Raw genomic sequence first — 72,089 nt, forward strand, 5'->3', positions numbered from 1 at the left:
TTGTACTAAGAAAGACAAAATCCTAAAACGATGATTACTTAAGAATGCTAAACATTACAACGATTTACACTAATGAAAGTTAGATGAAAATGTGATAATGACTTGTACTAAGGAAGACAAAATCCTAAAGCGATGATTACTTAAGAATGCTAAACATTACAACAATCTATGCTAATGAAAGTTAGATGTTAAGGAGATAACAATTTGTACTAAGGAAGACAAAATTCTAAAGAGATGATTACTTAAGAATGTTAAACATTACAGCGATTTTAAACCATCTACCTCATTTAATTGCAGACCATCTAAAATGAACTGAGCATTTTTCTCCTTGACTTTTATTATAGCCCATTGGCCGATCTTGGGAAAACCATAAACTGCAATGCCACACTAAGGATGCAAGGCGATAATATGCTCCCACGTCTAGGCCTACAAAAATAATATATTAGTAAGACTACAACCTTCAATGAGCTTAGTCTACAAGTACTAAATATGTAATAAATAAATACCTGCACAAATGACCAAAACCCCTCGACAATTTTTGTACTGACTATACAAGTGTGCGAGCATAGCAGCACCCCATGCCTAGTTGTCGACTTCATCTAAGTCTTCCAAGAACTGCAACCACAAGTAACTTATTCTCGAACCAGAACAATCAGAAAATAAAGTAAGTCCAAAAAAATAAAGAAGAAAGTCGCGTAACTCTTTGTCAGCAGCTTCAGATGCACATGCAGTGGACCGACCATCCCATTTATTATAGAAAAAATGAACTTTGATCGATGAAGAATTGCTTCCACCATAAATACACTCACGTCATTCCTCCATCGAGATTCCTAAAAGGGCTATGCATTTGTCCATTGGATTATAGTTTGAATCCCGTGTTAGGACAACAATTCCATGGCACTTAAAACCTGTAATCCATGTCATATCTTTTAGGGCAATGGTGATTTCAAAACCCCCAAACTGGAATGTGTTTGTCTTATGGTTCCACTTATTGACCAGGTGGGTCATGGTGTTTCAACAATTTTCAAAATAATGTTGGTCCAGAAGGCCATCAAAGTGCATCTTTCATAATCGGTCCTTCTGATATTTACTCAGTTTTTTGTACTACGATAAAACTACAGGCCACTGACACTGACCTTTCAACTTTTCACCTGCTGCTCTACTTCTCTTTTGAGCTGCTTGTAACACAAAATATCAAATCATAATTTGTCCCGTTATACATAGCAATCGTTATACATAATAATACCTATCGCAGTAAATTGTTATCGAATGGAGCAATTTGCGTATCAAATAACTTTAAACAAACGTTATTTTATTTGCTTATATCATCGCTATATGACTTAGCAAACTTAAGTATGAATCGTGGTAACCTCATAATCACTATATATAGTAATCACTATCATAGTAATCGCTATCACAGTAATCACTATACAGAGTAATCACTATACATAGTAATCACTATGCATATTATTCTCTATACAAAGTAATCACTATCGTAGTAATCGTTATACATAGTAATCACTATACAGAGTAATCGTTATTCATAGTAATCATTATACGTAATAATACCTACAATAGTATATCGCGATATACAATAGCGATTAATGTATATTGGTCACACTTTTCTCCTCTTCATTCCCTACTTTCCTCTGCTTTTGTACTTCTTTTTTCCTTCGCTCCTTCGCGTCCATCCTCTGCTTTTTTCTTTCCCTTTCCTTCTCTTCCTCCTGCTTCTTTCTTTCTTTTTCATTTTGTTCCTCGTCCTCCTAATCCTTCCTTTGTCTTTCCTTCTCTTTCTCGTCCTCCTTCTCCTTCCTTTGCCTTTTCTTCTCTTCCTCGTCCTCCTTCTCCTTCCTTTGTCTTTTTTTTTTCTTCCTCGTCCTTCTTCTTCTTCATTTGCCTTTCATTCTCTTCCTTATCCTGAATCTGATTCCTTTGCCTTTCCTCTTCCTTCTTCTTCAATTGTCTTTGCTTCTCTTTCTCCTCCTCCTTTTTCAGCTGTCTTTGTTTCTCTTCTTCCTCCTCCTTCTCCTTCTTTTGCCTTCGCTTCTCTTCCTCCTCCTTATTCTTCCTTTGCCTTTTCCTCTTCTCCTCCTCCTTCTTTTTCATCTTTACTTCTTCCTCATCATTATTCGTTGGATTATCATCTTCAATATCTGACGGATTAGGCTTCGCTCTATACTTTATCAGCAATTGCTCCCTTTCTTTATCATTCGCAAGTGCCATTATTTTGTAGTACACTTCTAATTACTCATACAAAGCATATTGTTCGACGATTTTGTCAAGAGTCATCTCCTCTAACACTGAAATGCTTCTTCTCTTACGAATGTAAGCCATTGGTAATCTACACAACACAAAAACATCATTGTAAGATTTAGCAAACCTAAGTACAAATCATGGTAACTTCATAAATCATAAAAACAAATGGTTACACGAAACTCATCGAGACGACAAAGGGTGCTCCGACGAAAGCAGACGCCGACAAAGATTTTTTTTGGAACATTTAGGGGAAAATATTGTGAGGAGCTCCTTTTATAGCAGAGGAATTTAATGCTTATGGGACCCACCAAGGATTTTATAATAAAATAACATATACCTTTAAGCGATTTACGTTTTAGACAATTTACGCAATGACGTCTTTGTTGGCCACAATGATTCGCCTTTGTTACAAAAATATTGTCATACTATAACGCAAATCGATGATCAAATATCATACAATCGATATGAAATTCATGTTGATAGCTTATAAATCGATATGCACAATCAACATACAAATCAAGGGTTTAGGGTTTACAACTGAGGTTTAGGGTTTAGGGTTAAGGTTAGGGTTTAGGTTTATGGTCTAGAGTTTAGGGTTGAGTTTAGGGTTTAGGGTTAGGGTTTAGGTTTAGGTTTAGGTTTTAGGTTTTAGGTTTTAGGGTTAGGATTTAGGGTTTAGGTTTAATGATTAGGGTTTAGCGTTAGGGTTTAGTAAGATATTAAGGGTTTAGGGTTTAAGTTTAGGGTTTAGGGTTTAGTAATATATTAAGGGTTTAGGGTATAGGGTTAGGTATAGTAATATATTATGCAATATTTGTACCAATTTGTAAAATATTAAGTGCTTTCAAGTATCAATTTGTTAGATATTTATAGTATGTAATTGAAACCTGTGCGTAAGAAATTTACATTGTAGCGACATGAGGTGGCCATTTGCGTGTTCAAATCATTGTGTATTTTGCAATTTCTATGGAAATCACTTCAAAGTGTTGTACCTGTAATTAAATAGATGTCACGTGAATCGCTATCGTCAACAAGTATAAATCGTTATTGCATCAAACGTATAAATCATTCTTGCTTTAAACGTACAAATCGCTGCTTCAAACGTACAAATCGATGTAGGAATCACACCGTTCATAAGTACATATCGTTGTAACATTTGGGATTCAACAATAAACATCATTGCACGATTTAGCAAACCTGAGTATAAATCTTTGTAACTTTATAAATCATAAATTGCTACTGCATTAAGTGTATAAATCATTGCTGCTTTAAATGTATAAATCATAAATTGCCTCAACGATTTGCCTTGGTTACGAAAACATGTGTCATTCATTTATAAAAGAAATGTCGTTTCACATCCCGCTCATTGTCAAAAATTGATATGCCTTGTGAGACCTAGATTCTGGTTGACTATTTATGTGATTTATGCAATGACGTTTATGTCGGCCACATTGATTTGCCTTTGTATAGAAAATATTAGAATAATATAATGCAAATCACGATTGTAGTAACATATTGTCGATTTGCGAGATATTGTTTTGTTTGTTAATATCAATTTGTAAGCTATTATGCTAAATTTTTGTATCGATGTGTAATATATTATGCGATATGTATATCGATTTGTAACATATTATGTGTTTGCTAATATCAATTTGTAAGATATTTGTATTATGATATTTGTATTATGATATTGAAACGTGTGTGTGCGGCATTTATATTATTACGCGATTGCGGTGGTGATTTACATATTCAAATCGTTGTTCATTTAGCGATTAAAATTGAAATCGCTTCACAGTGTCATCACTGTTATTGAATCGCTGTCACGTGAATCGCTATCGTCAACACACATACGATAAGTCGTTTCTTTAATTGACACGGTAAATAACAACTCAATGCATAGTATAGTGCGATGAAACTGACGATCATGATAGATAACATGAAGAATGATGTGCATGTAGATTTAATTTTATATGGTCAGCAGGAAGAAATCCTTTTGCCTCATAAGTGCGCGTAGTTTTCATTCTCCTCCTCCTTCTTCCTTTGCTTTTCCTTCTCTTCGTCATCCTTCTTCTTTTTCTTCATCATCTTTAGTTCTTCCTCATCTTTCTTCGTTTGCTTTTCATCTTCAATATCTGATGGATCAGACTTCGCATAATAAATATCCAACAACTTATTCATGTCTCTTTCATTCTCAATGTTCATTATATTTTGGTACTTTACATAACCTCATATATATTGGATTGGCGGATGATTTCTCAAAGAGTCATCCCCTATAACGACAAAGGCTTTCTTGTCTTACGAATTATAGTCATTGCTAACTTGCACAACACATAAATTTAATCGCATGATTATATGTTACAATTACCTCCCCAAGTATATATTATTACAAATTATGACATTCGTTATAAATCACCAACATTACAAGTTGTCACAATATTTGGCTTCATAAGTAAACATCGTAGTACGATTTAGCAAAATTAATTACAAATCGAGGTAACTTCATAATTACATATCGCTACTGCATCAAACGTATAAATCGTTGCTACTTCAAACGTATAAATCGTTGTACAAATCACACCCTTCATAAGTACATATCGTTGTAAATCATAAATCATAAATATATAAATCATGAATCATAAATCGTAATTCACTATTGCTTCAAAGGTATAAATCGTTGTTGCATCGAACAAATCACTACTGCATTAAATATATAAATCATTGTTAAATTCAAACTTATAAATCGTTGTAGAAATTTAGCCTTCATAAGTACATATCGTTGTAATATTTTGCCTTCATAAGTACAAATCGTGCTAACTGTTTTTCGATGTCCAGAAGGTAGATAAGTACAAATCAATTTGTTTCAGTATGAAAATAGGTGTTATTTAGCATGAATAATACAACTAGTTGTAAGATTTAACATTCAGATTTACAAATCGATTTGTTTACACAACGAATCCTTATACAAAACTCATCGAAAGGACACAAGTTTTGCTAATCCGACAATGGAGGAGAAACACCTAGAAGGTAGATGCAGCTGATGGTGGCAACAGTGCTTTGACTACGCTCTGATGATAGTAGACGACAAAAAAGGGGTGCTCCAACGACAACAGGCGATGGCAAAGGGGTGTTCTGGCAGCAACAAACGACGATGAAGGGTGCTCCCGCGGCAGCAGACAATGTCAAAGGCTGCATCGTCAAAGGAAACTCTTGTTACATCAAATGGTGTGTCGTTAAAGGGTGATTCAGAACGTTTAGGGCGACATATTGTGAGGAGCTCTTGTTAAAGCAGAGGAGTTTACTCCTTAAGGCGAAAACGATGATGATTTTAACCCTTTTTGGTGAGGAGAATATTTTTGTCCTTTACTCAAAATATCATTTTATGGTGCTAATGGTGGGAAAGGGTACTTAGGTCTTTGCAAATGCATCAGACTCCGATGCTAAGTGATGCCAATACACATGGGAAAATGAGCCCCACGTGCTTACATACGTGGTGCTCATTCAGACCCGAGAACGTGCACCTGCGTGTTTCAGGAGGAACATATAACCTGCTTAGGGAAATTCATGAGTAATTTATAAAAAACTGGCCAACGTTTGAGGTATTGCATTTAACCGGTTTCTTTATTTTATCTTAGTGCAACTCAACATAAGGAAATTACCCGTCAGAGGTATAAAATGCCATTTTGGTCATCGTCTTTTGTTAAACAATTCAACAATGAGGGTATCTCACTCACATTTTTTGTTAAACAAAGGTTCAATGACTGGTATTTAGGACAAAGTGTGAATTTAAATATAATTTATAAAAAGCAGATGGCCTAAATGCAATGACCGATGGTTAGGCGACTTTTAGTAAATTATTAAAAAATATATTATTTTCATGTTTACAAATATTTTATGTAAGCTGAAGGAATGTCATGACTTTCAACCCATGAGAGGCGTCCTTTGCGACAAGGTCATAGGTAAGTGTACTCTCTGATGAGTAGGGGTGGCAATCGTGTCGGGTTGGTGGGTCAGCATACCTCAACCCGAACCAACCCATTTATTAAACGGGTCGACTGTAGCAAAATGAACCCGACCCATTTAATAAATGGGTAACCCGACACGACCCGCCAACCCATTTAATAAATGGGTTGGGTCGGGTAAACGGGTTCTCAGGTTCGCGGGTCAGGTTGGCGGGTCGGGTTGGCGGGTCGACGGGTCGGTTGGCGGGTTGGCAGACGGGTTGGCGGGTTGACCCACTCGCCTAACCCGTTTATTAAACGGGTCAGTCGGGTTGGCATACCCCCAACCCGAACCCGACCTGTTTAATAAACGGGTTACGCGGGTCGACCCGTTTATTAAACGGGTTGGCTTAAGCCCAACCCGAATCCGCCTAAGAGGCGGGTTGGCGGGTCGGGTTGGCGGGTCGTGTCAGGTTTTGCCACCCCTACTGATGAGTAAAGAGACATGAAAGATAGTGGTCAAACTAGGTGCAATGAGTCATAGTTAAAAAACTTATCGGGTCAACCCTTGGTTCACTCGGTCCAGATTGTGGGTAAAAAATGAGTACAAACTTATTTTGTAGAAAACCCGGCTGAATCATTGAGTTGACCAGATTGAGTCATGGATGAGTCAGCAGAATCACGGGTGAGTCAGCAGAATCATGCATTTATATATATATATATATATATAATATGATTATACATGTATTAATAAAATTATATATGAAATATATTATAAAAATATCATATATTATAAAATATGCATAGTATATATATATATTTATATTTTATATAAAATATAAACTTAACATGACCCGACCGAGTCACAGGTCACTCAAGGATGAGTCAATGAGTTTTAAAACCATGCAATCAGTAATAGGAAATTTTTCTTTTTGGCCTTTTGACATGTTTGAGCTCAGCTCGTTTACCAGTGAATTGAGCTCATGGCTTGGCTCGTGTTTGTGTTAAGCAGAGCATATCAATCATCCTTGAATGAGACGAGCTGAAGACAAACACTAACTACTGACTCATATAAAAGCATTTCATGTTATTTATACATGATATATAGAGAGAGAAATGGGTATTTGCTAAATGAAACGTGCTAAATGGGTTTTTTTGCCACCACATAAATGTGTTGGGCATGGTCTATTTATGAGGAATCCACACCTGGATCATGTATTTTGATAAAAAAAAAGGATATTTTGATCCTTGAAAATTTACAAAGATTTTGGACCGTTGATTTTTCAAAGGTTATAAAAACCCACCCATGTGTCGGAATCAAACACTTCAAGAGATGATGCCTATAAAATCAAGTACATTGATCACATCTGTACCGTCAAAATTAAAAAAAAAAAAAAACTTAAAAAACTCATTTAGCATATATATATATATATATATATATATATGAGCTCTCTTAAGTTTAGCAAATACTTTGTGTTTGGACTAGACTTGTTTAAGCTAAATGAGCTGATCGTAACTCAGCTTGCCAGCTATACAAACCGATCATAAATGAGTTTGTGATGAGCCTAACTGAGCTAAAACATGAGCTGCTCGGTTCGTTTACAAGCCCTACCGACGCAAGAAACTAGTGAGGTTGATAACTAAAACAGTTGGTGACTTGACTTGGCACATTCTTCTCTCAAAATCTAATAATGACATGCAAACAACCTCTCGGCATGGCCGGTTTTCTTTTAAATTTTGCTCATGAATTAAAAATTTCATTAGCTTGAGTGGCGACACGTTGTTAGAATGTTTTTTTTCTCTCTGATGAGGAACCCTAGAATGTAAGTTGCTCCAATTTTCTCATTGAAACTAAACCTAAACTACTTATTGATACAATAATTATACAATTAAAAATTAGTTTTCTAGGCCACGTGTCTCCAAATCAAATTCATATGAATATTAATCACAAGAGACCCCTTGTGACTCTGATTCTCACGTAAATGAGAAAACAACTGTAATTTGCCTTTGCAAATGAGAGTTGGTTTCTGACTACTAATTTACTGATGTTTGGTTCAAGGTTGTTAAATGCGATGAGGCGAAGCGAGGCGTTGAGCCTGCGCTTCGCCTCTGAGGCGTACGCCTCTCACAACTGGTATGGAAGTGAAGCGGTGGGAGGGGAGGCAGTAAGAGAAGGACCATGCGCCCAGCTGGTACGGAAGCGAGGGATATGCCGGTCGTCCGGTGGTCGGAGAAGACTGAGCAGCAGCTGCAGCACAGCAACTCCGGTGGTCGGTGGTCACAACTGGTCGGAGGTTGATGAGGGGCGCATCACAGCAACGCCTCAGTACTTTGAGTGTGCGCCTCGCCTTTGAGGCGTAGGCTTCAGGTACTGAGGCGTACGCCTCTCACAACACTGGTTTGGTTAGCCAATGTCAATGAGATTCATTCTTTCATTGCATGAGAGTCTGAATTTAACCAGGCTTTACCAAACATACCCAATTGTAATAAGGGAGCTGTGATCTCCAACTCTCGACTTTCCCAACATTGTCACATGGACATGCATTGTGTTTAAAAGAGGAGACATACCACGTGACATTATAACATGTACGAACATTAGGGATGTCAATGAACCGGATTTTATCCATTATCCTACTGAATTAGATTATGTTTAGTTGCATTTGGTAAGCCAAAACAATATCCAATTATAATTGGATGCAGATATGGTTTTAATCGGATTTGGTATGAGCATCTGAATTTGATTACACATAAAAAAGCGGATCTGGTATGAGCTTGTCACCATCGGAATCCATTTTGCCAACATTCAATTAATCTAAAATGGTACCGGCCACATCCCATGGATTTACATTCCCTAGGAACATTATTCTTCAGTTTTTTTTACCATTTTAAGTCAATAAGTATATTTTTACACATTAGATTAGAATGTCAACAAATTTCTTTCATTAAAAAAGAATATCAACAAATTTCTTATTAATTAACCTGCCTGGGTTGCTCGAGTGGTAGTGGGCTTGGAGAGAAGGTGCAGGTGACTTTCACTGGTGGGCTTGGGTGTCAGTGTGGCCCCACCGGGAGATTACCTGAGAACTTTCATAAAAGAAATAAATAATTTTTTTTATTAATTACATAATAAAAAAGTTTAATGTTCCTTAATTTTTTAAAAAGTTTGCATATTGAAGAATGTAAGGAGACATTGATCGTAAGTATGGCAGGCAGAGCCAGGGTGGCTAGGTCTCTGATCCTGGGGGTGGTTTCTCTGTGTAAATATTAAAAAAAAAAATAATATGGCCTCTGCCCAAGTGTTGTCTCTTGTTTTCCCGTCAGGTCAGTGCGCGGTGTCTCGGACATTTCCGAATGGGCGGCCGATGTCTGATTAGGGATGCAAACGGGTCGGATTCAGGATTAAGGTTTTACAATTTTTAACTGTTCCAATACGGATCCGATTCTCCATGTATTTAGCTGTTCGAAATCGGATCCTTTTGCATCCGTACATCTGACGAGGCAAATGCACCCTCAAAATCTCGCATTGTGCTGAAAAAACCTGCATTAATCATACGTTGTGGCACGGTTGAATCGGCCTGTTTTTTCATGTACAATGGGATGTCATACCACTATTCTCAATCCAAGGCTGCTTCCTATAAGATCGAGTGGTCATGCAAGCAAAGGACTTGGATTCAATCTCGAATGTCATTTTCCTCGCACCATGCTGGTATCCGGATTCTCCCAGTGAATAATTTTGAGATAAAATTAAAAGTTTTAGTTTTCATCACAAATATTAACAAATAAAAATTCTAAATTAAATTCGCACCTCTGTTTTGAAAATTAGAAAAAATGCTCTTAAACTCTTTTTTTGTTAATAAAAAAAAAGTCCCAATAAATTTATGCCGAAAACTAAAATATGGCCTTAACACTATATTAAATATATTTTTTTCTCTTCTCTTTCAAACTTCAAACAGTATTTTCTATATAAGTGAAAACAATTTGTCGTGGCATGATCTAAAACTAAAAATGAGGGAAAAAGATATCAGATCAAAACCCACCTTAATATTCATAAGCTTTGTAAACCTAAGCTGGGAAACAAGGCCAAAAATATGTTCTAATTATTAAAGGGTAAAATAGTAAAATGGATTCATACTAATCCAAGATAATTTAGTAGTAACTGCAACCAGTAAAGTTCTTATTTTTTATTTTTTAGAATTTATAACCCCGGAACCAAGACCTGGTCGTGCTGGCTCAGCCTACCCGTGCGTAAAACTCTGAAGCTAGGACCCTTGTCCGCAAGGCCTATTCTATGCATTGGCTTGCGCAGAGAAGCAACACCCATGTGAATCGAACCTTGACTGCCTGTCTAGCAGCCAAGGCCCACCCCACTATGCCAACCCCAACTGGGGCTTAGTAAAATTTTATCTGGTCCACCAAAAACAAAGCTTCCGTGACTTTTCAAAAAATTTTAATACTTAGCTACATTTTTTAGTTGTCCCAAAAGTAGGGTCAATTTGGAAATTTCTCAAGATATAAAAATTTAAAATATATTAATAATATGGAAAATTAAAAAATTGAAAAGTGGTATTGATCAGATAAATATCAAGTTAATATCGTTATATTTTCAAAATAAGAGTTGCTTTGAAAATTCATGATATTTTCAAGAATTTATTGACGTAGGAAATATCTGGGAACAAAAGAGCCAGATCTGAGAATTATCAATCAGGAGGACACGATAAAGAACAACAATGGATGCAAGTCTGTCAAAGTTCTGAGACCCAGATCTGAACCAAATCCGACCCGTATTCTCAGTCGGACAAGTACACATCCGAATCCGGGTTGGATTCAGAACAAACATCCTCGGGTCCAATCTGACCCAGCTGAGAATCGGTTTGCACTTGACTCATTTGACCTTTCCCAAGTTAAAATTGATAGATTTTTGCTCATTTTCCATGGATTAAATACGCAGAAACTCGCACCATAGCCAGATCTGGGACATTTACCATGAGACCTGAGTTGGATCAAAATCTTGAACTGGATCCATTTTTTTTTCCAAAAAAACTGATCCAGTTTCCGATCAATCATGACCAGTACCAGATCTGACCCGTTATGTTCAGTAGTAGGTGTGCAAACGGGTCAGATTCAGGCTGGATCTTGCTAGATCCAATTCTGATTCCAAAGTAAAAATATTAGATCCGGATCTGACTCAGAAATACATGTGGTAATACTGGATCTGAAAAAATAGAAAAAAACTATTTACATGTAAAAAATGCAATCGGGTCAGATTTTGATTGGGAACAATGCCAGATCTGACTTAAAATGATGATCCAAATCTGAAAGTAATCCGGTTGAACAGATTCGAATCCGATCCGAATTAACATCCAGATTTTAATTAAAAGATCCAAGTCTGGAAACAACATGTCAGAATCGGATCGGATATCCGACCATATCCGTTCAATTTTCAGCCCTACGATTCGGTAGGAACAATTTTGTAAAACTATACAGTTTCAAGGGTATAACAGTCATTAGTCACAGTACCAACTTTGCAATAAATGCGACCCTTTTGCCTTTTTCGGTTTTCGCTTTTCGGGTTTTCCTCTCTCTCTCTCTCACGTGCCTGTATAAACGGCGTAGGGCGGGAAGATTTCGCGTCAAGGTGGGCGATCAATTCGAAAAAGCGAAAGCAGAGGAAGGAATATATGGCTTTTCTCGACGATTTCTTAGCTCGTAAGATCCCCTCTTCCCCTCTCCGTCGATGTCATGTCCCTTCGTTTTTCTCTCCAGTAACCCTAAATTCCATGCCCTAGAATTCTACTCGATTTCAAAATCTACGGTGGATTTGGTCTCCTCTTGCTGAATTCGTGCGGGTTTCCCTTTTCCGTTTCGTCTCTCGATGCCCTAGCACGAGATTTCGGTTTGAAACCCCGGGAATTCTTGTTACGATTCTGTGAAAATTTCTGCGATTGCTTATTTGAATGGGTCCATTGACTTCTCGATTTGTATCGGCAGGTCTTTCGTTGAATTCCGTAGTCACTTAATGCATTCTTCTTATTTTGGTTAGTTTGTTTCTTTTCTTTTTGTGCTTGATCCTAGGAATTCTTGTTGCGATTCTGTGGAAAATGTGAATAATGTGTGTTTTGCTGCGTGCAATTGCTTATTTGAATTAGTTCGTGAACTTCGTGGTTTGTATCAGCCGATATTTTCTGTAACTTTGTATTCGCTTGATGTGTTTCCTCTCGTGTATGTCATGTTGCACTTATGACTTCTTCTTCTTTGTTTATTTCGTTTGATTCTTCTTTACTTTTAGTATTTGATGGAATTGGCCGAACTGAAGATCGGCTCTCGTTGTTGGTTTCTGGATGTGATTTTAGTGCCATGCTTTCCCCAAAAGATGACCTAGTAAATTATGCCATTTGAAAACGAGAAATTCAATTGAATTTAGATGGTCTCTTAAAGGTAGAATGAATGATTTGTAACGCAGAAAGCAATTTTTTTATAAAATGATGCATATTTGAAAGATGATTTCACAAAGTTGGAAGGGTTTGTGAACGAGTGGAATTACATATATTTGAAATGCCGTTGTTGGTTTGACAGAAGCTTCTTCATGTATTCATTTCTGTGAGTGCCTCATGTATGTGCTTGTGCCTCTGTGTCGTTGTTTTAAGCGGCATGTTGTTACATCAGGATCATTTTACTCTTTCTTCCATTCTTGTACGTGTTATGATGAGCCTGAGCATATAACAGCATGGTTTTGTAAACTGTAAAGTGTTAGACTGTTGGCTTCAATAGAAATGGTAATTAACCAATGAGAGCCTGCAGCTGCGAGTTTCCTTTGTCACAGTTAATCCATTTTGTAGTCATGGATGGTGTTTTTCATTCATGAGGTCAATCTGACTCTTCAGTCAACTCCATGTCTATGGCCTTTTTGGTGTTGCTTCACTAATTTCCTTCAAGTTTAATGTCTTCTCTGTATTTATGGTTGAAACTTTCATGATATATACTCCATATGTTGGTTGGAAAAGTTACAATTGTAAGATTTGAATTGTTTGGAAGTTAAGGCTACGGAAGAAACATGGGGAAATGGAAGAAAAGAAGATTTTTAGGACTGCAATATATGTTAGTCTGTATAAAACGTCCCCTGTATCTGTTTGTTGCCCGACTTCTTGATTTTGTTCCGAGTATATGTGTTTGATCACAAATGGCAGCCATTATTCTTTAACATATTTCTAGAGCTGTATAAACCTTATCTGTTATTGCTGTGGGAATTTCAGATTCCTAGAAGGAAGAACTACTATGAGAACAGTTTATGTAATTTAAGAGAAAAAATAGTGCTTGTCTATTCCTCTGTGAGATACATATGGTGTCCTTGATGCATATATGTAGTTATCTCCATTTTTTCAACGCGTTAATTAACATTCTGCATGTTTGAGATTGTGCACAATGTCACTTCCTCTTGGTTTTTTGCAGGCATAGACTCTGTACCATATGAACTCTACTGCAAATACTCCTTGATGCGAAATTTGGACAAAACTTTGCAAGGTATATTACAGTTGGTAATGCCATATATACTTTGTGAGTATGATGATTTATTGCAATGGTGTCATTGTGTTTTCTTCTCAGCTATTAAGTGCTGATTTTTGCATTCTGATGCCTCCAAAAAGTAACACAGTTAGATTCTTTGGCTTTGAAAATGCCAAAATAATTTTTGTTTGGAAATCCTGATCTGACCACGATTCCAACATATGATGCTTGTGGAACTGGAATCCCTTTATACTATCTGTTTTTCCATGAGTGTTATTTTCCATTTTCAGAATATTATCAATTGGACTGCAATAATGACTGGCAAGCTTTAAGGTCATAATGGTGTCATAGGCATGGGAGTTCAATGCAATATTAGTATAACATAACTCAGCATATATGCTTTCCTTTATTTGTTGCATTTATATGACACATTTTTTTATTTCATCTTTCTCATTGTGGTCGAAGCCCATGATCACTTTAAATAGTACTCTTTTGTTCATAGAACAGATCATTGGATAACCACTATACACTGTCACCAACATCGGTAATATTTTGAAAATTTCCCGAGAAATACCGATATTTGAAGGTAGCCAATAATATTGGTAAAATCTCGTGATATTTTCAAAATATTGCTAAAATGAAAATATCATGATACTATTGTGATATTATCATGATATTTTTGCAATTATTTTTTTTATATTTTCAGTTCAGTTTTTCCCTTCTTTTCTGTTGTAATTTAAAAACTTGTCTCTTTTTACTTTTGTAAGAAAAATTATAGAAAACCTATTCTTTCTTACTAATATTTATATTTTTCAAATTTCTAAGCTTCCGAGATTTTCCCGAGATTCTTACCTTTGAAAATATCTCCGAGTAATTACCTTGATTGATATAGGTGTGACTATGGCACTACATACATTTTGTAGAAGAGGAGTTCTGTTGCAACGAACTATTGAACACTTTGTTATCAAGTTTTTCAATGTAATAGGAGGAATGTCCCTTTGTCATTGAGGTTCAAATTCACAATTTAACCATTGTTTGGTAGCTGGTTTTGGTTCACATATGATCTTAAATATGCTAGTGTTACTCTCTTGCTGTATATGTAGCAACAAATGAAAAATTGGTAATGCACTTTTCAAGTGTACAAGTGCTTGCATAAGAAATGTGAAGATGGTTCTTCTATGTTTTCCAGCCTTTGAGATGGTTAGCTGCTGTGTTCAGTCGAAAGCTGGTTTTGGTTGGCATATGCTCTTAAGTGTACTAGTACCACTGTCGCACTGCTTGTGTACAGCCAAATGAAAAATTCAGAATTCACTTTTATAATTATAAGGTTGTGCTTGCATAAGAAATGCGAAGATGGTTCTGCTTATGTGCTATATTTTCCAGCCAATGAGATGGGTAGCTGCTGTGCATGTAGGATTAGTCCTTTGAACTTAAGAGTGTTCTATGCAAATATGATATGAGCAAGAGCTGTTTGCATACCTAGCAAACTCGAGAGTTGCATGTTGCATGCGGGTATAAACTAATAAAAGAGAACATGCAGGTGATGTGGACACATGAGATCAGCAAACAGAGGGTACATAGATATGTTAGGTATAGTCATGTGCATAAAGGAGATCAAGCTCTTATTCAAGAAAACAATCATTTCTTACATTTGCTTATTGTATTAAGACCATTTATATTTTCACTCTGAAAGAACTTGGTTTTGTTTACAGTTAATTAGATATGGTGTTTCATGGTCGATCAGAATTTAATATTTATGATGTGAAATTCACTTCAAAATCCTTTTTTATTGGATTCATACGGAGAATTCATGGATGGAGCTATGTGCTGTTAAATTATGATGTATTTACATATATATTTATATATTTGTTCTATGTAAACTGAAATACCTGTCAAGGATATTTCAGTCTTTTTACTCATGTAATAGGTGCCAGCCAAGCAGGGCTGATTTTTTCTTTTTTATTTTATTTTCTTTATTTTTGTTTTTATATTATTTTTTTGTAATATGGCTGTTGGGGCAGCCCAACTAGTCGTTGGGCTGCTCCCAATGACTAGTTGGGCTGCCCCCACTCACTCTTCTTCTTCTATCTTGTATTATAAATAAGGGGCTTTCCCGCTTTGTATTCCCAATGCTTTTCTAAGCATTTCCAAATGAATATATATTTTTTATATTTGTGTTTGTCCATAGTAGCTCTTGTGTGTGTATGTGATTGTATCTTGATCTATAAGTGGTCTCCATTTGTGTATGTTGTACTTGCCCATAAGAGGCATTTGTTTGTATTTGCCATATTTCATTACATGGTATCAAAGCTTTAGTGCTCTTGGGTTGTAACTTGTATGTGAAGATCAAGAGAAGGATCGTGAGATTGGTAGAACATTGGTTCGTTGCCTCGAGAAGCATGTCATCAAACTTCTTCAACACCTTTCTTCTTATAGTCTTCTCTTCTTTCTTCTCCTTGTTTCTCTATCTCTTTTTCTTTTCCGCTATGGCTGATAAAGAAATTGTAACGATTGCTCTCATCAAATTTGATTGAAAAAACTACAATGTGTGGGTGCGGTGGTGAAAAGAATCTTCATAGGTAAAGATACATGGCAATTTGTTGATGGTTCTACATTGGAACAACAACCAATTCTCACAAGAATGGTTGTTGGAGCCGATGGTGAATCTAAGGAAGAGAGCCTTAAGGGAGTTGAAAGGAAAACAATTGTGCTTCATTATAAAAAAGCTTATAATGAGTAAAAAGTGGGCCATGCCAAAGTTCTTTCTCTCTGTATGGGTAGTATGCACGAGGAGCCATGCTCTGATATTCTTGAATTTGAAAGAGCGGATGATGCTTGAGAATATGTTAGACAAACATATACCCAAAAAGATGTTGCTCACAAGTGGGATCTTAAAGACAAAATATATAGTTGCAAACAAGGTAATAAGACTGTGAGGGAATATTATAGTACCCTCAAAAGACTTTGGAATCAATTAGCTAAGTTTGAACCTATATGGGAGATACCTAATGATGCTCAAGAATGAAAGAAATATAAGCACGAGGAACATTTGTCCCAATTTTTTTAGAGGCCAGGCCCGAATTTGAACAAGTTGAGGTTAATATCATTCATAGGGAAAAACCTTTTCCCTTGCATGAGGTCTTGGCTCAAGTGTGTATAGAGGAGATAATGTTTAAATTCATGTCCGATTTTAAGGAGATCAAGACCAATACAAATGTCTACAAACCATCACATTTTTCAAAACCTTACTATGGGAGACCTAGATATGATGATAACAAGAAAAGAAATATAATGTCATAATTGTGGAGAGTCAGGATACATCAAGCCCTATTGTCCAAAGTTCGAAGGAAAAGAAACAAAAAGGTGGCATCCGTGAGAATGTCTAACAAAGAAAGAAGTGGAACCAATGAGGATTCAAAATCCATTGGAACCATGTTCTCTCAAATCATGGAGGCCCTTCATCCACTAATCAAGAACTGCTCTTACTCTCTTTCGGGAGCCGCAGTCTCTACATCTTCACTTTTCGGTAAGGTTTCTTGGCTTTTAGATTCTAGAGCCTTATTTCATATGACTCCACATGTCTTTTCTTTCCGAATGTTCACTAATTCAACACAAAATAATGTTTTTACCACTGATGGGTACTCTCTTAATATAAAATGTTGCACTAATTCTAAATAATGTAGTCTCATCATGAAATGAAGGCGGTGATCTGTCTCCCTCATGTCTGTAATCTCTAACATAAGGGCTGAATAGGTCTTGACGTAGTCATGGATCGACCCAGTCTTCTTCAAGCCTGTCATTTTCTTGCATACCATCGAAAGGAAATGACTTCTCAACTCTCTTTTGAAGTCATCCCATGTATCAATGGCGCAAATTCCTTTTTCTATGTCACTTCATCTTTTTTGCCACCAGACAATGGCATCATCAGCTAACCGCGCTTTGACGACTTGAATCTTAACCGCTTCATCCTCGGTACGACTTGCTTCGAGGAGTTCCTCCATTTGCCACAGGAAATTTTCTACTTCCTTGGCGTCATGAGTACCAATGAACTTCTTGGGCTCGGGAACCTTCAGACGTGTGGTCGACGTCTCGACTGCACCATTACTGCTGGTCGACATTCCTGAGCTAGGATTCTGCGCTCCAAAACCTGGTTCTTCTGTTCCATTTTTAATCCTTGATCTCACGGTGTCAAATTCGGCAATGATCGAGTCTACTCTACGAGCAACACGACCCTTCCTTGGAGGTCTTCATTTGCAGTATTGAGCTTGTCATCGAGCTTTCGATAGCTGAGAGAGACTTTAAATACTGTAGCCTTCATCTCCTGCATATCCCACATGAGTCTTTCTACTAATCCTTCCAACTTGGTGGATTCTGTCAGAGAAGCTTCCCACACTTCTTGGGCGGCAGATTCAGTCCCCAGTCCCTTTACTTTGTCCTTATTGCTCTTTGGCTTCGGTGGTATCACCATACTAAAATCCCTAGAAGACATGATCAACGATTATCGCTTGGTTAAGCGACACTCGACGGGCTTCATCTTTTCCATGGTGAAGTGAGCTCTTGTACCACTTATCACGGGCTAAACTTCCAAGGCCCGTGCGGTGTTGGGCGAACCTTGACCCAATAAGCCTTAATGAGTTTCAAAAGCGAGCACAACGGATCTTTTCAAAAGCAACAAGTGCACAAGCAATATTACATCCAAACACACAATTACAAGAAGACAACAATCACATAGAGCAGAGAGAGAGAGAGAGTTGAGAGAGAAGGAAAGAATAGAGGGGAAGAGAGAAACGTTCAACAACAATCAATTCATTGAACACGAAAATATACAATAGTGCCACACACCATATTCTCATTAAGGAAAATGCAAAAGTACAAGTATTTAAATCTATACAAAGTGTTACAAGACCGATAGACCCTTGTGAGCCACACAAGGCTTTCAGTAGGCTATTACAAGGCAAAACTTTGCACAAAAAGTTTTGGGCCTAACAGGAGGTCGTGAATGCAAAATAAAAATTAGAAGATGGAACTCCATATTGAAAATTGATTGAATATTTGACCTACTTATCTATTACAAGATCAGACATTGCTCATGTTGTGCATTCAACCGATCAATTTTAGCATGCACCAACTATGGTGCACATGAGTGCTGTATTAAGAATTGTCAAATATATCAAGAGTTCTATAACAAAAGGGTTATTTCTATCATCCTCATCTTCTTTAGATTTAATTGCTTATAATGATGCAGATTGAGCATGTAATCCTAATGATAAGAGACTGAACCGCTGATTTTTGTGTGTTTTTAGGAGACTCTCATTTCTTGAAGGTGTAATAAACAACATAAGGTTTCTCTGTCATCCACTGGAACTGAATATCAAGCCATGACAACAACCACTATTGAGATTATCTGGTTGATGAGTCTTTTCAAAGATGTTGACTTAGTCATCTCTTGTCATTCGAAGATGTGCTGCGACAATATGAGTGTTATCTATATTGCAATCATCCACACATTCTACAAACAAATCAAGCACATAGAGATGGACTGCCACTATGTCAGAGAGGAATTTCTGCGAGGAACTATTGAATTGCCCTATGTGTGACTTCAGACTGTGAATTGACAAACTTTTTCACTGAGGCCTTCCTCTCACCTCGTTTTGTATCTCTTCTTAGCAAACTTTCGGTGGTCAGACCTTATGTTTGAGGGGGAGTGTTAAATTATGATGTATATATATGTTCTATGTAAACTGAAGATACCTATCAAGGGTATTTTGGTCTTTTTACTCATGTAATAAGTGTCAACTTAAGGATGATTTTTCTTTTCTTTATTTTTGTTTTTATATTATTTTTTTGTAATATCGTTGTTGGGGCAGCCCAACTAGTCGTTGGGCTGCTCCCAACAGTCATATTTTGGGGCTAGCCCAACGATTAGTTGGGCTGCCCCCGACTCACTCTTCTTCTCTCTTGTATTATAAATAAGGGGCTTTTCCCTTTTGTATTCTAAATGCTTTTCTAAGCATTTCCAAGTGAAATATATATATTTTTTATATTTGGGTTTGCCCATAGTGGTTTTTGTGTGCACTTATAGTGCTTTTTTGATTGCTTTCTCTTGGATATTATATTGTCCCTTGGTGGACTAGTGTTTGTGCACTTCTTTTGTATTCTTTGTAACCCTTATTGGGTTCTTTATTGTATTTTCGCTTGTTTCATTACCTAACTTTTTTTTTATTTGGATTATTTTAGTCCTAACCTTGATGAGGCTAACCATTCTTTGAGGCCTGTTCATCTCCATGCTCAGCAAGCTATTTTATTATTGAAGAAAATAGGGAGCTTTTTGCATGCATCCCTTCTTTGTCTTTATTGTGCTTAGCATTTTCGGTGTCTATTTCTTCTTTCAATGCTTTTCTCATCTTTGTAATACCTCTAGATTGTATTATTATTCTCATAGTTATTACATTCTGGTTCATGGTAAGAATACAAGAAAATAACCAAAGTACAAAAAGAAAATTCATAAATGCTAATTTAAGCAATCTATTTGTTTAATACCATCATGATATGCATTGTTTTGAGCTAACGTAAGTGATTAATGAAATGCATGCATGCTCAATGCATGATGGAAGCGGAATAGCTGTTAAATATCTAAGACTGCATTTTTTGAGATAAAGAAGGATGAAATTGGATGGATCTTTGATTACTATGATATATGAGTGGCTATGGTTTTCAGCGGATGTAGAGAGATGCAATTTTAATTTTATGACTGCTGCAACAGATCTAGGTTTTGCCTCTTTATTGGGTCTATCTTTGTTCTTTGGAACTGGCAGGGCTAGCATGGTTGTGAACGAGATGCAGCTTATGTAGTGGTGATTAGGATATGAAATCTATCATAAGGTGAAAAATATATGCATCTTCATTTCATATAATGATAATCTGTCAAGGCCAAACTGTGTTCAGCATTTTGGATTAACCATCCCTTAGAAGGCCATGTTAAAAGGTCATACTTTTGGCTGACTAAGCTTGTATGAAATAGTAGAAAGTCTGCATATGATTTTTAGAATGAAATGTCAAAATTTTCTTTTGTTTCAATGTTTTTTTTCCATCAGTATTTCTTTATCTTGGACATAAGAATGCAATTGGCATTTCAGGTTTGATTCATTGCATTTCAATTTATATGACATGCCTTTTTTCCCTTTATGGCAGCGCTTCAGCGGAAAAATGAACAGCGATGTGAATGTGAAATAGAGGAAATCCGTCGGGAAGTCGAGTCAGGAAACATAACACCTGATACTTCTCATATTAGATTCTCAAATGAGGCCCTTGATGAGCAAAAACGCTGTATGACTATTGCTGATGAAAAAGTTTCTTTAGCCCAGAAAGCCTACAATATGGTATCTCAACGTTGTAATATGAAGTTATTTGGAAATCCAGTGACTGTAAACAGGACCTTTGATATTGATATAATCTATGAGTTTATTATTATGTTCCTATTATCATAAATGACTTGAAATGTTAATTTTTTGTGCTGACAGCTTGAAAATTTCTCTTTTCTATGTTCCATTTTTCTCTTTTCTATGTTCCATTCCATTTGTTATAATATGAAATTTTAGTTCTTGTGTATCATGCACATTACATAGATGTGTAGAGGAGCTTTTTCTGCTTGTGATGGACTTATCTTTGATGATGTCATAATTTTATTACTTTTCATGGAGGTATGTATCCCACTTAGATGGTGTAACTTCTATGACCATCCACCTCTGAGGTTGTATATTGTCTTGGATCTGTTACTGGGTATTAATTAGTTTATTATTCTGTTTTTGCATGTACTTTGTATTGAGCACGTTGGATACTTGAGTTGGCAATGTCAAATCTAAAGTGGAAAAAAAGATCTTGCTGGTAGAATTCACATTTAGAATAGCGGGTGCAATCTCCCTTATATTCACCCCAACTTGCTCTATGCACGACCTCAACTGACCCTTGAAAAATAGTGGATTTTTTTTTAAAACAATTGCTGAAAACCTTCCAAAGACCCGGGGTACATCACAAATTTAATATAACTACACCACAAACCATTCCATGCATTGAATCAATTAGAAGTAATAAATTGAACTTCATATAATTAATCAATAAGTCGAATGTTCAAAATATGAAAGTCAACTCAATCTAATCCTGTACACAAGTCAGAACTCAAGCACCAAGTCACAAGTCTCGAGTCCTCCAACCAGCCAATCCTATACATCATTGAGCCTGTAAAACAGTTTTAGAAAACGGGTAAAAACCGAAGTCCTCCTACGAATTCTTCTAAAAATCCAACAGCAAAGGAAATGACATAAATTAACTCATGCATAAATTTAAGAGAAAATCACAAGCAACCACAATTAACTTATTATTCAAGCATTCAATAAATATCATGCCACATGAAACTAATGCTCAACATTAAAAGATACATGATTCAATGCACATGCATTAATAACTTCTTAAGTTGTTTATCAGAGTTGCTTTTGCATGCATCCCTATTAAATTCAAACAAAATTTAATTTTCACTTTTCCTTAAACTCACAGATACTCAAAACATGCATAATTCCCGAGGTCTAAGTTAGTTCACAGTTATAGCTTAACATACAATTTGTATTTTAATTACTGAGTTCTACACTTGTTCTCTGACCGATTTCTGGAATCATCACCATCAATCAGAACATTAGAAATCATCACCTAATGTCGGGACAATAATGAAATCAACATTCATTGACGTCACTTTCTTGTTATACTAATAATTACAGTTGACTCAACACCAACACCCTTAGGCAAAGTGGTTGAAAACTTTCTAAAATTGTGGCCGGAAACGTGAACCTCACATCGGGTTCTGGAGACACAATTGCACACAAAGTTTTAGTATTCTCACGGTCTCCCATGACCGTTATCCAAGATTCCCACACTGTAGAAGAAACATCAAGGAAAAACATAATTACACTGTTTTGGTTTCTTTTACCTATTAAATCAATTTCAAGTTTTGTACATAAGAACCGTTTTGCAAATCCACATGCAATAACAATTTCGGGCCCTAGCCGTCACAATTTAACAGTATAATTAATTTTGGAAAACAAAAAATTTTTAGAAATTATTTTGCAATGCATAAACACTTCAATAACACTGGGGCAACACATGCTTCTGGCCTACATAGGCCCAAAGTGGTTCACACATAACCACTAACATAATCTCAAAAAGTGATTCATGCCGTTGCAAAATTTCAGTGAATATAAAACACACAGGGTTTCACAATTTATGTTCACAATGCACATCGACAACACAGAAAAATGCTCATTTAGTTAAGTACATACACATGCATATTGAAGGCTTGCAGATTACACCATTCATGTTCAAATTTATGCATATGATCAGTAAACATGCAAACGATCTACACAAGATCGGATTTATGCATATGATCAGAGTCATGCATATGATCACAATCATGCAAACATCTAATTATAATCAGATTAATGTGTATGTTAAGAAAACTACAAATTGATTTGTTTAGGATCAGATTTATGTACCTAATTTGCTGACAAGAGTTCAACTCACAGAAAATATATATATATATATATATATATATATATATATATTCCGATTAAATTCATGCATATGATTAGCTGACTACAAATATGCACATGATCAACTTCATGTACATGAATCAGCTAACAACAATCAATTTATAATTTCTGATCAGATTCATGTACATGATCAGCTGATTGCAAACTGCATATAATGAGCTTCATGTAGATAAATTGGCTAACATAGATATATATGTGTTCTGATCAGATTCATGTACATGATCAACTTCATGTACATGAATCGGCTAATAGAAAATATATGTGTGTTGATCAGATTCAGATTCATGTACATGATCAACTTCATGTACATGAATATGCTAACGGAAATATATGCAAACTGCACATAATGAGCTTCATATACATAAATTGGCAAACATAGATATATGTGTTCTGATCAGATTCATGTACATGTTTAGCTTCATTTACATGAATAGGCTAACAGAAAATATATGTTGATCAGATTCATGTACATGAATCGACTATCAGCAAAATATGCATATGCATCAAGTATGATCAGCAAACAAGTAGAACACGTCTCTTCAGATCATGTACATGATCAACAGACATACTCATGTCGGATCCTGTCATGTTTATGATCGACACACGTGTAAAACCAATCTGTCCAGATCGTGTATATGATCAACTGACGTGTTCTGCCCAGATCATGTACATGGTCTGCAGCCTGATATATATATATCGTATTCAATACATGATCTGAAATACATATATATATATATATCATATTAAAAAACATGATCTGATATATATATATAAAATTCAAACTCATAAAATCGACCGACTAAAATTTAAATGCATATATGTATATGATTCATGCTCATGAAATCGACAACTAGAGAAAATACATATTTCAAATACATGAACATGAAATCAACATAACTGAAATATATATATTTCGGATGCATAAACATGAAATCGGCAGAACTGATATATATATATATATATATTAATCAGATTCGGCAAATTGAAAATTACTTCTCATCTGATTGGATTCATCCACATAGCTGATAAACATATATATTAATCAGATTCGGCAAATTGAAAATTACTTCTCATCTGATTAGATTCATCCACATAGCTGATAAACATATATATTTATCAGATTCAACCATATAAATCAATAATCTGAATATATATATGATCAGATTTCTTTATTTCTCTCAAAACCCATGCTTGAATCGACCTACACTACTCCCTTCTTGTGTGAATTAAGAGAAAAACCTGTACCTTGATTTTTGATTTGAAAAAGAACTAGAGGTAGGATGAAAATCGATGTTCGAGCTCTTCTTCTTCTTCTCTCTTCCCTCTTTTCCTTTCTCACAATTTTTTCCTTTCTTTCTTTCTCACCTCTCTCTCTCTCTCTAGAAATCGACTTCTAGAGAGAGAGAGGGGTTCTAAGCCCTTTTATAGTTAATAAAATCTCTAGAGGGGGTGACGCCCCTTTCTAGACTCCTTTAGGGGTAGAGTTCTACCATCTAACAACCTTATCTCTCTTCTAGATTTTTAATACTTTTTATTTTATTTTATATTACATCCTATGGAATATTCTAGGGGGGGGGGCGCCTCCTTCTAGTCAATCATAAGGTAGAACTTTACCTCATCCTTGGTCTTTAATTTAAAAGGTTTGTTTTTAAAACTTTAAATTCATTTTAGTTTTAAAATGACATGGATGGATTATGGATCCATGATCCAATTCCATATTCAATCCAAATGGATCTCAACTCGGACCGAATCCTAGTCAATATGGATCTTGGACTAGGTCCAGATCCATATTAACATGGATCCAACGGAGCGAGTCAGGTCCGATTCAAACCGAAAAAGATCGCAAAAATAGAGGCTGATCATTTTAGAAAAATGCAAATTTTGAGCCAACCGTTATCCGATTTTGAGAAAACATATCTCCTACGAGATCTACGTTTCGAGACGGATCTAACGATGGTCTTAGCTCTATTTCGCTTCCGAATTTCGCCTGAATTTAATTTGAATTTTGCTCAAATTTAAAGGTTAAAAATAATTAATTTCACCAATTTTACTTAACACAATTTGATCTTATCTGTGGGCTCTAAACCAAGTCCAGACCCAGCTCACGTCACCTCATATATAAACATTTTCCATGATTTTTATCAAATTAAATATAAGTATTTAATTTAAATAAAAATCATAGAAAAATTACCCATCTATTAAACTATATCATCAAAGTTACATATATAAGCCATTTTGAAGCAATTTCTCATTCAAATGACTCGTTTTATTGAAATAATAAGCTAACTTTTGTTAATGTGATAATTGTAAGATTGATTGTATGATGGTGGTGATGGTCAGCAAGGCCCATCATGGGCTACTTGATCTTGAGGAACCTCACTAACATGAAAATGTTATTGTGTTTAGGCCTATGTCGCAAAGATATGAGTTCGTATGTGTACACGACTCATAAGCATGACATTGATTCAACAAATCTTGAAAAGTGCAACACGGCGATACGTTATATATATGTATATATATATATATAATAAAGTGTTATATTAAGATAAAAATGTTGTATTCTATGTCACAGGGACTGTTCAACTAGGTGCCGCATCGCACCCGCACCCGATGCAGTCAACCTGACCCTGGGTGCAGTCAACGCACCTAGGGTCATTTATGCCCAACTTTTGGACTATATATATATATATGTATATATATATATATATATATATATATATATATATATAATTTTTTTTATTTTTGCCGCACCCCCGCACCCAAGTTTTTTGAAAGTGCCGCACCCCCGCACCCGCACCCATGTGACATAGGTTGTATTATTCATTTAAATTTAAAAGTTCTTTTTGTGTTTTGTAATTAATACTTGTAAAAACATTTATATCAGTATAATACATTTATTATAATATATTTTATATTTCTCACTTGTAATTGCATTTTTGTAATATCTATTGTGATATGAGAGTGACTCTCTCTCTAAGCTTTTTCTCTAGTGCTGTCATGTCTCTTTAATGACATGTCATCTCTCTCTCTCTCTCCACGGAGCTGGTTAATGCTCCTCACAAATAACAAAAGATTTGCCTTTAAGGGTCAAATAAACATTAGACACAATTGATATGAGTCAGACATGTTTTGGAGTGTGTCATCGACGTGTCGAGCGCCAAAATGTGTCAGACTTCGTGTCTGCTCGTGTCAACCTATGACACAGGCCCATTTGGGCATGTCATTGTGACACAGATGCCTAAATATGTGGCATATCCAGCTATTGATACTAGGTGTATATGAAACTGGATAGATCATTGGATCCTAAAAGGGTTACTGTATGGAAAATTCATACAATTGAGATTTATGATCAAAGGTTCCAGATGTATAAGATGGAGGGGAGTTCACTAATTTTATTTTATACAGGTAGAAAAGAGGCATTAAAAGATAGTTAAAAACTGCACGGGGCGAGCTTCTCATTGATTTTTCCTGACTGGAGGCGGAGGTTTCGGGGGGAGAGAGAGGAAGGGGAAAGTTAGGGATATATATATATATATTATGTATGTATTTCCTCTTTGTATATATATACATTGTATATGTGTGTGTGTGTATATATATACTTGTAGATTGTATTTTAGGATTATTTTATGTATTTTTCTTTTTTTATTTATATTTTTTGTAGATTGAAATGCCCATTAGGGGCATTTCTGTTATTATATTTCTAGCCGTTAGCTAGGCCTAACGGCTAGCTCATCTAGTCATTAGGTTTATCTAACAGCTAGAGCCCTCTTTTGGCTCACTTCCTCTTGTATATATGGGGGACTTCTCTTCCCCATTTGGTATGCTTTTCTTAATCATTTTTCATCTAATAAGATTAATATTTTTTATATTGTGAGGGTGTGTGCCCTTTTAGTGGCTATTGTTATATTGAGAACATTCTTGTATTTGCCTATTGTGGCCTCTTGTGTTCTTTATGCTCTTTGATTCTATTGCATGGTATCAGAACCTGTAGGCTTTTGATTCTTGGACTCGTGGTTCAATGATTAGGAGAGATCGTGGTTCGTGGTGGTCAAGTGCTCATCAACATCATCCTTCCTTCCACCTTCATCCTCGTGAGATAGTGGTGATCTAGTGCTTGTTGCCGCCTCTCCTTCCACATTCTCTCTTCTTTCCCTTTTTTATTCGTCATGGCTGTTCAAAAGGCTAAAATTGAGCTATCAATTAAATTAAACGGATCAAACTACTTGACGTCTGCAATGGAGAATCACCTCAAAGGAAAGAAACTTTGGGGTTATGTGTGGCACCGTTCTCGAGATAAAAAAGGAGGAAGATAAAAAAGGCTCTTGTTGAAGAAGAAAGAGAAAAAACCATTCAAGATTATCCTAAGATAGAAGATTGAAAAATCAAATATGCTAAGATTTTGGCATGGTTTATGAACAATGTGGAGTTAAAGATTTGCACAAACGTTGCAAAATTCAAGAAGGCTAATGAAGCACGAACCTTCGTGAAGGGCATGTACACTAAAAAAGACCTAGCTAGACAATATTTTTTGCAAGAAAGGTGAGATCTACAAAGCAAGGAGATATGAGTGCACGTGACTATTATAGCGTCTTATCCCCTTTGTGAGATGAACTTACTCTGCTTAAACCTCAATGGGAAGGAGCCATCATTGAGCTAAGACGTTGACAAGTTGAAAATGAACACTTTTTTCAATGTCTTCATGGACTTTGCTCAAAATTTTAAAAAGTTTGGGCTCATTGCTTCATAGAACATCTCCTCTTCCCTTAAATGAAGCTCCTGCAAAAATATTCCAAAAATAAACTCGTTTTGGCATGACTAAGAAAGGAGATAAGGTGCATGTTGTGTTAAGACCGAAGAACAATATGAAGACCTACGAGCTTCCTCACTTTGGGAGGCAAAACAATGGAGGAGCGAGAAATGTTAATTTTCACTTTTGTAGTCAGTTGGGACATATTAAACCTGATTGTCCTAAGCTCAAAAAGAAAGTGATATCCGTTGGAGAGAAATCAACCAAAGTGTGTAATGATTCAAAGAAAGGAGGTGATCTCAAAGATTTATCCATTGCTCAATTGTCGAAAGTTCAACACTTTTTGAAGGTTAACACCTCTACTCCATCCACATTTGGTTTTGTTGTCTCATCTTCAACTCTTTCGGGTGTGTCTTCTTGGATACTTGACTTGGGGGCTTCTTTTTACATGACACCTAATGCATCTTTACTATCTGATCAATACCCCAACTCTCATTTCTTCCTCTTTCCTTCAAAATAATTTACCTTTTGAAAAATTGTTCAAAATATCTTTAGATTTTAAAAGATTTAAGAGTTTTTGGATGGAAGTGTTTGTATTCTTTCAAGGAAATGTCAAACTTTCACTAAAATCCATCAAATGTGTGTTTATTGGTTATGTTGAAATTCAAAAGAGATATAAATGTATGATAAATTCTTTGTTTCTAGAAACGTAACCTTTTTGGAAGAAAAAAATATATTTGATAAAGATAAACCTAAAGAGGAAGTAGCTTACTCATTTCTATTTGATCTTTTACCTAAGAAAGGAAGAGAATCATCTAGTTCAAATGATTGTGATAATGTGAATGTCTTGATGATGATACTTCTAATGATATGGCTAGGGACAACCCGCTTAACGTTTCCAACAATGAGACCTCTAATGAGCTTCGTGTTTACACCCAATGTGAAGTTGTGTGACAACCATGCACACTTGAAAAATTTTCACAATGTCAATCATTAGAAGAACCTATTCCCATAGAGCTACCTAACCTTAGAAAATCCCAACGGATCTCTAGATCTACTAAAAAATTCATATCCTATGAATCTTTTTCCCTAAACTATAAAGCTCGTTTAATGGCTAGTCATGCTTATCATGAACCTTTAAACTATAGTGAAGCCCAGAACCACCCTTGTTTAGATGCCCTTTGTAGATCCAATACTTGGAAAATTATAGGCTTTTCCCTTGGAAAAAATGCCATAGGTTGTTGATGGGTATTTAAGGTCAAGATTAAAAGTGATGATTCTCTGAAAAAATATAAAACTAGGTTAATTGCCAAGGGTTATTGATGCAGTGGAGGGCACGATGCAGCCTTCACGGTATTTTGAATCTGATGTGGCTGTTCTTTGCTGTCATGTGAGAATCCCCACACAGCCACATTAAGGGACTGTCACTGGGCAGACCTACTAACTGATGTCGTGTGGAAGGTTGGCTGCAATACTCCAGTTCGCTGGGATGGTTGGCACGCTGCTCACGAACGTACCGTAAAGAAAGGGAAATGAGAAACATCCAGAAAGGAGAAAACTTAATACTGACAGAAGAAGACAAAGAGGGGAATAAAAAATATGCTGAAAAGGAAAATCTGTCAGAAGAAAAGCTGCAAACAAAATAAAGAATAAAAAAAAAACTGCGGGAAGGGAAAAGAAAAGACGGTTGTTTTAATTCTCCATATCCTCTGCTGCGCACAAAACCCTAGAGGGTTTTTTAAAGGCTTTTGTCTGGATCCGGGTATCGGGTCCGATCTCGGACCTGATGCCGCTTCGGTGTGCTGCTGGATCTGGAGTTGTCCGTCCCGTACTCTTTAGGCTCATGATCTGGAATTGGACCCGCTGCTTGGATCCGATCCCCAGAGTGTAGATCCGGTCCTCGGTGTGGGTCACGCTGTATGGATTCAGGTTCATTCCTGCTCTGCATCAGTTATTTACAAGAATATGGGATTGACTAGGAAGATACTTTTGCCCTTGTTGCAAGGATGACTAGTGTTATGTCCTTAATAGCCGTAACATCTATCAAACAATGATAGTTCTAATACTTAAGAAAGCTCTATATGAACTTAAGTATTCCCCTAAGGATATGTTTGATGGTTTGTCCAGGATTGGACGAAATAAACAAAAAAGACAGAACATAACACTGGTTATGTTCGTTCCGTAACAACTGTACTAAGTCCAACATTTGTTTGGACCGTACTTGGATGTTGTGTTCCAAATGTTCGTTGTTTGATGATGATATGCAGCCAATTGGGACAAATACCGAGATCCCGCCAGAGAGCCCGAGCTTCAGCGACGGGTATGAGGCGATGGCTGGAGCGATGAACCAGATTGATTAATCTTCTTCTCTGTCTTAACTGGAGGAGGATTGGATACAATTTTTTTTGCATTGTGTTCCAAAAATCGATCCAAAGCAATTGTTTTTAAAGTCAGCATGACCAACTACCGTAATCTCCCAAGAAAAATCCCCAAATTAACAGAGACCAATTTAACGGAGTCCAGAACCAGATCAATCCCACAATTTCACACCTAACATCCAACACCCCATCTCACAAACGATCAAATGTTGTGCTGTGGGAAAAAAAATCACCAAGGAAACCAATTGATCAAAACACCACTCTTTGCATCCACACAATAAAAAAAGACCCGATCACAATGTCAAATAACAATACAACCCCAACCTTATAGAAACCCTAGATGAAAACAAACAAACTCTTAGGAACAAACCCTAAAACGATAAAAACCTCAAAAGAACACCACCAAAATTGAACATTTTCCCATCAAATCCCACCATGATCAAACACACAAACCCTAACCCGAAAATTCCAATCAATCCCACCTCATTTCTATCATTTCGAAATCACACGACTTCACTAACCACCAAAAAAATGAAAAAGATGAAATCTCCTCAAAGAAAACCCCAAAATGCAAAATAATAATAATGAAAAAGAATTATTGAAAAATTACCTCGAAGAAGAAGGGGAGAGCGAAACCATAATTTAGAGAGTCATCAAATGAAAGAAGTGTTGGCAGAAGAAGGTGGGCGACGACAACGGAGGAGGAAGACGACGGTGGTGGCGATGACCTCATCTCCTCCCCTCTGCCAACCTTGCTTCCCCTCTCCGCCAGCCGCCACCCCTTCGCCGGCCTCGCCTCCCCCCTCTGCCAGCCCAGGCTATGCATAGGAGAGAGAGAGAGAGAGAGAGAGAGAGAGAGAGAGAGAGAGAGAGAGAGAGAGAGAGAGAGAGAGAGAGAGAGAGAGAGAGAGAGAGAGAGAGAGAGAGAGAGAGAGACGGGCGTAACGCGACTGTCCGATGCATTTTTTTAAATTGTTCCTCTTGTCTTGTTGTGTTTTATGATTATTTTATTATTTTCTTTTTTGTTATTTTAGAATTTTTGTAGATTGAAATGCCCATTAGAGGCATTTCTGTCATTATATTTCTAGCTGTTAGGCTGGCTAACAGCTAGTATTTCTACCCATTAGCTAGGCTTAACTGCTAGCTCAACTAGCAGTTAGGTCTATCTAATGGCTAGTTGAGCCCTCTTTTGGCTCACTTCCTCTTGTATGTATAGGGGGCTTCTCTTCCCCATTTGGTATGCTTTAATTAAGCATTTTTTCATCTAATAAGATTAATATTTTTTATCTTGTGAGTGTGTGCCCTTTTAGTGACTATTGTGATATTGTAAACATTTTTGTATTTGCCTATTGTGGCCTCTTGTGTTCTTTGTGCCCTTTGATTCCATTACAATTAGAGTTTACCTTGGTGATACTAGTTATCAGGGCAACCAAGACCCATGTAACATGGGTCAAAACAAGCATTAGGTAACTGTAGGTTGCAGCATCTCAATAGTGCAAACCACAAGGACCTGCCTTTAACAGGACTTGTTGAGGTACATCACGTTTAGGGGACAAGGCAAGCATAAGAAAGCAGCCAGAGTAACAACTGTAAACACAAGTCAATAACTTGAGTGGAAGCTAAAATAGAAAGGGCATGATGGAAATAGCGTGTTACTGAAGTAGTAAAAAAAATTTGTACAAGATTTCTAGTGCTGAAGCATATAGGGTATATGTTTCTGACCAGTTAAAAATAAAATTGTAATATATATATATATAATATAATATATTATTTATTTTCTTCATTTCTTTTATTTTTATTTTCGTCTAGTTCATTTTGAACTAGACTATTTATCTAGTCAAGATCACATTAGATCTTGACTAGAGATATAGTCGTTGGACCTACCAACGACTCTTTGAGAAGAGCTTATTAAGAGCTCTTCTCCCTTCTCTCTATTCTTGTATAAATAGGGGTGATCCCCTCTCCTTTGTAATTCAATGCTTCTTAAGCATTTCTCATGAGAAATAAAAGTTTATTATTTTATTTTGTGTTCTTTCATTTATACCCTTTTGTGGGTTGTGCTTGTAGTGTCTCCGATAGACACCCGTTGTAAGCTTTTGTGCTTTTGTGGAAGATCACCATTTCATTGCATGACCTTCAATAAAAGTGAGCCCCATATAGTTAAGATAGGTGAGGTGTTTAAGTTCTTGGAAGACATAGGGTATGGCTCTAGAAAACTCAACTTATGCCACATGGGCTACTTTGTCTGATAGTTGAGGTTGGGAATGCCACATACATCATCCTTGGGTCATCCAGTTGCACTTGTATTGGAATAGCCTTCTTTTTTCTCTCTTTTCTTTTTTGATTTTTATATAGGTATCCAACTAGTCACAGTACTTTGTAATGAACATATTTGTAAGTGTGCTAGTCACAACCTCGCCGTGGTTGGTACATACCAAAACAAGGTCACAAGTTGGAAACTTGTAAGGTTATTTTCACCATATGGGAGCTTAAATAGTTAAATGTAATGAGAAAAGCTTTACACTACATTATCTGCCTTTTTAAAACGATCTTGTGTACCTTCCTTTCAGGGCTTCAAGGGAAGCTTGTCAAACTTTTTTCATATGTATTTCTTTGTTTATTTGCATGAATACCAGACATGAAGTTATTTCCTATGGTGCTCATTGATGTTCTAGGTGGATGCACACATTCAGGAGCTGGATAAATATTTAAAGAAATTTGATGAAGATCTTCGGCGGGGTACTCCTTTTATCCTTAATTTCTCTACCCTTTTGTGCTCAATGTCTTCAATATGTTGCCGGTTTCCTCTTTTTCTTCCCCTCATTTTTTTTTATCATGCACACATTTGCTTCTAAACAAAGATTCGTATTCTGAGCAGAGAGAGAGCTAACTGGTGCCCCTAGCATGGGAGAGCAGAATCTCAGTGGTGGTACTAGAACTGGGAAAGCTAGCGAAAGTAATAGAGGGCGAAAGAAGTATGCATTGTCCATGTTATTCTTTTTGAAAGTTTCTAACAAATGCCTTACTTTCCTAAAGCATATTTTCAGTTCTCCTGTCCCTGTCCCTGTGTGTGTGTGTGTGTGTGTGTGTGTGTGTGTGTGTGTGTGTGTGTGTGTGTGTGTGTGTGTGAATTCTTTTGAGTTTATTTTAAAGCATTAATATGAACTCTACCTTGTGTTGTCTTCTAAATGCTATTTTTCATGATTGACTGTTCAGGGTTATGCTTAAGAGAAAATTTGTAGTTGATGAATATGTTTGTATAAATAAAAATTTTGTTGTTGGGACAAACTAGTCGTAAGAATTTGCATATGCAGATATTTTGATTAAAATATAAATTTAGTGCTACTGAAGGAAATTATTGTTCGAGGCATTCAGGAATGAAAATATTTTCTGATTGCAATTTCCTTTATTCAATTGCACTTCTGAGCCTCTTGCCTTGATAAAGTAGAAGGAAAAATCTTCTTTTTTCTCTGGATTGGTCCAGCCAAAAATTATCTGTTTGAAATTAGTGCAGGATTATTGGATGGACTTTTTGTGCCACCCATAAATACAATCCATCCATTGCAAGCTACCTATGAAAATAAGTAGTTAGAATAGCTTCTACCCTGTCACCTGATATTGAGAGAACAAAGTTGAGATAAATACAAGTAGCATACAACTATATGCAGGTAGCTGAAAGTCCGTACTGCTTTATAACAGCCAGAGAACTCTATGATTGTCATCCATCTGAACTTCAAAACTCAAGATTAGGGCTTTGCAAGATATACACAATAAGCACCAGAAATTCTAAATATAGAAAGCATACAACTATATTCTTTTGTTTTTTTTAAGGTGAGAGAAAGAAGGTTTTATTGAACCATATAAACCCTTAAGAATAGCTACCTCTGCGGAGCAGCTGTAGAAGGGGGATTTGGTACAAGATACAATGTTAATATCTGGTCAAGTAGCCCTTGTATTATTTGACTGTGGTGCGACACATTCTTTTATAGCTGTAAACTTTACTAAACAACTAAGAGTACCCACTGAGTCGTTGAATCAAAAACTTATAGTGTATAACCCAATAGGCTTCAATGAAATTTGTGTAAACTACATGCTGGATATAGAAGTCATATTAGGAGAACATAATTTGCCTGCAAACCTAATCTTACTCGATATGATGGAATATGATGTCATATTGGGTATAGATTGACTTTTGAACACTATGCGAGGGTCCTTTGTAGATAAAGAAAAGTCATATTATCTCGACCTGGTATGCCGAAGGTCGAATTCTGACTTTCGAGACCAGTGTTAAAACAAAGGGTAATCTCTGCCCTTAAAGCTCAGAAGTACCTGCGAAGAGGAGATATTGCATTCCTGGTCAGTGTAACATGAATAGAAGCCAAACACATATCGATCGAGGAGCTGGAGGTTGTTCGTTATTATCCCAATGTATTTTCGGAAGAACTTCCAAGATTACCTTCACAATGAGAAGTAGAATTCAAAATTGAGTTGGTGTCGGGAACAAAGCCGATTTCTAGAAATCTTTATCGGATGGCGCCAACAGAACTGGAAGAATTAAAGAAGTAACTGTAAGAGTTAATGGAGCGTGGATTCGTGCGACCAAGTATATCACCTTCGGGTGCACCAGTTCTTTTTGTTAATAAGAAAGACAAAACCATGAGGTTATGCATCGATTACAGAATGTTTAACCAGACGACGATGAAAAACAAGTATCTCTTGCCACTCATAGAAGATTTGTTCGATCAGCTGCAGAAGGCTAAGGTATTTTCGAAGATCGATCTGAGGTCTGGTTACCATCAGTTGAGAATCAAGAATGAAGACATTTCAAAGTCGGCATTTCGGACGAGGTACGGATATACGAATTTGTAGTAATGCCGTTCGGACTTACAAATGCCCAAGCTATTTTCATGAATCTAATGAATTAGGTATTCAGGCCATACACTAGCATGATAAATCACAACTTTTTTGTATAAACTCTCATGGTTTGATAGAGGTGGTATTTACTTGCTTTATTGTGGTTATTGCAAACAAGAGATCATGATGACAAAGAAGACCTATTTTTTGTACAAACTATCACCTGGTTGTGTTATGTCAACAACATGAGTCCAACTTAGATGGTATGAGAAATTTTAGCAGACAGATTACACGGATACAACATAAACTCACATGGACACGTGCTTCTGTTACGGACCACCCGGATCCGTTTAGAGAAGCTGCCCCAGGATTCGATCCATAGGAGCCGCCCAACCTAGTGTCCTACTTAGGCTAAGACTATGCAGGCAAACCCGCCCAGCCCGAGAGTCCTACCCAAATTGGGATGGTGCTGGACGTCCAACCTAGAGTCCCATCTAGGCTGGGACGCCCCCGTGTATTTTACTGTTTTTTCTTCCTGTAAATTTATATTTATGTCACATGGGTGCGGGTGCGGGGGTGCGGCAAAAAAATATATATTATATTATATATATAATTTTTAAGTTTTAGCAGTTAACAAGTTTTCAATATATATATTTTCGACCTTTCTAACTACTTCAAGTATTTTCTAGGATAAGAACTGCTGACTAACACTTCTTTTTGGGATAGTTAAAGTATCAAATAATCGATTCTTTACTATGTTCATGCCTAAGTCGTTTGATACCCATGAAGTTTCATGTATGCCATTTATTTTGTGTATTATATGCTCAATTGGTTCAATTAAAAGAAAAGTACAGGCATTTTCATGATTTAGTTTTGTAATCATATGCGAATGAATACCAAATGCTAGTACTGTATTGTCTTTTAGATGCATACACATTGCATTACTAGCCTGATATCTTCTCCATGAAAAGTACGATCAGGCCTCTTATCCTTTCAGTTGCATCAAATTTTAGACAGCAAAATATTTGTCTTACATACGTGAGTCAGGTACTTATGTGGTTCTTTTTCCCTTTTTATAGGAAAGTTGAGATATGATTCCTGTGGGATTTGAAACCCGAGAGCCCTCGGTTAAGATAGTGCAACCCAACATCCAGCTATCTCATTCGACCCCAGTTACATCCTTCATTGGATATGGATAATCTGTAGTTATGATCTTGTATGTAGATTGAAACCTACAATGATCATAGACATCATCAATTCATCGAGAAATTTTGGAAAGCCCAAAACCCCCAAATAACATTATTGAATTTTTTTTGGAATGCCCAGAACCCCCAATTAAAAATGAGAGTGAGAAAGAGAGCGAGTGAGAGAGAGAGAGATTGAGAGAGTGACGGAGAGAGAGAGAGAGAGAGAGAGAGAGAGAGAGAGAGAGAGAGAGAGAGAGAGAGAGACCTGATAATTGAGGAGCGTCCGGAAGGAGTCGGCATCGGTGAAGGTGTCGGCTACAAGAAGCAAACTCGGGAGGATTAGGGCACAAAATATTTGCCCTAATCCTCCTCCCCGCAGCCCTTTTCATCGGGCATTTTTTTTGGGTCAAAAAATTGGACACAAATGACCTTGGGTGCGTTGATCGCACCCAAGGTTCGGTTGACCGCACCGGGTACCACACACATGTCAGAATTCATGCAGAAATCAAAGACGAGAGAGAGAGAGAGAGAGTGCTCTGATATTGTTGGGAATCGGCAGCTTGTATCCTTCACACAGGCTGTGCTAATACTTCATTAGCCTTAATAGGGTTACAATAATTTACACATGGACAAAAGTGCCCCTGTATTAGTAACTCATATTACATTAAAATACAAAACCTGGGAATGGATATGGATCCTTTATTGAATGGATCCATATCCATTCCATATTCTAATATATTCTAATACCCTCCCTCAAGTTGTGCATGGGAGTGAACCATGTGCAACTTGTTCTTCAGATACCAGAAACGTTGACTTGTAAGACCTTTTGTAAACATATCATCAATTTGGTCTTCAGAAGGCACATAAACTGGTTCAATCTCTTTGTCTGCTATCTTTTGTCTGATGAAATGTTGATCAATTTCGATATGCTTAGTTCGACTGTGATGAATGAGATTGAATGCAATTTGCATAGCACTTTTATTATCACACATAAGTGTCAAATTTGAGATATCTTCCCCCATCTCTGTAAGTAGATGCCTAATCCAGGACACTTCTGCAGTGGTGGCTGCCATAGATCTATACTCTGCCTTTGTGCTAGACCTTGTCACAACCTTCTGTTTTCTGCTACTCCATGAGACAAGATTTCTTCCAATGAAAACACAGTTTCCTGAAACAGACCTCCTCTCATCTGGATCCCCTGCCCAGTCTGCATCTGTATATGCCAGTATATTATGTTTTGGTGATTTCCATGAAGATTGAATATATGTAAGTCCATCGCCTACCGTTCCTTTTAGATAGTGAAGGATGCGTTTGACAGCATCCATGTGACCAGTCTTTGGTTCATGCATGAACTGAGATACTTGATTAACATAATATACAATGTCTGGTCTAGTAAAAGTAAGATATTGCAACATGCCCACTAAACTGCGATACTTGACTTTATCAGGATATAACTCACCATCACAAATATTGAGCTTTTGGTTGACAACACTGGGTGTAGGTAGAGGTTTACAATCTGTCATTTCTGCTTTAGCCAGAAGATCAAGAGTGTATTTGTGTTGAGTTAATGACATTTTGTTATCTTGTCTGTCCACCTCTACACCAAGAAAGTATCTCAGTTCCCCAAGGTCTTTCATTTTGAACTGCATACTCAATAAAACTTTAATTTGTTGAATGTGGTCTGGAGCATTACCAGTGATCACAATATCATCAACATATATGAGTAAGAAAACCAGGGTGGTATCATTCATGTATATAAACAGAGAATGATCTAGTTGGGAACGAAGGAAACCATGCTTCTGAATCTCTAAGGAGAAGCTTTCGAACCATGACTTGGAAGCTTACTTCAAACCATACAAGGCTCTGGTTAATTTGCATACATACTCTTTTGGGTCTTCCTCTGTATAACCTTGAGGCTGCTCCATGTAGATCTCTTCCTTTAAATTTTCATGAAGGAATGCATTTTTAACATCAAGCTGACTAAGGATCCAACCATGTTCAATTGCCAAACCAAGTATGATGCGGATAGTTCCCATTTTTACCACTGGGCTGAATGTCTCATCGTAATTCTGACCATATTCTTGAGTGAAACCCTTGGCTACAAGACGTGCCTTATACCGTTCAATGCTACCATTCGGTTTATATTTAATTTTATATACCCATTTGGAACCAACAACATTCTTATCTGGAGGACGGTCAACTATCTCCTATGTTTGACACTCATGAAGTGCCTTGATCTCCTCATTCATCGCTTCAATCCATTTGTTGGATTGGACAACTTGGTGAAAACCAAGTGGTTCATCATGTTTTTCAATCTTGGATAGAAAAATTTGAAAGTCCATAGAAAAGTTGTCATAACTAACCTATTTTTCAATAGGATGTCTTATCGTGCCTGATCTTCTTGGTGCTTCTTTGTTATCAGGCAATGCAACGTGTTCTTCAGCAGATACATTTGTTTGCTCTCTGGGTCTCCTGGTATACACATTACCTTTGTATCTCAGACATGCTGTTTGTGATGCATCATCTGAAACCGTCTCACCATGTATGCATTCAGGGGTCAAAATAGTATCTTCGGCAATATGTGAAATAAGTTCAGCACTAAGCCATGGATCATACCAATTACCGGCTGCGTCACCATGTTCTCGATTGTGATTTGCTTTACTTTCCAGAAAACTATTTTCATCAAAAACAACATTTTTGGAAATTCTAATCTTCTTATTGGCAGGGTCATAGCACTTGTAACCCTTATGTTCATCTGCATAACCAACAAATTGGCATATGGAGGCTTTGTCCTGAAATTTAGTTCTCATGGATTTGTCAATGTGTACATAACATGTGCATCAAAAAACTCGTAACTCATCATAATCAGGATGTGCACCAAAGAGAACATAATAGGGAGACTGATTTTCAAGGATAGGCATAGGAAGACGATTTATCACATGAGTGGTAGTGTGAAAAACTTTTGTCCAAAGACTAATGGGCAAATTACAACCATGCATCATACTCATTGCACTTTCCACAATATGTCTATGTTTACGTTCAACAATTCCATTTTGTTGTGGAGTGTACGGGCAAGAAATTCTACGATGTATCCCATTATCTTGGAGAAAATCTAAAAATTCTTTGGAGGAATACTCACCACCTCCATCACATTGGAGAATTTGAACGTTTTGGGAGAATTGAGTTTTAACATAGGCATGAAAGTGACGGAAGATGGGAAAAACCTCTGATTTGTGTTTCATAAAAAATATCCAGGTAAAACGAGAGAAACTGTCAATAAAAGATACATAATATTTGCTTTCAGAAGATGAAGGATTGGGGGCTGGGTCCCAAACATCAGAACATATTATTTCAAAAGGCATGGAGGCTCTTTTATTTATTTGATGAAAAGTACATGACTTTTGCAGACTTGACAACTGGGACATATTTTATCCTTCAATGAAGGTGAAACAGACTCTGAAAGAAAACCATTGGACACTAACTTTTATAAAAAAATTTGTAGCTTATCCTGCAGAAGTTCAAGTGAATTATCATGTACTTAGACAATGCAAAGATTGGTTGTTCTTTATCTTGTACTTAGAATTTGGAGGGCATGAATAGTCATTTAGAAACAGGTTAGAACTTAGAAAAGATAAAAGGGTCCATAGCAGATGATTATGGATTTACGTGTCAACGTGATGTAAGAGCATTCAACTATGCAATTGACAGAACAATCATACAAAGCGATGTGCACTGTGTCCAGGTGAATGTCAATTCTTTGGCTTGGATTGTCCATATTTTCAGTGGTCAGGCAACAAACTTTTGGGCTTGTTATTTGCCTGTCATATCCAGTATCTCTCTTTCATTATGCATGATCAATTTTCCCAAGAACATGTTCATCTGCTCTGTGATGGATCTTATCAGATTTAGTTGATGTTTCTTTTTTGCTTCTCACCGATCAACTGCTCTTCCTGTAGGTCACGTTTATCTGTAGCAGAGGTACCGACCATGGACCTGGAGTTGCCAGTTGACCCAAATGAGCCCACGTATTGTTTCTGCAACCAAGTGTCGTATGGAGAGATGGTTGCCTGCGATAATCCAGATGTAAGCTTGTTTCCCCTGCAATTTTTCCTGATTCCAAAATATTATAAGCGATTGTAATGTTGTTTGCCTTTAAACAGTGCAAGATAGAGTGGTTCCACTTTGGCTGTGTTGGTCTGAGTGAACAGCCCAAGGGAAAATGGTACTGCACAGATTGTGCTGGAATTCAGAAGCGTCGTCGCAAGGGAAGATGATTGGTGAGACTTTCCGCTAGTTCTTGTCAAGGTTCAAGGTTGGTTAAGTTTTTCATGTCTTTGTTCATTTTCACTTGGATTACATCTTCAGAAAATTTAAAATTCTCTTTTCTTTTTTCCCTTTTTTTTTTAATTTTAAGGTTCCAGCTGGACTTAGTTGATAGTGCTACTGCATGGGGATGTGATCATTGTTGAACATATTGAGAACATCTATGGCTTTCCAAGGGTATGATTATGGTACAGATGAACAAACCATGCAAATGCAATGTCACCATACTTAAAGAGGAGATGCATAAGCATGCGATTGTTCGTACAAGTAGCATGCTTCCTTTTTAATCATAAACGATGAGTTAAGTTTGTCGCTTGTGTATATTGAAGATGATGCTTTTATCAGTGTATTAAAAGGATGTCAACCAAAAAACGACACGTTGTGCGCTTCGGTTGCCCATGGATTGTCATCTATGCACATTCAGATGCATCATGGCGTGGGTGTTGGACCTGGTTACGTGATTTGAGTTCCTTCTCCCAAGTCCAGCCCCCAAGCATCAGCAATTGTATACATGTTTGCTACATCCAAAAAAATCCCCTCGTCGTCTTGAAGTCCTGTTGATTTTGAGTTTTAGACGTCCGACTTACACCAATAATCCGTACTTGAGATGGACTCTGTGGTCAAAATACTTCACAAAGAAAAGAAAATTATCTGCCACATCAAAATTGTCAAAAAGCCCAATGGGTGTGGCGTAGTGGGATGGGGGTCTAGATGGTTTGACGGGCAGTCTGTTCAAATCTTATGAGCGTCACCCCCTGTGTAAGCTGAAGCTTGGCTTCTTGGGGGTCGAGGGGTAAGCCCTCTGAGTTTTATGCTAACATGGGCAGAGACTGTAGGTATGGCAGGTTGAGCCAGCACGGTTAGGTCTGGGCAGAGACTGTAGGTATGGCAGGTTGAGCCAGCACGGTTAGGTCTCTGTGCTTGGAGCGGTTTCTTTGAGTAAAAATAAAAAAAGGTCAAGTCACCTATACCCTGTTTCTTTTTTTGGGAAAAAATTGTAAAAACTATGTATTAAATAATATGAATAACATTTACCAGAAAAAGGCTGTGAATAACTCAAAAATCAATATGCATCCTAGAATAACGCCGGCAGTCAAAAATGGAAAAGGGAACACCCCAAGAAAATTATTGTAGGATATTTAAGAGGTCAATTCCAGGTAGAGAGATGGCAATGTACAGGCAAATCTGGGGTGTTACATATGTTATCATTGTGTAATGTTGCCCACAAGGGCTCCAGTCATTAATGTCACCAGGTTGACGGGATGTCACAAGTTCGAAACCTACTGGTCGAAGTTGGGTGTACTTCCCTATGGGCATGGGGGACATAAAGGGTTTTACCAACCAAAGGCCACCCAATTTGAGGTCACTGATGGTGCTTTTCCCTTGGATTATCCAAATAAAAAAAATCTGTGTAATGTCATTCTTTAGTGTCTCAGTCAGTAATCTTATTGAGGCATAGTGTACACTGTGGAGCACAAACAAAAGTATGCTGAATTGACACTGATTTGATAGGATATATAAGCCCATAACCATGCTGAAATAACACTATCATATAATAGACGATAAAATGCTGAAATAACACAAGTTAATATCATTGATAGATAATTAGCATGCAAGCAAGCCGCTTATGAGAGAACAAGAGACTTCCAATCCATATCCAATCTGCATAAGAGATCCTGTATGTTGGATCCACACATAGTAGAATCAGAACATCAGTGAATCCAAATTTGGGTGCTACACTTGAAACAAAATTCATCCTACAAATCTTCCGATTCATTGACTCATGTTTAGGCTTCAATTTGTGTATCCAATTTTCTGGACTGATGGCGGATCAATATGTAAACCAAAAGTCAGACTTGAATTTGGGTCCTATTCCCAATAAATATAATCAATGTCATTGAAATTATGTGCAAAAACCTGTTTGATCCAGGTCTATTTATGTGGGCGAGGTTCAGTACGCCAACTAGCCTGACCTTGGATCTGGCCCGTAGACCAGGCACAATATTAAAAACATCAGACTTGGCAACAATCAATGGACATATGCTCAAGATCACTATCCAGGGCATTTGGTGTTCAGGCTGAAAACAATTTGGGTATGGTTTGATTTGTAGGTTCATCCACATCCATGAACCAGCCAACATGAGTTGGACTTGTATGTGCATTGGTTGATGAATTAAATACATCATGTCCAAATCCATATCCAATTAGATCAATTAATATTCAATATATTTATACTGAACATCATTACTATCTAGTTCTTGGAATTAGAGTGCTAGGTAGATCCTAACCAGTTTTACTCCTAACGATCCTAACCACTTCAAGAAAGATAGTTGCAGGTGTTTTTTTGCTTAATCTGAATGTATATATGCCTTTGTCATCGCTTATTTACTAAAAATCATACTGTAGATCAAATCAATTTAATTAGAAAGTTTGATTTTCTTGATCATAAAGTTTCAGTACAATACAAGCTGATTTTGTTTTTCCGCCCTAAAACGCATCCGAACATGAAAAATTTATCATCTAGTGCATGTTTTCAGATCCGCTATATAGAATACAGCTGTAAGTTCAGATTAAGCAAACACTTAATTTATGCTTTTTTAGGAGATAAGACTGGTTAGGACTAGGGGTGACAATCGGGTCGGGTCGGCGGGTTGGTGGATCGGGTTAACGGGTCAGAATACCTCAACACGAACACAACCCATTTATTAAACGGGTCGGATGTGGCAAACACGAACACGACCCATTTATTAAACGGGTAACACGACCCGACAAGGTAACCCGACACGAACACGACCCATTTATCAAAAAATGAGGTGTCTTCAGCGGGAGATACAAAACGTTGGGCTTGCTTTGCTTGGGTGCCAAACCAAGAGGAGGAACAAGAGGGAGGAGAGAAGAGGGTGGTGGTGTGTGCCTGTGCGGTGATGGCAATGAGGTAGAGAGGAGAGGTCTTAGGCTCTCGGCTGCGGCTGTGTAGGAAGGAGTTAGTTAGGAGTTAGGGTTATATACGTTATATATATATATATATATATATATATATATATATATATATATATATATATATATATATATATATATATATATATATATATATATAAACGGGTTGCGGGTTGACGGGTTCGTGTAAACGGGTTGACCCGCCCGCCTAACCTGTTTATTAAACAGGTCAAACTGGTTGGCATAGCCCTAACATGAACACGACCCGTTTAATAAACGGGTTAGGTGGGTCGACCCGTTTACGACATGAACCCGTTTAAGCCAAACCCTAACCCGGCTAAGAAGCGGGTTGGCGGTCGGGTCAAATTTTGCCACCCCTAGTTAGGACCTATCTATTATTCTTTGAATTATTTGCATATACATATAAATTACAAAGAACGTGGAGAGGGGTCGAGCTTACTATTGTTTTTGTGAACAAGATCCATACCCATGTCCGGTTGTCTACAAGATGCCAGTTTAACTGTACTTGCAAGAGCGAAGGCCCTTGAAAATGGACATAGGTCAGTAAGGTACGACCCAACTCTATTTCTCCCACCATTTTAATCTCTATTTATTTGTGTTGCCTGCTTGCCTTTATTTATCTGTTTTGGCATTTTATGCTACTTGAAGTTTGGGTAGATCTTGGAAGCAGCGTTATCTTGAGGGATTGGATATGGTGCTGACGTGGCTGCATCCCACTGGTCCAAAGTTGTCATCCCGAGTATCAAGAAAAAAGAAAGGGATGGTCAAGAAGCTATAGAAAAATCAACCAATCACCTTGCACTCCCTCTATCTTCTTGGTTGAAGCTTGGTGGTGTTATCTTGTGCGCACCACACACCCATTTAGGAGGCAGCACAAGGGTTCTGTCATGGCTACGTGCAGCATGGCATCTGCAGCCACTGGGTTCGTGCTGGGCTCGAACCTTACCTCCTCTTCCTCACCCTCATCTCGCTCCTCCATTCTCTTCACCAAAAAGAACCCCAACCATTCAAGGCTTGTGGTCAGAGCTCAAGAAGAAGCCCCTGTTGCAGCAACCCCTGTGGGAGAGGCACCTGCCCCCAAGCCAGCTCCCCCACCCCCAATTGGTCCCAAACGTGGGACAAAGGTTAGAATTTCAGAACACCAACGTGAAATTTCGTTGAAAAATCTCCTCTAATATTTCATTTGGCAGGCTTATGGTCTTAGATCACGATCACTATAACAATTACTATCAATACCTTGTTATAACAGTGAGAAGTAACCATGTAAACATAATGTTCTTAGTTCATGATTCATTATAACAGTTAGTATCAATACCTTCTTGTTATAACAGTGAGAATTAATCTTTTTTATTTCAGAGTAAACAGTGAGAAGAGAAGTAATCATCTACCATGTTGTTGAAGCCAATTAGGATAGTTGACCAGTTTAATGCTAAAGTTAGCACCGGTAGTATTGGGATGTGATAGTTATTGTTCAAGGGCAACAACCTATTTAATAGCACTTGTTATCTTACTGTTAGAGGTTACGAGCAACCGTGGTCTAATTGGTCTCTTATTTACAGGTAAAAATCCTTAGGAGAGAATCTTATTGGTACAACGGCATTGGATCCGTGGTTGCCGTGGATCAGGTTTGGTTCTTTCTTCCTTTTAGCCAATTTTCTTGACATTTAAGAGAGAAATTTGGATGCCATATTGGTAGGTTTGGTAAATTATAGATTAGTAGGTGTACCTTATATCACGCTGGCCAATTGCTGCTGACGAGTTAGCAAACAGTGTCACTATGATGGCCACAAGAAATTGTTAAATGACGAGATCTTTTTATTCAATGCCTGGTTTCAGGACCCGGCTTCGCGCTACCCGGTCGTGGTTCGGTTCAACAAGGTGAACTATGCAAATGTTTCAACCAACAACTACGCACTGGATGAGATTAAAGAGGTCAAGTGAAGCCGTAAGACATACGTGCATGGCCTCGTTTTGCAAAAGTAGCTAAGAAGAACTGTTTTCCTATTTGTATCATATCCTTTTTTTTCTCCCCCTCCAACTGTAACCTCATCCACCTGGCAAGTCTCCATTTTGTGTCAAGTAAGCATGTATTCACGCTGTATGGATAGTGGAGTGATTGATGAATGGTTATAATTTTTCTGGTGCTCCCGTGATTTCATAAGCAGGGCAAATGCCAATATATATATATATATATATATATATATATATATATATATATATATGCAATTGTTCTCCCTTTCTTAACCACCACCACCATCTTCTTCTCCATTCTTTCAATATGAACTTTAACATCCAAGAACCATCACTTCCTTCTCACCTATCACACCTCCCTCTCTATCTCTGTAAATTTTCCTTCTTTCAAGCCACCACCATCTCCTTCTCCACTCTCAATGCCAACTTTGCACCACCTCCAATCATTCCTCTTTCACTTGTTATTGCCACACAGTGAGATGAGGGCGGTACACTTGGTGTGCAATGTGATTGCACCTGATCCGCACTTGGCGCTGCATGCTTAGCATGCAGCTCCACTACTGCTAATCATCCATCTCAAAATTTCTCGAGATGGGCACCACATCCATCTCAAGAAATGCCAAGATGGATGACTGTAGGGTAGGCCACGCTGCATATCATGTGAATTTGTTCAATTTAATCGGGCTAGGCAATTGTGCTATCTAAAGGTTTGATTGTAACGTGTGCTATGTTAGCATAAAACTTGTTACATCGAAAGAACAGTAACCAACCAGCCAAACAGACGAAACATTCTTCAACTATAAATTGCCTATCTGGGCAGTGAATTTTGCAGTTGTGAACATATGATGGCACACTATTAGCTACTTTTAAGAAGGAAACACCTTGGAAGATGATCAATTACTTGATCTGTATTTACAACCGGAGTGATGTAACAAAGAATACTAAAAATGGTGGTAAAGATGCTTAGAACCAATAACTGGGCAAGTCCTGCCATGACTTGTAGAACTTTTGCTGCTCCTTAACTTGCCTCCAACCCAGGGCAACCGATTTAATTTCTGCACATAATTCTTCCAATCTTACCACACAAATCTCCTTCAGAATATATACCATGCAGAAATTCATGCTAGTACTCTGAAACAACCAAAAGAAGGCATAAAAAAAAATCGAAGTAACAAGGCTCCCAGTGAAGTTTCTAATGCATGTCTCAGAAAATAACTATTTTATTTTTCCATATCAACAACTATATTTAGTTATCCTCTACATATAACACCAAGAAAAGAAAGCATCAACAGGTACAGCACGAAGATTAACTATCCAATTCTAGCCTAACAGAACATCTTATGCAGAACAAAATCTGTCTTCCATCTTCTATCACCATGTTTCATTTATTTATGATCTATCTTCCCATTTTACCACACCGGAAATAGTGGCCCCGTGCCGTCCACCTTATGGGCATCAGGGATGCTGGAGTAATTGTAGAGATGGTTGTTCAATTCCCAGCTCCAGTCCTGCCTTCTTGAAACGGACAAGCGTGGCCATCGATTAATTCTAACATAATGCTCTCTGATCCTGCCTTCACCCACAAAGCTGGTAACTATCAAATATGTGCATTCATGGCCACCCCAGACTGGGTCTGCAGGATCTGCAGTTTGAGTGCCATCTGGATTGAAATAACGATGCATTGGAGGGCCAGTACCATTACATGATGGGTCAAGATTCAGCCAATACTGTGGAGCAATCTGCAATGAATATCTTGATGATAAAAGCTTAAGAATGTGATACCTTGCATTTGTTAGGAATTCTGTATGGGAGAACTAGTAAACCAAAGCATAATTAAACATTCCATAAGTAACACCTTCAAAATTACCTTATTGAAATGAAACTCCCACACATGATCACAAAGGTCATCCTTTGTGATGCGGGTCTGCAAAAGAAATGCATATCAAAAAGCACCCAAACTGTGTTGATAGACAAGAGACTCTTTAAAATGTTAAAAGAAAGAACACTGCAAAGGGGATGAACTTAAATAAGCAAGTTGATTGAGAAAAACAGCAATTGATAAGAATAAGATGCGAGCACCATCTCCACATTATCATTAAGTCATAAAAATAATGTGACACAGATCAACCATGAAAATCTAGTATATGGCATAAAAAACAGAGAGCAAACACATAAAACCATCTAAAAACAAATGACTCTTAGTAGAGAGAGAGAGAGAGCGAGAGCGAGAGCGAGAGCGAGAGCGAGAGCTGCTTCTATGTACTAAGAATGCAAAGTTGATTAGCACATGTAGACAATACTAAGACTCCTTAATAGGAAGCTTCATCACGGATGGAGGACACTCCCTTGGTGCCCTGTATTGGTTGCGCGGCTGCGGGAAAGATGCCTTCCTCCTAGCACCTGACGGTTGGGGGGAGAAAATTTCTCACCCTTGACACATGCCCATCCAGCGCAGTGGCTGGCCACAGGTGCCAACTTAACTTCTTTGTTGGGACAAACAAAAAAAAGGACTACTAAAGCAGTACTCTCTCTCTCTCTCTATATATATATATATATAGAGAGAGAGAGAGAGAGAGGCTTGATGAAATTGAGTTGAGCTGATTTTATAGGAGGAAAAGATATATATATATATATATATATATATATATATAGCAAAATTGATCCGTGCTAAATGATACATGCTAAATGGGTTTTTCTACTCTTCCAGTGTTTTTTTTGCAGTTCCGACCCCATAAATGTGTTGGGTATGGTCGATTTACGAGGAATCCACACCTGGATCATGTGTTTTCAATGAAAAAAAAAATATTTGGAGCCTCAAAATTTTACAAAGATTTTGGACTGTTGATTTTTCGAACCTTATAAAAACCTACCCATGTGTCAGAATCGAACACTTCAAGAGCTGATCCCTATAAAATCAAGTACATAGATCACAACTGTACGGTCAGAATTTAAAAATAAAATGAAAAAATCCTCAAAAAATTCATTTAGCACCTACCCATTACTCTCTCTCTCTCTATCTATCTATCTATCTATCTATCTATATATATATATATATATATATATAGTCCCCAGAATATGAGAACTGAAAATATGAGAACTAATGTGTGAACAATGATTTTCATAGATTTTTTATTATTTTCTCTTGAATCTAATTGTACGGATGTGATCTACATGGTTGGTTTTATAAGAACCCACTCTTGAATCATCCGATTTTGATGCCTAGACGAGATTTTTTTAAGGCTTTAAAATCAATGGTTCATAATCTTTATAAATATTCAAGAATTCAAAAATCACATTTTTTTCATAAAAATACACGCTTCAATGGTTGATTCCTAGCAAATTCACCATGCCAAGCACATCCACATGGTTGGATTTGCAAAAAAAGTATTGCAAATGCCCATATTTCAAGTTCTCATATTTCAGATCTTATATTCTAGTGACTATATATATAATCACTAGAACATGAGAACTAATGTGTGAACCACAATTTTCATGGATTTTTTGTTCTTTTCTCTTGAATCTAACCATACAGATGTGATCTGCATGCTTGGTTTTATAAGAACCCGCTCTTGAATCGTCCAATTTTGATGCATAAACGAGACTTTTTTGAGGCTTTAAAATCAATGGCTCATAATCTTCATAAATATTCAAGCATTCAAAAATCACATTTTTCATCAAAAATACATGATTCAATGGTTGATTCCTAGCAAATTCACCATGCCAAGCACATCCACATGGTTGGATTTGCAAAAAAAAAGTATTGGAAATGCCCATATTTCTAGTTCTCATATTCTAGTGACTATATATATATATATATATGAGGAGCACCTTAGTTCCATGAAGGAGAACCAACCAGATGAGGGTAAACACGGATTTCATTGCTCTAAATTCTAATGCAGCGAGAGCAACTATTCTAACTTTCTGCTCACCACAAGTGTCAATGACTTCCACTTCATCTTTTCCTCATCATACAATTTTAGTCAAATCTTTCATATAGATAAGAAATGCTTTAAAAGGTTAAAAAGGATGATAAATCTGAAGCTGGCCATTTCATCCTAGCACACATGATAATGTCAGCTAGCATATGTTGGTTGATACTTGATAGTGATGAACTATGAACAGAAGTCTCTAAGTACTCCATTGTTCCTCTCAAGCCATCTGAACCACTACACAGATAAAAGCCACCATTTTCATATGAATCTCCATCTCTTGCTAATCCAGTCATCTGGCCCAACCAATAAGTCACTGATGCAAGACCAGGATTGACAACATCCAGCTCAGGCCAAGCCAACCTAAGTAGTTCTTGGTGCCACAATACAAGAAAAGATGAGCAAGTTGATGACTCCTCAGCGAGGCACATAATACAGCTTGGGTTCAATCGAGCTACACTCACAAGTTCAGGAATCAGCTCACAATTTGTGAGAATGAAACCAGAGTAGGATAATCACCTGTATGAAGAAATCCAACTACCACGGTACAACTTATACATCACTTCATCCTCTGTAGGCATTGTTATATTGCTTTTCATATGTCGGTGACACATTTACTATGTGCTATGGCAACAAAAGGATCCAATTTGCAAAGAGGTAACTCCATACTTGGTCTTGGTAATAGAACTCAGGTATCTCCAGTACACCTCCAGTAGTAAGGTAGTTCACTTTTCCAGCAATCATCTGATAGACCTAGTAGTAATTATGTATATCAACTAATAAGCATTAGGTTTAACAGACTTTTGGGACGAAGATGTCTAAAATGACACCTTTCACCAAAAGAAATTTTTCATTGTTTGCTGGACCGTGGACAAAAGACTGGGTGCCACTGCTTTTAGGACAAATTTCACCATTATGACTGCTTTCTCTGGGCAACCAAACATCCCCTAGATGTAAAGATGCTAGAATTAAAAGTTGCAGCAAGCCTCAGCCGTCTCACAAGGATCCAATAGTCAGATGTCAATTAAGGAGTTAGTATTGGCAACCACACTTCCTAATAGTTACATTGTCTTTATGTGAGATCCTTTGATTTCATGGATGCCAGGCATAGTGCAATAGGATACCACTTCCAAAGCTGATTGCCACTGTGGACAGTCTAACGTACATCCAGAGGCTCAACTGATGCCATCTTAAAGAAGCATGCACAAAGTCCATAACTACACCACACCCTTCATTCTACATGTGAGGACTCTCACTGATCTCATTGTGAGTTTGCGGGAACTCAGGATATCTATAACATTTTGAGTTATTCTTTGAACTTTAGAACGGCAACCTTCCCTTGCTACTTACCTCCTTATGGTGTTACTGACAGTCTTTTGTGAACTCCCTATTTTATAAACATAATAAACACCTATTCTATAACTAATATTCCCTTCATTACGACGTTTTCAGGCTAAAATCCATACTGATGCTAAGCAACAAAAACTATCAAATTCACAAGTTTATCTAACAATCACAAAACTAAAAACAGATGATATCAGTGTGCAAACTCATGCCAACATCGACTTACACGCTTGCCATCCAAAAAGGAGATGGAATAAGCAGCTAATTTAGACAGCCCGCGCATCATTGCCATACGAGGGATATGTGCCTTATCCATCCATAGTTTCTCCAACTGAAAAAAGGCCATAATTTGAATATATTAGTCATCTCTAATTGTATCCACTTAATAACTACATATAATGAAAATATTGGAATTTTTTGAACTTTATGTTATTGATAACAAACACTACAATCATTGAGGTGGTTTCAACAGTACTGCAACAGTGGTTGATATATTATCAACCAGGGAGCGGACCTGTTTTAAACTTCTATTTCAAACATCAATTCAATGCCCAGATATCACCAGAAGTATCATAGGGTTGGATGCGAACTTGCGAAGTATCTATAAAAATGAGAAATAGAAATATAGAATATCAACTGCTATGGAGATTGTAACAAAACATTATGAACATTCAGGCGACCCATTTAATTTGTGAAGGTCGATTTTGCATGAATGCCCTTGTGAAGTATGTACAGAAAAAATATTAAACTCGTGAATGTAGGAAAAAAAATTAAAAACCTAAGGTCTTCAATGTGCCAGTAGGAAGATGCTGGATAAACAATACCATCTAGAGAGTGAGAAAGTGAATAAAGTCAATGGACTTCCTACATGTTTTAGCAAGAAAAACGCATCACAGATTCACAATAAGGGCAATCCACATGATATATCACACAAACATTCCAAAAGGTCCTGATCATGCAAAATAAGGAAGTCAAACCATGCAACAAACATGTGTAAGTATTTGGTAGTGTTAAACCCTCAAAAGTTTATAAAAGTACTTTCCATTACATAAACCATTTTGACTTGACTACATCAGAATTGACTCAGAGTAATTAAGAATGCAGATCATGGTCTACCCTGTAATGTGATAGTATCACTTGAACACACACACATTCATATACATGCATGCATAGATACATATATACATTTATTTATTTTTATGTATGTACATACGTCTGAATGCATGCATGAATATAGCTTAGACACCAATTGGTGAGGAGATTTCCCAAAATATACTTGTTTTTTCTATAAAATCACCAGAAAATATCCGCATTTTAAGAAAAAATAAGAAAAATGATTTGGCAATTTTTTTGCAGCAGAGACAATAAAGGATAGAGAAGCTTTCAATTAATAGAAGACTATAGAAAAAGTAATGAGAATGCCATGATAATATCATAATATTTCTCAAAATTTCGATATACACACGCACACACAAGCAAACACCTGCACACATGCACACATGCGGGCGTGCTCAGGCAATGGTTGACATTGTTTGGATGTGCAACCTGAAGTTCTTGAAGGCCTCACCAGGAAACATAATTGCAATTAAGCATGCCTCACAAAAACCACTCTTCTACCATAAGCATCAGCCCTGTCAATTTCAACAGTATCTCACCTTGAACAAACTGGATGGCATGAGACCACTCAACCAGCAACAGCTATTGTAGTATGTTTCAGCCAATGTTGTCAGAGTCAGTTTTCCAACTGAACTGTTTTTAGAAATGGTTCAGAAAATCAGCCTGAATTGAATTGTTTTGAATCAGTTTATTTAAACAAATTGACTTTAATAAATAATAATAATAAACCAAAAAATAAAAAATCCAGGAAAATTCATCTAGAAAACAAAAAAGACAAATTAAGTAAATGATGACTTAGACGTTAAATCAATTTTAAAATGTGTTTTTAATACTTAAAAAATATGATAGCAAACAAATATCATAATTATCACAAAATATTAAAAAGAAAAAAGAAAACCGAGTCAAGCTGATTTTCAATAAATCATTGAAGTGTCATTAGAATAGGCCAACTCAAGCTGAGTTGGTTTAATTTTAACAACATTGCTTTCAGCCCCAACAGCAAGTATGGGGCTCTAAGTCAATGTTAACCATTTAACGTAGAAGCAAAACCATTCAATCATCATTTTCAGATACAATCTCCAAGCCAAATGTCATGTCCCCACAGATCGAAAGGACGCAACCTTCCATAACCAGGAGTTCAATCCATTTAATGCAAACTCTATTTGCATAGCCTATGATGAACCAACAAGGACCCTTTTATTCATAAAAAGAGAATCATGGATGAAAAAACCGCCAGAATCATTACACCCACAGATTCTAAAACTGGTTCTTCAGACGAATCAATTCCAAATAATTATATATATATATATATATATATATATATATATATATATATATATATATATATATGCCTACCATGAATCTACAACAAAATCTACTCTCAGAAGCTTTTATGATGCACAGTTTCTTAGGTCAATCTACAGCGCAACGTACATAAGCAAATCTAATCATCCATCATGCAACAGGACAACAAATTCAAAGGGAAGCACAACATTCTTGAATAAGCAGCGGAACATCACATACATTTTTCTGTTCAAACCCAATTTCAACGAATCGACGAAGCATCCCAACATTCCCACAAATTCAACAACGACAAAAGCACAAGATAAGAAAGAAAACAAGCGAAAACCCGAAGAATTAACCTAACGCGATTGCCGATAAACCGAATGAACCAACAAACGAAGGGCGCCGATGAGAAATCGTTAGATCATACACACGAAACCCAAATCCCTACCCATCTCTGAAGGAAATTCAAACCCATGCGCCGAAAACTGGACAGAGAACGATCATAAAAACAGGGAGTAAGCGAAAAGAAAGGTAAAAGAACAACAGGAGAGGAGATTCAGATCCGGAAGACGCGAGAACGAGAAAGGAGAGAATTTTTGCCTTTTTACACCAGAGGGCGTCGGTGCAGGCCACGCGGGACCATCCATGGGAAACGAGCAAGGAGAGTGCCACGCTGCGTGCATCCAGACGGTGGAGAATCATGGTGAAGACGTCCAGGCCGAGCACCACCAGAGGGTCCGCCGCGCCCTCCTCCTCCGCCACCACCTCACCTACTCTCTCCCTCTTCCTCTCCTTCTTCGCCACCCCCTTCACTCCCAATTCCCACACTACCGGCCAGAATTTCAGTCGGTCGTCGGTCGTCGCCATCGATTTCCGCCTCTCTTTCTCTCTCTCTCGGACGGATCCAAAAGAGAGTACGGCGGTATCAGTAGTCGGCCACCCGCTTTATATACCCACCACCACTTGCCGACAAAAGTACAGGAATTTTACGAAAACGCCTTTGATCTTTTAAGAAAATTACATGAATCCCGCGGGCAGTTCCCCTTGTCTACTAAAGTTTATGTTTAGAGACCCCTCTTTTTTTCCATTATTCCACCAGCCCAGAATAAGTTTTTCGAAAACACATTTCAGACCTTATGAAACTTTCAATTTACGGACTCAATAGTCAATGGCAGTAACCATGAGTCACAAATATTAAAAATTAACATAATTGACATTAGCTTTTTAGTACAGTACTGAGATTGTTTTCAAATAAAAAAATATAATAAATCTAGTCGGTTGATATATATATATATGGTTAATTTAACATTAGAATTCAACTTATATGAAAATGATTAAAATACTCTTAAAAAGAATAATACATTTAAAAATGCATAGCTACTTTTTGAGCCTTACAAGTCTTTTGAACTTGAACAGAATTGAAAAATCAAACACCTTTTTTTTTTTAAATAATTTTATGAATCCATCAAATTTACCTTTTCAACCTCAAAAAATATTTATATATATTTTAAAATATCATTTTAAGAGTATTTTTAGTCATTTTAATATCATTGAATTCATAACGTTAAAAACAACTAGTTTAATGATAGATTAACTTGATGTGTCATATTTTCTGGTAAAATTAATAAACTGACCCTACTTAGTGTAATTATACAAGTAACACATTCAGAAAAAGATGTGCATCTTGATACGTGCTTTTAGCGATTCGAAGAAACCACAGAACTCATGACAAACGTTTTTATCGGCAAAATCTCTTTTTTTTTAGAAATTGAAATTTTTTCATTAATCTTGTGTTTTTTTGGCAAAATCTTGGCAATAAAAAAATAAATTAAAAAATATAAAAAATAGTTTTTATAAAAAAATATTAATAAAAATTATTTAAAAATAAAAATGTATGTTTTTTTTTACAATAAATAGCCGTTTAAAATGTAAATATCGTGTTTAAATTGCGGTATTTATGTTTTTTCATAAAATCTCATGATATTTTGAAAATCTTGCAAGAAATTGCCATTTTAAACTTTCAGTCTATTTGTCACTATGCTCATGACCTGACCTTTTGGATCGGAACTCTTGAACAACTCTTGCTTAGTTAAAGGACGGGCCTTTGCTTGTCTGGTAGGAGCAGCTAGTGCACCACCTTGTGTTGTTGGGAGGTTACAAGTTCAAAACCCAATGGTATAGTTGTATAACTGTTAGGAGTCTCCCTAATCCCAGCTTGCCTTTCAAAAAAGCTAACCAATGGGTAGCATAGGTTTTGGGGAACGACGTATGGTAGGCTGAGCCGGGTGCAGTTTATTGAGGTTATAAAATCTGAAAAAAAACTTCATTGAACTGTCTTTTTAAAAAACGCTAACCCGTTACTCAAATAGCAGTAAAAAAATGGGTGAAAAGTTTGAAAAATATCCGTTAGTTTCGAGTATGTGGGTTTTGGATTGATTGAGATGGGTCCAGGAGAATTGACGTGAACGGGTTGGATTTAGTTCAGATATAGGCAGCAGCGGGTCCCACGTAGTCAGATACGGCCTCTAGATTGTGAGACTAGGGCCTAGAATAATTCCGATAAAAATCACTTTTCTTAGTGGAGAAAATATTAGCATATATAAAAACTTTAAAAAGTAAATATGTAAAAAATATGAAATTTAAAAAGAAAAAACGCACTTAAATTATTAGTGATGATAAAAAGACACGCTTAAAATTTTAAAAATCATTTAAAAAACATGCCTAAATTTTTCCTAATTAATTGAAAAAAATATTTGCACTTTGTTTAAATTTGTACCTTTCAACCTCTCCCTCTCTCTCTCTCTCTAAAATATATAGCCGAATCTTTTGCTTTTCTTGGTGGCACCAGCACATTAAGGGTATGATTATATTTTGTTTTTGTTGTAAATCTCCTAAGGTCTTTTGTAAATCACTTTTTTTATGAAGGTACTTTTGATGTTTGGTTGGTTGTGCAAATGAGATTCGCTTTTTCATTTGTATGAGAATCTGAATATCATGTGATCGAACCAAACGTACTTTAATAGTTTTATAATATCTCACATTAAAATATTAAAAAGTATTTTTATTGATTAAAAGTAAATAATTTATGTTATGTCATAAAAATTGAAGCCTCACGTTGCACCTGTGCCATCTATCGAGTTGTACCTGTATCTTTGTGACATATGAAAAAGATGCATGTGCAATTGAGAGAGGGACACTCTGATGATTCCACTGGTAGAAGAATCCAGCATCCATAGCATTTCTCTTCTTTAAATATAGTTATCATACCACCCAACTGGTATCCCATGTGCTGAAGGCCCAGGTTCGAATCCCTCTGCCATAGGGGTGGCAATCGGGTTGGGTTGGCGGGTCAGAATACCTCAACACGAATACGACCCGTTTATTAAACGGGTCAGATGCGGCAAACACGAACATGACCCATTTATTAAACGGGTAACCCGACACGACACAGTTAACCCATTTAATAAACGGGTCAGGTCGACACGATACAATTATACGACACAGCAACCCATTTATTAAACGGGTCAACCTGATAACATAGACATTTTTGTTTAAGATTTGGTTTGGTTCTGACTATTGGCCAAACAGGAGTTAGGGTTAGATAAGTTAATATATATAAACGGGTTGCGGGTTGACGGGTTCGTGTAAACGGGTTGACTCACCCGCCTAACCCGTTTATTAAACCGGTCAAACGGGTTGGCATACTCCTAACACGAACACGACTCGTTTAATAAACAGGTTAGGCAGGTCAACTCGTTTACGACACAAACCCGTTTAAGCCAAACCCTAACCCGGCTAAGAAGCGGGTTGGAGGGTCGGGTTGGCGGGTAGCGGTCTTCCTAACTCCAACTTGCTTTTAATATATATATATATATATATATATATATATATATATATATATATATATATATATATATATATATATAGTTATCATAATTAGGAGTGCTGAGATAAAGGGAAATTATATCACTTAGGAACGGACTAAAACAACTTTTCTTTCAAAAAAAAAAGAAAGATTTTTTTTTAATTGCAGTGAAAACTTTGTTTTTCTTTTATTGAAAGGCAATCTCGAGTTAGGCAGATCCCTATCAGTTATACAATGATACCATTGGGATTAAGCTGGTGTTAGGCAGATCCCTATCAGTTATACAATGATGCCATTGAGATTTGAACTTACAACGGCCCAACACAAGGTGACCTGCACTAGCTGCTCCTACCAGAAAAAGCGGAGCCCCCATTGATATAGTGGAACCTTCGCTAAAAGTAGAATTACTAAGATCTTATATTTGGTTTCGCCAGTGGCGGAGTTCTAGTTGATTTGGGGAACGTGGGGATGGTGGTGGTGATGATTCCGAGCTATGCCCTTGTCTGAGAGAGAGGGAGAGAGAGAGAGAGAGAGAGAGAGAGAGAGAGAGACGACAGTAATTCAACATTACCAGCACTCATGAAGATCAACAAAATGTTGAACCCATGAACAAGAGAGAGAGGGAGAGAGAGAGTCAAGGAGTTATGTTTTGTTCTACGTTGTCTAGTAAGAATGGACCATTGGATCGTATTTTTTGGATCAATTTTTTTTAAATTACAAAAGTTTGTATTCTGTCCACTGCTGATTTTTGAATCGCCAAAAAATCTTTTACACAAGTCGGATTTCAGATCGATCTTCACTAAATGAATAATGTTGATCACATTTATGCAGTCTGATAATCAGGTTTTCACTAGAAATAAAAAACAAAATATCTTTTTCAAATTAATAAAAATTAGGAAAAGAAACATTTCAGAGAAGATATTATAAAAATTGAAGGAACCGTTTAATAACCATGTTAAAACATGTAAAATGGTACCAAAATAACGTAATCTGAACCATTATCCATGTTTGTCCAAGTTGTCCGCACATCATCATCAAACAAGTGCCTGAAAGTACCAACCTCCCCATTTATCAGCAGGTCCCTAGCAAATGATTCTCTACACTGTTAATGTCAATTCCTGCCAAGTTGAGAAAAGTGCCTGAAAGTAGCCACACAGAACTAAAGCAGGTGGGAGGACGTTTCAGAATCCGCATTTCAACACAATTTTTTTATAAAAAGACGTGTAGAACAATTCCAAACAGTTTGATTGCACAAATAAAAAATTAGATTCGCATCAATTCATATGCATACACATCACCAAAAGTATATAGAATCTGAACAAAACTAATTTGCAAAACCGTAAATGTATCTGATTCAATCTGAATTAAATGCAATCGCGTCAGCAACAATTTAACGCAGATGAATAAGTTTAGGGATTTCTTAGCTCTTGACGAACACCAGCCCAATTCTTGGCGCCTTATCACCAACGCAGCTCCAGTAGAACCAATGGTCACTCAACCGGCCACCTTCCCGCCCAGCAACTCATTCACCGGAGCGTCTAGGTCACCAAGATGGAGGCACCTCCAATCGAGTCTTCTCAAGGGTAATTCCACAAGGGATAGATACTTACCTTAACCTCACCAAGACTGTAGCCTGGACTCTACACAACCCACAATGGGCGATCAGTGTGGTGCACGAACTAGGCGAGAGTCAAGAGGAAGACTGAGGTAACTAATCGGCAATTCACCTATCTGGCACTCAAATAGGTGGGATGCGGTGGTAACGATGACCGGATCAACGATGAAGACAAATACCTCACTCTTGCTGCCATTGATGTGTAGTCCCGATAGGGCATCAAATTATTGGAGTAAAACAAAGACACACCCAACAACACTACAAAAATATTAACTCAACAATGGAGAAATAAATATTAAAAACCTTTAACTCAAGGTAAAACCACAAGGTGAAAAAATACAACACATATCGTGGATTAGCGACGGCCTCTATCCATCGCTAAGCCGTCGCTAAACTGTTTAGCGATGGATAAAGGCCATCACGAATTTTTGCTCGTTGATTAGCGAAAAACTTATCTGTCGTTAATTCCGTCGCTAATTTGCGACAGCTTAGCGACGGACATTATAAGTCGCTATTTTTTTTTTTTTTTTAAAAAATTGATCCCTGTCGGGCGGTATTTCAGCAGCAATAAGCCAGACTTATACCGCGCCCGACAGGCATTGCACAGAACGAACGCTCTGCCTCGTCGCCGGACTTGTATCATCCTCCGTGAACTGGTGCTCTCCGGCGTCGCCGTCCTCCGTGAACCGGCGTCGTCGTCCTCCGTGAATCGGCGTCGTCGTCCTTCGTGAACCGGTGCTCTCCGGCGTCGCCGTCCTCAGTGAACCGGCGTCATCGTCCTCCGTGAATCGGCGTCGCCGTCCTTCGTGAACCGGTGCTCTCCGGCGTCACCGTCCTCCGTGAACCGACGTCGTCATCCTCCGTGAATCGGTGTCACCATCCTTCGTGAACCGATGCTCTTCGACGTCACCATCCTCCGTGAATCGGCGTCGTCATCCTCCGTGAACCGGCATCGCCGTCCTCCGTGAACCGACATCGCCGTCCTCCGTGAACCGGCATCGCCGTCCTCCGTGAACCGACATCGCCGTCCTCCGTGAACCGGCATCGCCGTCCTCCGTGAACCGGCATCGTCATCCTCCGTGAACTGGCATCGCTGTCCTCCAGTGATCACTCTGCATCATTGTCGTCCACCATGAACTGACTTGCACATCGATCACTCTGCATCATTGAAGTCAGTTTAAATCGAGCGCGGTCGATTTAAATTTCGAACGAGGAGAGAGGGAAAATTTCGCGCTCGGTTTAAATCGAAAATTAGCGAGAGATTTAGCGACGGAATTTTTTCGTCGCTAATTAGCGACAGAAAAAATCCCTCACTAAAATGTTTTCTTGTATTGAGAATTAGCGATGAAAAAATTGTTGTCGTTAATCCGTCGATACTTAGCGACAGATTCATTAAGAAAGTTTTCTCTAGCTAATCTGTCACAAATTTGCGACGGAAAAAATCCGTCGCAAATTTCCGTCGCTAATTAACAGTTTTCTTGTAGTGATGCCACAAAACCCACTATTTATATATAAAAACTTATAACTGTGTCTTCCTAATTAATAGGCACTACGCCATTATTCCTATTACTAACACAGAACTCTAGTAACTCACAAAATTTATTCCTTATGTTTTGGAACCATACAGACACAACGTAGATTCCCAACCATCTCATACACCCACTAACCCATGACCTACGGTTACTCTCCATATAACCTTCTTTTCATCATACTCTATCACTCTCCCTTGATGCAAAACTCGATACACCTTAAGTGGATCTGAATCTCACAAACTTTGAATAGCTAAGTGCTTTTGTAAATCTATCTGCAATTTGGTCATTTGTAGAGCAATATTTCATTGTTACAGTTCCATCGGCAATAACTTGTCTAATAAAATGATGATGCAACTCAATATACTTAGTTCGCCCATGGAACACGAGATTCTTTGTCATGACAATGGTTGCTTGGTTGTCACAATAGAGTTTTGTTGCATTTGCCTGTTCTTGATGCAAGTTTGCCAAAATTCTTCTTATCCAAATAGCTTGACATACAGTTGCCTTCGCAGCAACATACTCTTCTTCTGAGGATGAAAGTGCCATTGTTGCTTGCTTCTTTGACATCCATGACACAACTCTTGATCCAAGATTAAAGATGAATCCACCTGTGCTTTTTCTGTCATCTATAAAACCAGCCCAATCACTGTCAGAAAAACCAATTAATTTAAAATCAGGAATTGATTGGTACCAAATCCCACAATTAATTATTGCTCGAACATAATGAAGGATCCACTTTGCTGCTCCAAGATGATGTATCATAGGACACTGCATAAACCTTGAGATTAGGCTAATTGGAAACACGATATCTGGACGTGTCTGTGTAAGACACATTAGACGTCCAACTAAACTTCTATACAATCGTTCATCAGCCTCCATGGTACCATCATGTACAGTTAATTTTTCATTAGCATTCATAAGAGTGGAACATGGCTTGCACAACACCATATTAAATTTCTCAAGTAAGTCTAAACCATATTTTTCTTGAGAAATAAAAATACCATCAACACTTTGTTGGACTTGAAGTCCAAGAAAATAATGTAACAACCCTAGATCTGACATTTCAAATTCTTGCATCATGCTCACCTTAAATTCTTCAGAAAGTGTACTTGACAAGCCTGTATAAATTATGTCATCTACATAGACATAGACTATAAGAAATTCAGTACCTGATCCTTTTACATACAAAGTGTGCTCACTCTCACTTCTGGGAAATCCTCTTTGCATTAGGTATGAGTCCAATCTCTCGTACCAGACTCATGGTGCCTCTTTAAGGCTATAAAGTGTCCTTTTCAACCTGTACGCCTTCTCCTCCTTCCCTTTAACAACAAATCCTTGAGGCTGACAAACATATACCTCTTCTTTCAAGAACCCATTCAAAAAATGCAAATTTTACATCAAATTGAAAAACTTACCATTTCATATGAGCTTCTAATGCCAAAATAATTCTAACAGTTTCAAAATGTGCAACAGGAGAAAAAGTTTCTGAAAAATCTACTCCAAATTCTTGAGCATACCCTTTAACGACTAACCTTGCTATATATTTTTGCACACTCCTATCAACATTATATTTAACCGTGTAAACCCATTTCACACCAATAGCATTTTGACCTGTGGGTAAATCTACAAGTTTCCAAGTATCATTTTTCTGAATGGCTACCATTTCTTCTTCCATGGATCTTACCCATTCTTGTTTTTCACTAGCATCCTCGTAGCACATAGGTTCTTCAACCAACAGGACAAGAGTACAAGATTCATAAATTTCTTTTATGGATCTTACCTTTTTAAGTGGTGAGTTTGTGTCCTCAGTATCACCATTGTCTTGAGACATACTTGTTGAGACTTCCAACGTATTATCAGATGCAAGGGGAACCACCTCCACCTTTGACCTATCTGCATCTTGATTCAAATTCCAAGAGCTTAATTCATCAAAAATAACATCATGACGAATAATTAAACTCTTAGTTGTTAGATTATATAATTGATACCCCTTTGTTGTGTCACTATAACCAACAAAAATACATTTCTCATTTTTCTTATCCATCTTGTTACGATCACTATAATCGATCAAGGAATATGACACACAACCCAAAACTCTTAAGTTACCTACATTTGGCTTTCACTGTCACCACACCTTATATGGAGTCATGTTACGCATAACTTTTGTTGGAGATATATTGAGTAAGTATACGGCCGTGTTCACTGCTTCAACCCAAAATTTGTTCGGGAGACGTTTTTCACTTAACATGCTCTGATACCAAACTTGTTGGAGTAAAACAAAGGCACATGCAACAACACTACAAAAATATTAACTTAACAATGGAAAAATAAATACTAAAAACCTTTGACTCAATAAATTATATAATAAACTAGGTATATAACAAACATCATGAATCATCATTTTATTACCTGATTTAACATCAACTTCAATAGTTCCTTTGCCTTCACTTTGCACCTGTTTGTTGTTTCCAAGCAGAACATTCATTCTCATGGACTCGTCAATATTGTGAAAAAGTCTTTTTTCACCTGTCATGTGATTACTCTCCACGTAACCTTCTTTGCATCATACTCTATCACAAACACTCTCGGGATGCATATAATACAACATCGTCTGCTCTATAGTTACTTCACCAAATAGGATGAAGTCATCAATAAACTGTAGCAAAGAGAAGTCAGATTAATGAATCTGATCCCCACTACATGCCACAACAAATATGAAGTTTTGTAGAGACTGCATAAAAAAAGGACATGAAACTGAATCAAAGGCTTTGGTAGTATCCACTTGCAACATAAAGTACAACCTTCTTGAGACTGAGATGTTGTGGATAATGGCCTATGAAGTGAGCATCACGCAGTCCTGCACCCTCCTACCCTTAATGAATGCCCTCTGTGGGGCGCTAATGATGCTTGACATGACACACTACAGGCGACCTGCTACGACCTTCGACAAGATATGGTAAGGCATGCCAAGAATAGAAATATGTCTGAATGCAGAGATGTGCATAGTGTCCCCCACCTTCAGAAGAAGTATTATTTCAATTCTCCCAAGCACCTTAAGCCAGTTAGCATTATGGTAGAAGTTCGTGAAAAACAAGAACATGTCTGATCACACCAGCTCCCAAAATCACATAAAGAAGTCAATGGGATACCTATCAAAGCCAAGTAACTTCTGGTGAGAGAGACTTTTGACTGTTTCATGATTTTTTGTCATCTGAAAAGGGCCCTCCATCATATCTGACTGCACCGGGTTAAGCTGACGGTATAACTCTACTTAAATACACCCCTCCTGCTTACCCGCCACCCCGAATAGGCAAGCAAAGTAAGCAATCACTGATATAAGCAAGTTGTTTCCTTATACCTGATCGTCCTTAATCTACATGAACTGTATCACGTTGACACACCATCTATCTGAGGCATATCAGTGAAAGAAACGTGAGTTGCCATCCCTAATTACCGACTCATTCAACCAGGAATGTGTGATGAGATTCAAGTCCTGGCAAGTAGCCTAAAATACTCTTTGAATGATCTTTTTTCCTCCATCTGTTTGGTTTGATTGATTGGCAAATATGCTAGGACAAAACAACATTACATTACCACCGCTATGGTTACCCATGTGGACAATAGGGTCCTGTGTCAAGCTGAAGGCCTAGGATCGAATCTCGCTGGTGCATGGCAGTTGTCTAGGGTCTGAGTCAGGAATTTTATATTGGTTTCAAAATTCAAATCTTTAGGAGAATAATTATCAAGTTAAATTTTCAAAAACCCTTTTAAATTCACCTTGAATCTATTTTACAAATTTTTCCTTAACTATTGAATAAAATATAAATACTTAGAATTTTGATCCAAAATTTATCTTTATTAAATCTAATAAAAGTAAAAAAATTATGGATCTTATATCCTCCCCCTTAAAGGAATTTCATCTCCAAATTTTGCTATAACTCTTTCGAATAAGTGGAGGCATACCAACTTCAGGTCCTCATGTGCACTCCTCGATGCCATGGTGTGGCCATCATACTTTGACCAAATGAATGGTCTTGGTCTTTAGTACCTGCTCATTCCTATCTAGAATCTTCACTGGTCTTTCTTCCATAGTGAGATCATCTCAGATATTTACATCTTCATACTGTATGATATGAGATGAGCCATGTGCATATTTTTTAAATATAGATATGTGAAATACTTTATAAATCTGCTTATACTGAGGAGGTAAAGCTATTCTATATGTTGTCCTACCAATATGTTCTAGTATTTCGAACGATCCAACATATTTGGGACTGAGCTTCCCTACCTTACCAAACCAGATAACACTTTTGGTAAGAGCTATCTTGATGAAGACAAGGTCTCCCACAACGAAAGTGAGTTTCCTATGCCTTTGATTAGTGTAGCACTTTTGTCGACTACGAGTTGTATGTAGTCCGTCTCTAATTATTTGTACTTGTTGTGTATAATGTTGTAGTACCATAGGTGATTCCAATGTTCTTTCACCAATCTCATCCCAGTAAATCAGAGATCGACATGGTCGTCCATACAAAGCTTCATTGGGTGTCATCTCGATACTCGTATGGTAGCTGTTGTTGTATGTGAATTCAGTCAGTGCTACATGTGTATCTCAATCACCCTTCCAGTCAAGAATATAAACTCATAACATCTCCTCGAGAGCCTATATCATTCTTTCTAACTGTCTGTTTGTCTGTGGATGGAAAGCAATATTGAACTTTAGCTTCGTGCTCAAAGCTTTCTATAGTTGTCCCCAATACTAGATGTGAAGCGAGAACCCCAATCCGATATAGTTGAGACTGATGTTTCATGTAGTTGCATAACTTTCTGAATATACAATTTCGTGAGACTTTTCAGTGGTTGATTAACTCAAATAGGTAAGAAATATGCCAATTTGAGGAGTCGGTCAATGATCACCCAAATCACATCATATTGTCGTTGGTTCTTAGGTAATTCTGTCATGAAATCCATCGTAATATCCTCTCATTTCCATTGCGGGGTATTCATTTGTTGCATCATATTATTTGGTCTTTGATGCTCAATCTTGACCTGCTGGTAGGTCAAATATTTTGAGACATACCTTATGATATCAAGACAATAAGCAATGTTATAAAATTTCCTAAAATGCTATAAAAATATTTAAAAATCCACTCAACATTTCTCACCTTGTGATCTCTCATTTCATTATGTTCTACCAATACCTCCATTGTAGGTGCTTGTATATCTTTATACTACCCGGATGCATGGTGTATTTTAATCTATGAGCCTCATTCACCAATTCTTCTATTATTTTAGGGTTATTTGATATCCAGTTCTGGTCCTTCATCCATAAGCTTTCATCATCCTTCAACCTATGAGAGGTATGTTTCTCTTAAGCGAGCACCTTCTGCTTCTCATATTGAGGGTCTATCTTCTGTGCCTCGATAATCTTGGTAGTGAACTTAGGTTGAATGATCCAACTATATATCCGAATCACTTCAAAATCATACAAAAATGGTTTTCAGTTTACAAACTCTTCTAATATCTTCCAGTCTTGTACCACCAAACTAGACAAGTTACCTCCTGCTTTTTGGCTCAAAGCATTGGCCACCATGTTGGCTTTCCCAGGATGGTACAAGATAGTGAACTCATAATCCTTTGTAAACTTCAACAAGAATCATTGCTGCATGTTCAATTACTTTTAATAAAATAAGTATTTCAGACTCTTGTGGTCCTTGAATACTTCAAGCTCCTCCTCATACAAGTGATGTTGCCATAATTTCAGTGTGAATACGACAACAACCAACTTGAGATCATGTGGGGTAATTCCTCTCATGAGCCTTTAATTATAGTGATTCATATGCTATATGACATTTCAGTGTTGCATCAAAATGCATCTCAATCTGGTCCCCGAGACATTTGTGAAGACTATAAATTCACCATGTCTTGACGGTAATATCAACACTGAGGTTGTGTTGAGTTTCTACTTCAGGATCTGAAAACTCTCCCGACACTCATTGTTTCATTCAAAATTGTTGTCTCTCTCTCTCTCTCTCTGTAGTAGCTTAGTCATGGGCAAGGCTATTCATAAAAAATCCTAGATAAACCATCTATAATAATCTACCAATTCCAGAAAACTTTTGATATCACTAACATTGTTTGGTTGTTGCCAATTCAATTTTGCCTCCACCTTCGCAGAGTCTACCAAAATACTATTCTTTGAGATCATGTGATTCAAGAACATGTCTTGTTTGAGCCAAAATTCACACTTGAAGAACTTTGCATAAAGCTAATATTTTATTAAATTTTAATGCAGTACATAAATAAAGACAAGACCTCTAACCACTAACAAAAGGGCATTGACATAAACTGAGTTCAATCACATGTGAAATAATAACTAGAACAAAATTCTCTTCATCTCTGATGAGAGTGTAGTGCTAAAGGCTTAATTAGGCCTGTAGGCGGGTGAAACTGAAGTGTATATGGGAGACCTTGGAGTATAGTTGGGAGAGTTTGAAGTGTAGTTGGGGGCTTTGTCTTCCTGTTCACCCAATGCACTCCCCTGATGCACTTGTACCTGGGATAGTACAAAACCTCCTTTCCTAGCATGTACCTCAGCCCAAGTTGTAGCTAGTGAAGCCTGATAAGGATACAAAAGCCTAAGTCCCTCAAGCTATACAAGATAGGTGTAGTAAGCATAGTAATTTGTGTTATTACCTTCTCCTCACTTCAGCTTATACCTCCATCACTATGGCAATCATCTCTGCCTGACACGGTTCTCTCATAGTGACTGCGTATGCTGCACGGGACATGCAGCATCCTTGTGCACTTCTCATGGCTCCTTTGGTCCTATGAGTAACTCATCCTCTAACTGGTAACCCACCTCTGGCCGCTCTACCACGAACTACTCGCATACCCATATGACAGAAATGATGAGCTTCATGAATATTGAGTTGTGACTGCCCACTTCATGCCAAAGGTGGTATTAGAGGACCTCTCAATTGATCCTAAGTCATCTCCTGAACTACATTTCCCAAGTCTAGGATTGTCCTCGATATTATGTTTACCATCGCTTCAATGTGACCCAAAGTCTCAAGGGCGATCTGTCTCCAAGTGTTATTGATATTCTCTTGGTTTTCTATTCTTAAAAATAAAATAACCCTAGTCAATAGACTGTTATCTAATAGAAACTAAATCTTTAACCAGATAAGAATAATATGACTTTAGGCTACCTTGTTATTCCTATGTTCTCAAATTTACATACAAGAATTTAAATAACATGATCACCTAACATATAAATCAAATTTCATCATAAAAATGAAATTAAATAAAATAGTGCAAGTTCTACTTACAAATCATTGTCAGGTTGCCTGAATAGACCATGATTTGCACTTTTGGATCTGGTTTTTAACCTTGGCTCTTATACCAAAAGTTGTAATGCCCAAAAATTTTACCCAATTTTTTTAGTTGTTTTTTTTTATAATAGGCATAGTGAAAATGATTTAAATAAAATAGTAAACATCTTGGGAAAGTTACAAGTATTAGCATCCACACATGACATCACTTCTAAATATAAATCAAAAGTACACCACATCTGATTGTGAAAGGATTATTATAATAAATATATTTAAATAAAATGGTAAAATATTTAAATAAATAATCAATAGGTAGGATCCCTAGAGATTATGTAAATCATGACCACATCCACAACTCTTACATCATCATTCCTGACCTATACATTTTTGGCAAAATGCCAGACAGACTTTAATAAGAAACCCATACCAAAACACGCATACATACCAACATATAAGAGCATGCATTATAAGAAATTTAATATTGAGCATTTATTAGTGACAAAATTACTACAAAACATGTGAAAGCATGCATTATAAGAAATTAAATATTGAACAATTATTAATATTAAAATTACACATATCTCAAGACATATTCAAATTAATCCATAATGCATTCATATAATTCAGTATGAAAAATCAATTGCATTCAGAAATGTAAAGTTGTATAGTTATCATCTATGTTTTATAATTAACCCCTTATGGGTATGCGTAGTTTGCTTACGGCAAGATAGATGAGACCATTCAGAGGTTTATTATGCTTGAGCGGTTTAATACCTCAAATGACTATCTAAATCAGATTCCTAAAGGGGTGATGTAATGACTGCAAGAACTCCTTTAAAGACGAAAATTTAAGGATACATCAAACTTTTGTAAAAGTTGTAGAACCTACCCACCTAGGACAAAAGTGATAGCCTAAGTTTTCGAACTCTCTATAGCAAGGAACCATCGAGCTATTGCCACTCATAGCAAGTTGGGCATACACTACTAGGATGCAAGAGTTTGTACCATTTACCTTCTTTAAGGTAGCACTGAAACTAGATGATTATCAATCTTATTAATTTAGTATTTATGACATTATTCTATCTATCTCATTGGGTAATCAGGGCTTTGAGAGCCCATGTATTGCATCAGGTATGCAAAACTATCTGCCTTCATGGCAAGAACATTGACTATATCAGTGTGGTAGTCAATACACTATTTTATGGTACATTATGATCACACATCCAGTATACTCATGATGTAGGAACACCGACGAGGTCTGAAACCAACCCCTAGTACAAAACTGGTCAATCCTTAATTTATGTTTATGTTCATGTTCATGCACTTATTCATTTTTACTATCTTGGGCGTACAAAGAGTATCCTATTGGTCCAATTCGACCACATACCTAGCTCGTGGGCAAACACACACGTCCACTCAGGACACTATCACAACATAGCATTGACATGATACAAACATGATTTCAAGTGCTCGTGTGGTACAATAATGGGTCTTCTACACCCACTTTGCTTACCTTGAGCTTTCGAATAATCATGAACTACTACATCCATACAATTTATCAAACACATGCATTTAATGACTTGCATTCTATATTTGGAACTATGGTCATGACATTCATATGTGAAATATACATAATCTCATGCAAAACAATAAATGCATACAACTTATCATGTACTTTTTGCAAATTTTAATAAAAGATGCATGAATCTTTTCATGCATAAGCGATAGAATTTTAACTCATGAAATATCACATTTTTGCAAGGCTCAATGATGTTATATAAATCAATTTATGCACAATTGATGAAATTTTATCTCATGGCATAACACATTCTTGTACATTAATAAATATACATATGAATGCATCATAAATTTTCAATGAAATTACACATACACATTGACGTATTATACATATGCCTCTTAATATACATACACATATATCTATATGCATATGATTTATATCAAGAATTACAACTTTACTCTAGGCATATGTGTCAAAATAGCTCTATGAACATGTTAGAATTTTCTCTTCTATTGCGGTAGACATATCTTCTATGAAACAGATCCAAATAAATCAAAACAATATACCAATTTGAAGTTTTGAATGTGTAGATTGTGATAGAATTCTTATTCATATTTATTGGATTCGTTACTTAGAAGATATAGGTTTTCTTGCAAAACTAGTCAGGTTAGGAAATATGGATAGTCCCATAAACAAGACAAAACTTAGTCCTCTGCTGCAACATATATATCTTCTATAAAACAAAATTAATTAAATCAAATCAATATACCAAATTCAAGTTAAAAATGTATAAATCATAATAAAATCATTGCTTGTATTTATCAGATTCGTTCAGTGTTGTGAGAGGCGTACGCCTCAGTACCTGAAACGTACGTCTCAGAGGCAAAGCGTAAGCAAAAAGTACCGAGGCGCTGTAGTGAGGTGTTTGAGTCTCGAAGCGCATGCTTCACATGGGTAAAGCATACGCCTCGCATTGAAGCACGCTTCACATCTAAGGTGCACGCATCATGTTACTCTTCCCTCTTCAGTGCATGATGGAGTACCTCGAGATGATAGAGGAGCACAACCATGGCAATCTCGTCACCAAGATGGAGGCGTTCCTGAGCTAGACGCTGTCAAGACCATGAGCTCATGCGAGCAACATCACCAGGGGGAGCAATGCCAGGATCCACTGATGGTCTTGGCAAGGAAGTTGTTGGTGGTGCGGCAAATCTTGAGGAAGGACTATATTTGGGGGTTCTCTAGGAGGGACTCACAAAGGCTGGAAACCGACTGCCTGCTAGAGGAGGTTGCCCTCGAGTCATCTTGGTTGCTCGAATCGGTGGTGGTGAGGTTGGCACTCTAGCTGGAGGAAGAAGCATGGCCGGAGAGCTCTCTGATATGACCTCTTTATCTCTAACCAACTTCCAAAAGGCATTCTGATGGTCTCCTTAGAAAGATATTCTATTTAATTATTGTTAAAAAAATTTAAAAATGATTAAGTTGTTAAATTATATTAAAATAATATGTTAGCGTCTGATCGTGCCAGCCAAAATGGAGTGTCCGTAAGACGTAGACAATGGATTAGGGACGTGGTGTTAACCATAGACCTTTGTTTTATTTTTAAAGCATATTGTGCTACAATTCCCTAACTGCACCACATGTATTTTGATATTTGATCAGTTATTGCCCTTACTTGGCATTACATCAACAGAGCCAACATTGTAACTCAACATCCTTCATCATTCTCATCCATTGTGCCAAACAACCACAATCCCCCTCTCCTCATCTAGCGGTGTAAATGGATCTTCTAGTATGAATCTAGTACATTCTTTTTGGATATATTATTATTTTTTAAATCATAAATGTGCTTTTAAATCATAAATACTATTTATTTTATATTGTCGTTTATTATTAGTTTTTATTTAAAATTTTTATTATTATATTAATATTATATATATTTTTTATTTTGATCATGAAGCTTACGCTTCAACGCCTCGAGGCTTACACCTCGCTTCATAACAAGCTCAACACCTCACTTCGCCTCAACGCATTTAACAACCTTGGATTCGTTATCTAGGAGATTCATATTTTCTTTCAAAACTTGTCAAGTTATAAAATCTGGACAGTCATGGCAAACATAATAGAACTTAGTCCCCTATTACAATGAATATATCTCCTATGAAACATATTCAATTAAATCAAGTCAATATAGCAAATTCAAGTTAGGAATGTATAGAGCATGATAGAATCATTGTTTGCATTTATATAATTCGTTATCTAGGATACAATTTTTTTTCAAAACTAGTTGGGTTAGAAAATCTGGACATCCTGCAAATAGAACATAACTTAGTCCTCTTTTGCAACAAACATATCTCCTATGAAACATGCTTAAATAAATCAAACTAGTATACCAAATTAAAGTTGTGAATATATATTATGATAGAATCCTTGTTTGTATTTATTGATTGAGATACGAGGGAGATCCAATCAGTTTTTTAAGATTGGTCGGTATTTGCATATGACAGGAAAAAATAATATATTAACCATCTAATCCAAGTACTCATGCATGACCGTAGCATTCTAGATTTTTTAATATGATAAATACAAACTAAATGGAAAAACTCTATAATGAATACAACATTCATTTAATTCAAAAATCTAACTTGGATCACATGCATGAATTCATGTATCATCAATTCTCACACTCATGCCATCGACCTTGCTGAAACGGGTGGGTCGATGGTCATGCTGTAGTGATTTCAACATGATCTTGTATGCAGATCTGCTATTCACATGAAATGGGCCAAGGACCCTACTTTGCTATAGCATGAAATAGAATACAGTGGTACAACCAAAAT

The 72,089-nt window shown here is 37.1% G+C and overlaps 3 protein-coding genes across 4 annotated transcripts; 2 read left to right on the plus strand and 1 right to left on the minus strand.

Moving 5' to 3' along the window:
• The first annotated feature begins 11,760 nt into the window (after positions 1 to 11,760).
• Positions 11,761 to 41,212, plus strand: LOC149813743 (PHD finger protein ING1-like). 2 transcript variants are annotated; one of them, XM_089990902.1, is made up of 8 exons: positions 11,761 to 11,903; positions 13,644 to 13,715; positions 20,889 to 21,076; positions 33,094 to 33,157; positions 33,297 to 33,393; positions 40,416 to 40,542; positions 40,620 to 40,771; positions 40,874 to 41,212. In XM_089990902.1, the coding sequence occupies exons 1-7, from the start codon at positions 11,876 to 11,878 to the stop codon at positions 40,731 to 40,733; spliced, it is 690 nt and encodes a 229-aa protein (XP_089847028.1). In that variant the 5' UTR covers positions 11,761 to 11,875; the 3' UTR covers positions 40,734 to 40,771; positions 40,874 to 41,212. The 2 variants fall into 2 exon arrangements, with proteins under 2 accessions (XP_089847028.1, XP_089847029.1); XM_089990903.1 differs by having other exon boundaries at positions 11,767 to 11,903; positions 40,881 to 41,212.
• Positions 41,213 to 44,519: 3,307 nt separating this feature from the next.
• LOC149813744 (photosystem I reaction center subunit IV, chloroplastic-like) lies at positions 44,520 to 45,885 on the plus strand. The gene is made up of 3 exons (XM_089990904.1): positions 44,520 to 44,864; positions 45,300 to 45,365; positions 45,577 to 45,885. Exons 1-3 carry the CDS (start codon positions 44,628 to 44,630, stop codon positions 45,679 to 45,681), a joined length of 408 nt encoding a protein of 135 aa, XP_089847030.1. The 5' UTR covers positions 44,520 to 44,627; the 3' UTR covers positions 45,682 to 45,885.
• A 1,028-nt stretch (positions 45,886 to 46,913) lies between these two features.
• On the minus strand, positions 46,914 to 54,293 carry LOC149813745 (uncharacterized). Its single transcript, XM_089990901.1, has 4 exons — positions 53,988 to 54,293; positions 51,211 to 51,315; positions 47,579 to 47,635; positions 46,914 to 47,450 (listed from the first exon to the last, which is right to left on the minus strand). The coding sequence occupies exons 1-4, from the start codon at positions 54,252 to 54,254 to the stop codon at positions 47,121 to 47,123; spliced, it is 759 nt and encodes a 252-aa protein (XP_089847027.1). The 5' UTR covers positions 54,255 to 54,293; the 3' UTR covers positions 46,914 to 47,120.
• Positions 54,294 to 72,089: the final 17,796 nt, after the last annotated feature.

This window comes from Nuphar pumila, chromosome 16, assembly GCF_984573655.1.
Source record: "Nuphar pumila chromosome 16, dmNupPumi1.hap1.1, whole genome shotgun sequence".
NCBI classification, from domain to species: domain Eukaryota; kingdom Viridiplantae; phylum Streptophyta; class Magnoliopsida; order Nymphaeales; family Nymphaeaceae; genus Nuphar; species Nuphar pumila.

Coding starts and splice junctions, on each gene's coding strand:
- LOC149813745 (XM_089990901.1), bottom strand. CDS start 54,254: ATGGCGACGACCGACGACCGACTGAAATTCTGGCCGGTAGTGTGGGAA. Junction 51,316..53,987: donor ACGCCCTCTGGTGTAAAAAG/GCAAAAATTCTC, acceptor GCCTTTTTTCAG/TTGGAGAAACTATGGATGGA. Junction 47,451..47,578: donor GGGAGTTTCATTTCAATAAG/GTAATTTTGAAG, acceptor TATTCATTGCAG/ATTGCTCCACAGTATTGGCT.
- LOC149813744 (XM_089990904.1), top strand. CDS start 44,628: ATGGCTACGTGCAGCATGGCATCTGCAGCCACTGGGTTCGTGCTGGGC. Junction 44,865..45,299: donor GTCCCAAACGTGGGACAAAG/GTTAGAATTTCA, acceptor TCTTATTTACAG/GTAAAAATCCTTAGGAGAGA. Junction 45,366..45,576: donor CCGTGGTTGCCGTGGATCAG/GTTTGGTTCTTT, acceptor GCCTGGTTTCAG/GACCCGGCTTCGCGCTACCC.
- LOC149813743 (XM_089990902.1), top strand. CDS start 11,876: ATGGCTTTTCTCGACGATTTCTTAGCTC. Junction 11,904..13,643: donor TCTCGACGATTTCTTAGCTC/GTAAGATCCCCT, acceptor GGTTTTTTGCAG/GCATAGACTCTGTACCATAT. Junction 33,394..40,415: donor AGTAATAGAGGGCGAAAGAA/GTATGCATTGTC, acceptor CTCTTCCTGTAG/GTCACGTTTATCTGTAGCAG.